The sequence below is a fragment of the Trichomycterus rosablanca genome, unplaced genomic scaffold, assembly GCF_030014385.1.
Source record: "Trichomycterus rosablanca isolate fTriRos1 unplaced genomic scaffold, fTriRos1.hap1 scaffold_145, whole genome shotgun sequence".
Lineage (NCBI taxonomy): Eukaryota > Metazoa > Chordata > Actinopteri > Siluriformes > Trichomycteridae > Trichomycterus > Trichomycterus rosablanca.
The window spans coordinates 65,425-137,513 of record NW_026946973.1 but is presented as its reverse complement, the minus strand read 5'-3'; the positions used below and the strand labels follow the sequence as shown (position 1 = coordinate 137,513).

The 72,089-nt window shown below is 38.1% G+C and overlaps 1 protein-coding gene, 1 long non-coding RNA gene and 5 other non-coding genes across 7 annotated transcripts; 2 read left to right on the top strand and 5 right to left on the bottom strand.

The window, feature by feature from the left end:
* The first annotated feature begins 12,565 nt into the window (after positions 1 to 12,565).
* Positions 12,566 to 12,637, top strand: trnat-cgu (transfer RNA threonine (anticodon CGU)). Its single transcript has one exon. It is a non-coding gene; the product is annotated as a tRNA-Thr (tRNA).
* A 2,794-nt stretch (positions 12,638 to 15,431) lies between these two features.
* LOC134305719 (U7 small nuclear RNA) lies at positions 15,432 to 15,490 on the bottom strand. The gene has a single exon (XR_010008755.1). It is a non-coding gene; the product is annotated as a U7 small nuclear RNA (small nuclear RNA).
* Positions 15,491 to 15,907: 417 nt separating this feature from the next.
* Positions 15,908 to 15,966, bottom strand: LOC134305718 (U7 small nuclear RNA). Its single transcript, XR_010008754.1, has one exon. It is a non-coding gene; the product is annotated as a U7 small nuclear RNA (small nuclear RNA).
* A 5,856-nt stretch (positions 15,967 to 21,822) lies between these two features.
* On the bottom strand, positions 21,823 to 22,282 carry LOC134305715 (uncharacterized). The gene is made up of 3 exons (XR_010008753.1): positions 22,256 to 22,282; positions 21,982 to 22,053; positions 21,823 to 21,881 (listed from the first exon to the last, which is right to left on the bottom strand). It is a non-coding gene; the product is annotated as an uncharacterized LOC134305715 (long non-coding RNA).
* A 14,208-nt stretch (positions 22,283 to 36,490) lies between these two features.
* trnan-guu (transfer RNA asparagine (anticodon GUU)) lies at positions 36,491 to 36,564 on the bottom strand. The gene has a single exon. It is a non-coding gene; the product is annotated as a tRNA-Asn (tRNA).
* Positions 36,565 to 37,053: 489 nt separating this feature from the next.
* On the top strand, positions 37,054 to 37,127 carry trnai-aau (transfer RNA isoleucine (anticodon AAU)). Its single transcript has one exon. It is a non-coding gene; the product is annotated as a tRNA-Ile (tRNA).
* A 32,724-nt stretch (positions 37,128 to 69,851) lies between these two features.
* Positions 69,852 to 71,165, bottom strand: LOC134305716 (E3 ubiquitin-protein ligase BRE1A-like). Its single transcript, XM_062990186.1, has 2 exons — positions 71,008 to 71,165; positions 69,852 to 70,566 (listed from the first exon to the last, which is right to left on the bottom strand). The coding sequence occupies exons 1-2, from the start codon at positions 71,062 to 71,064 to the stop codon at positions 70,243 to 70,245; spliced, it is 381 nt and encodes a 126-aa protein (XP_062846256.1). The 5' UTR covers positions 71,065 to 71,165; the 3' UTR covers positions 69,852 to 70,242.
* Positions 71,166 to 72,089: the final 924 nt, after the last annotated feature.

Here is a 72,089-nt window from a genome sequence, read left to right as displayed (position 1 = left end):
TGTCGCTTATCCATGTTGTGGAAACAAAAGCTTATAACCTGACTTTAAATTCATCCATTGGTTTTAGAAATGACTCATATGAAAGCTGAAACCCTCCCAAATGAGGTTTAATTTGTTTTTGAAGTCACAGACAAAATGCTCCTTGAAACAAACACTTGGCCGTTAAACACCCAATCACAAGTGTTTAACATCATTGAGCATGTTTGGGGTAGGATAAAAGAGGAAGCTTGGAAGACAAAACCAAAGAATCTTGATGAACTCTGGGAGGCATGTAAGACTGCATTCTTTGCTATTCCTGATGACTTCATCAATAAATTGTATGAATCATTGTCGAACCGCATGGATGCAGTCCTTAAAGCTCATGGAAGTCACACAAAATATTAAATATGGCTCTAATAGCACCACAACTTGAGTCATTTCTAAAACCAATGGATGAATTTAAAGTCAGGTTATAAGCTTTTGTTTCCACAACATGGATAAGCGACAGAACTTCTGTCAGGGACTGTATATATACTGTATATACAGTGCCTTGCAAAAGTATTCAGCCCCCTTGAACTTTTCAACCTTTTGCCACATTTCAGGCTTTAAACATAAAGATATTAAATTGTAATTTTTTGTGAAGAATCAACAACAAGTGGGACACAATCGTGAAGTGGAACGAAATTTATTGGATATTTTAAACTTTTTTTAGAAATAAAAAACTGAAAAGTGGGGCGTGCAATATTATTCAGCCCCCTTGCGTTAATACTTTGTAGCGCCACCTTTTGCTGCGATTACAGCTGCAAGTCGCTTGGGGTATGTCTCTATTAGTTTTGCACATCGAGATACTGAAATATTTGCCCATTCTTCCTTGCAAAACAGTTCGAGCTCAGTGAGGTTGGATGGAGAGCGTTTGTGAACAGCAGTTTTCAGCTCTTTCCACAGATTCTCGATGGGATTCAGGTCTGGACTTTGACTTGGCCATTTTAACACCTGGATAAGTTTATTTGTGAACCATTCCATTGTAGATTTTGCTTTATGTTTTGGATCATTGTCTTGTTGGAAGATAAATCACCGTCCCAGTCTCAGGTCTTTTGCAGACTGCAACAGGTTTTCTTCCAGAATGGTCCTGTATTTGGCTCCATCCATCTTCCCATCAATTTTAACCATCTTCCCTGTCCCTGCTGAAGAAAAGCAGGCCCAAACCATGATGCTGCCACCACCATGTTTGACAGTGGGGATGGTGTGTTCAGGGTGATGAGCTGTGTTGCTTTTATGCCAAACATAACGTTTTGCGTTGTGGCCAAAAAGTTCGATTTTGGTTTCATCTGACCAGAGCACCTTCTTCCACATGCTTGGTGTGTCTCCCAGGTGACTTTTTATAGATATCTTTGAGAAATGGCTTTCTTCTTGCCACTCTTCCATAAAGGCCAGATTTGTGCAGTGTACGACTGATTGTTGTCCTATGGACAGATTCTCCCACCTCAGCTGTAGATCTCTGCAGTTCATTCAGAGTGATCATGGGCCTCTTGGCTGCATCTCTGATCAGTCTTCTCCTTGTTTGAGCTGAAAGTTTAGAGGGACGGCCGGGTCTTGGTAGATTTGCAGTGGTCTGATACTCCCTTCATTTCAATATGATCGCTTGCACAGTGCTCCTTGAGATGTTTAAAGCTTGGGAAATCTTTTTGTATCCAAATTCGGCTTTAAACTTCTCCACAACAGTATCCCGGACCTGCCTGGTGTGTTCCTTGGTCTTCATGATGCTCTCTGCGCTTTAAACAGAACTCTGAGACTGTCACAGAGCAGGTGCATTTATACGGAGACTTGATTACACACAGGTGGATTCTATTTATCACCATCAGTCATTTAGGTCAACATTGGATCATTCAGAGATCCTCACTGAACTTCTGGAGTGAGTTTGCTGCACTGAAAGTAAAGGGGCTGAATAATATTGCACGCCCCACTTTTCAGGTTTTTATTTCTAAAAAAAGTTTAAAATATCCAATAAATTTCGTTCCACTTCACAATTGTGTCGCACTTGTTATTGATTCTTCACAAAAAATTACAATTTCATATCTTTATGTTTAAAGCCTGAAATGTGGCAAAAGGTTGAAAAGTTCAAGGGGGCTGAATACTTTTGCAAGGCACTGTATATATATATATATATATATATATACTGTATATATATACTGTATATTATTTCACAACTTTTTTTTGTAGGATCACAATCTCAATTTCATCATGATTCAATACTACTAAACAGTACAGTAGCCTTGGCCTATTAAAAAAAGTTGAAATACATTTTTTAACTCTTGTTATAATCTAAGTATTGGTATTAATATTTAACTGAACCCTGAATATTTCACTGACTGAAGACTGGTTAAGTTATAACACTAAATATTTTACCTGCTGTAATCTCTTAAAAGTGCAATGTGATTCAGAACCGAAACAAAGTCAATAATAACTGTCTTTAACAAAAACCAGCAGATTAAAAAAACATTTATTATTCACACTTCTTACAGCTGGTCTTGCTAACACTTACGTTAGCCTCTGCTGGCTGCAGTGTAGCGGACCTCCACAGCGTACTGTTTGGGATGTTGTCGCTTTAAATTGTTATGTTTTGTGTCAATATAGCGCTAGCTTTAACGCTGCTAAGCGGACTTGTTACATTACAGTGTGACACTGAGGAAAGACTCCACTTTGTTATTAGTCCACTCATTTAATCCATTTGTTCCTCCAAACACCCATCAGCCACCAGAACGTAACTTTTTAAGGCTTCTGATTGGCCAACATGCGGTTACAGTCAGTGCTGTAATCCCGCCTACAGATTTGCATACCGCTGACAGTGATTAACTGGCCGTATTCTCCGTTTTCGTGTAAACCCAGATCATTAAAAAAACTATTTTATGCACGGTGAATTAATATAAGCCACTTAACACTAATTCAATATATATTTAATTACAAAACAACCATAAATCAACCATAAACCATTGTGGATTTTATGTTGGTTTTAAGTTTGGAGTTGTGTTGAAACATAAGGTTCAATGTTGAATCAACCTAAAACCGATGTGCATAAATAAATCTGTTCTGACGTCGGAGATCAACGTTGATAAAAAAAAAAAAATTAACGTTAATTTAACGTTGTTTTGCTATCAGGGTAGCTACAGCAGTTTAGTTTGTCTTACAGCTAGTCATTATAAGGACGATATGATTCCTTAAAGAATTAATTATTCTATTAATATTAAAATTAATATAATTTTACAGTGAGGTTTCTCGTGTAACATAACTAGTTTATTTTAGAATTGTACCTATAAAGACACCATTACACTGTTTTAATCAAGCGCGGTGCTATCTAAATTTTTTATATCGACTACAAACCCTAGCTAAGTGTTACTCACCTAAACGAATAAAACAGCAATATCAAACAAGAAACCAAATATTAACAATATTAATCAATATTAATATATGTAAAATATTAAAGCACCTACCATTTTAAAACGTTGAGTGATGCTCTGAAGTTGATAAAACCATCCACAGATACTGTTGGCTCCCTCGGGGAAAAAATGGCTGAGTTTTTCTGGCACACTGCCTGGCAATTTCCCGCGCGATGACATTAGCCAATGAGCTTTCAAACAGTCACATGTTGTAAGATGAATTTTAAATGAACTCATTATTTATTGTTCATCAGGCTTATCATATTCATTTTCTGAACGAAATCCATATAAAGGTTCAAGAAACTCAAAATGTATTGTTGATTACACTTTTTAAAAGGCTTTTTGCTCAAATGACTTGATAAAAATAGTCTTTCTAACTTTTGTTAAGTTGGATTTTTTACAGTGTGTGTTGCCATGGCCTTGGGCTAAGGCGTCACTCTAGGAACCCAAAGCTCACGGCTCATTCCCAGAGTGTGTCTTATTTGTGCTTTGTTTTTAAAGTCACAGACAAAACGCTCTTTGAAACAAACACTTGGCCGATAAAGACCCAATCACAAGTGTTTTCTTTTGTAAACTTCACCTGGCTAAAAAGATCAACGGCTATAGGACAGCACAAGAGAACTTACCTAACACATCAAAGCTGTAATTCCACAGCAGCATCTTACTGCTACACAGGGATTGTAGCTTAGATTAAACCGTTCAAATATCCGAGTAGTTGTTCCAGACCCATACACAAATCAGTTTTAATCTTTACCTAACTAATTGGGCAAAAGGGCCAGGGGTTTGGTTATTTTTGGCCAGCCTTTCCATTTGCTTTATTGACACGGTGCAGCTTGTTAACTGAGTGTTTAATGTGTTTTGGAGCCAACTGCCTTGCAGAGCCAATTCTTAACAGCTACTGTTAGGATTTTTGGAACATAACATCATTATTAAACATCATTATTAAACATAATTTCAATATGGGAAGTTTTACGGCAATTTTACATCCAGGCCGCATGGCCTATTGTTCAAAATGGCGCCGTGACCCGGATCCCTCCCTGACTCCTACCGAGGGGGGAAGGCGGAGCCCTGGGCTTTTTAGCACATTTCATTGGCTCCAACAGCAGCGGCGGAGGAGGAGCCTAGACTAGTTTAAAAAGAAAGGCGCGTTGAGAAGCTGGCTCTCTTTCTTGGGTGGTTGTGTGTCTAGACTGCAGGAGAAAGGAGCGCCGATCGGCCTAGCTCTGGCATATATTCACAGATCATTTTTACACTTAATAAAGTGTTTTAAAGAGTACTTTCTGGACTTCCCGACTGCTTCTTCAGGGCCTCGTGAACTAAAAAGATTCATCCTAACAGATGGTAGCAGAGGATATGGTTCGTAGAAACCTGAAGTAGCAGCAAATTAATTCAGCTGACTCAGCTAAGGACCTGGAATTCTGAGGATATTTTGTACTCAGTACAAGGTGCGCGCCTACAAGGTAAACAGATGTTCTCTGTATATATTAGATGCATTTATTATTTTGCGTACTGAGTATGAAATTGAATCTCAGAATCCGTAAGTGTCTGATTAAATTACTAAAGTATCATTAGATAGTTTAAAACTGTGAATATATGCCGAAGCTAAAAATGTATGTTTCCTGATTGCTGAGTTTGAATCAGACCGAGCAAAATAAACGGTAAAGGGCTGTTCGGCAGGGCTCCACCCGGAACACCATTGGAGCGAAACGTGTCTGTCTGTTTCAAAAGCAGGGGCGCGTGATTCGAATGATCTAAGTTTTAACGAGTCTGGGACTGGGTTAATTCTATAGATCTAGTATAATTCGAGCGTTGTAAAACCTAGAATCTGGCTGCTCAAAGAGCGGGATTCTATGAATGAGCGAGCGTTGGAAATCTAATAACCTGGCTGTTCAAAGGACGGGGTTCTATGAAAAAGATTGTCCTAAAATTCGGACTTGTCTGTTATGGAAGCGGAGTTCGGTTAATTAGACTACTTTAAATTCTAAATTCGGTTCGAAAACAGTACATCAGGAGTTTTGTTTGTCAGTAAGTCTCTGTGTATGTTTGTCTGTGAAACCGTGTGAGTGTTTTGTGTTATTTTGACTCTGGATGCGCAACGTGGTTTCTTTTGTTTGTCGGCGCCATTTTTGTCTTGGGAATGCAGAGTGGTTTCCCGTCTATCCGCCATTTTGGTCTCGGGAATGGGCAGCGTGTTTCTGTCCGTCGGCCATTTTGGCTCTATGTGCGCAGCTTGCCGTATCTCTTGTCCATCGGCTATCTTTGTCTTTGTACGCCTGGATTGGGTAAGTGCTGCAGTTAATTTTATGATCAACTTTATTTTTATAATCTTAAGATAACTGTGAGTTAAGACAAGTATTTGTTATGGTACCTTATTAAGTGTGTTTTAATGTGGGTAGGGGAGTCGAGTCTTTTGTCTCGGTTCCTTTTGAAGAGCCGCGTATTTACATGGCGACTCCCGGAAGAGTCTATTCCTTTGTTTCGGTTAGAAGAGCCGGTTCATAGATTCGAATCATTTTGCGACACATCGCTAGTGGTTATACAGTTTGAAAAAGTTTTATGTCATTTGAAATGACGCATTACACATCCCTAACTGTTTTAATTGTTGCATCAACATGTTTCTTCTATTGCATTTGAGTTAAGGACAACGTTTCTTCTATTGCATTTGAATTAAAAACTACTGTTGAGGTTTGTATCCACTCCTGTTTGCATTACACAGAGGAGACCCCCTGCTGTTTACTCGGTGAGTACATTTTAAATGAGTTACTTTCTACTTTTTACTTGAGTAGATTTTCAGAGTAGTAACTTTACTCGTAATTAGGTGGAGATTCATTAAGGTAATAGTACTTTTGATCGAATACACTTTTTGGTACTCTTTCCACCTCTGATTAAGACATGTGTTGATATATTAGATTATATATTGTCAAAGCTTGTGTTTAATTGAGAATGATGTCGTGTTTTTTCTCTGTGTACAAATGCTGAATACAAGTAAAAAGTAAAAGCTAACATGTTACTGTTTCTAAAATATTGTGTAGTTGTAAAGAGTGAGATTTCATAGACTGTTGCAGGGTTCAGAAGTTTACAGGATACAAAGTCAACAAAGCCAAACTGCAGATATGCCGACCTGTCGTGACATTTCTAGGATGGAGGGTTTCCAGCAAAGGGTCAATACCTGACTGCTGACACCAGAGGTTGCATCCTGAATCACCCGAAGCCAACTACCGTGAGTCACCTTCTGTCTTTTCTTGGCTTGACAGGTTATTCCAGGAACTACATCCCTAATTACTCAGGCTTGGTTGCACCTTTGAGGGCTGAAATTACCAGGTTAGGTCAAAGAAACCTAACAACCTAAGTAGAGTTGGCCAAGCCCCTTGAGGCTGCTTTTATTGAATTAAAACAGCAACTGACCTTAGCCAGTGACCTACAACAACCGAAATACTCTGACCCTTTCTATTTGAATGTTTCTGAAAAGAATGGCATTATAAATGCAGTTCTTTTTCAGAAAAGGGGGGAGTGGAGAGCTGTACCCTTGTACCATAGCTCAAACAGCACATTTGGTCATGTCATCCTCTTATTGTCAATACAAGTCATGGTGTGACTGCATTTTTGATTTCCACAGCCTTTACCCTGTCAAGAGCGAGAAAAAACAGAATCAATAGTATTCTCACTCAACCTCATATCTCATACACTACAGGGAAGATGGTGAACATCAGGACTATATTACTCTATCTATTTTTTCTGGGCCTGATAGGAATCCTGAATTGGAAATGTTTGTGAAAGGATTTGCATCCAGAGATGCTGCAACAGACAGGAAACAAGTGGGCTTAGTTAAAATGTTAGCAAATGATACTTTGTGTCATTGTCCCTCCTATTCAATTTATTGGCTTAAACTGTTGAACTACATGCTCTAATAACAGCCCCTAGACTGGCTGAAAGCAAAACTGCTTACATGTTTATGATCTAAACTTTCACATATGGAATCGAACAATTGGTTGTATTTGGTAGGAGAGTGTCTTGTTTTGACTAATTTAAATTTGGAAATCGCCCACCATACCTTGTTGCACAACTTGTGGATGCAATTCTGCTGCCCAAACAGAGAGCCATTTTGTAAATTGTGCATGTTCTAAAGTTTTGTTCCAATTTTACAGGGCAATGCCAGAGGTGACACTGCCGACAAAGCTGTTACACACCTTCCACTGCTCACTAACGACATTATTTGTTTACAGGTCCAGCTAACACCAGACTTTGATTGAACTAACTTTAAAATTCTGTGCTTTCCAACAGAATAAACACATTTAGAAGGTTCTGATTGTGTGTCTCCTGATGTTCGGAGATGTCCAGTGGGCAAACCATGTCTTACTAAAAATACTATACCATACCAAATTGACCCATGAGTAGAACCATGTGTCAAACAGGGGGGAACTTCTTGCTGTGACAGTGTGCGACGATACTACCCACTGAGCCACCGTGTCGCCCAACTAATAAGGTTAAAAAACAAAAGGAATAGGAAAAATGCATTGAAAAAATCAAAGCTCGGGTCTCAGGAGATTAAATATAATTGCTTACACGGACTCCGGTAAGATTAAATTTAATTGGTAATATTTTTTGGAAATTGTTAATTGGCAATTGTTAATATTTGAGGCTTGTGTTGTATCCGATGAATCTTTTCTAGCTAATTGATCAGGTCAACTCACTCATTTTATATTATATAGTTTATTGAAGAAGTTAGATTGGTTCAATGTGGTGCAGTAAACCTTGTGGCAATACTATGCATGATCATAGATGAGTGCAGTTTAAAGATTGAGAGAACAGTGAAGAAAATAACTTGGTAGGTGAGAAGTATCGAATAGTCTAGTAGACAGTTAACTAAGTGGAACTATTTAAGTAGAGTTTAATGTGATTCAAGAAAGCCAAAGTGGATCAAAGTGCTGGTGATGATGAGCATGAGGGATTGGCTGACTAGGAGCAGGAGATGGTCATGTGAGAGTCTGTTGGATTGTGGGAAATGGAGTCTGTATTGTTAGAAGCAGGAGGTGTGTCAGTACCAGTGACCAAAAGTTGGGGTAAAAATCTGAATGAATAAATAATATAAGTCAGGGGTTTGTAGGACTGATGGAAGTTGATATAGCAGAGCTGTTGTTATTTTAAGTAGGGCAGAGTAAATAATAAATAGTGGATTGGTGATTTTGTATTGGGAAAAATGTGATTTAGAAAATTTGAAGGCTCTCTAGTATGCGGCGATGATGAAGTAGAATAAGTGTAGAAAATGTTAGATGTAATGTGTATGCACCTTCTGCTCTGATCAGTTTGAACAGTTTGAAGTGAAATTTTATATAGCAGGAAGGGTTAATGCAGTATGAGAGACAAATAGTGAAGTAATTGTTTGTTTCCAGGGGATCACTGTCGGTTGCCCTGAAGTATGTGTTTGTTTCCATAGGACCATTGTCGGTCGCTGTGAAGTGACTGTTTGTTTCCAGGGGATCACTGTCGGTTGCCCTGAAGTATATGTTTGTTTCCATAGGACCATTGTCGGTCGCTGTGAAGTGACTGTTTGTTTCCAGGGGATCACTGTCGATTGCCCTGAAGTATATGTTTGTTTCCATAGGGCCATTGTCGGTCGCTGTGAAGTAATTGTTTGTTTCCAGTAGACACTGTTGTTGTACTGAGGTTTACGTTCTTTTGTCTGAGCTGTGTTTGGACAACCGAGTGAGTTGTGCCAGTGAATGTTAAAAGAATACTCGTATTCTTCGACTAGGCAGGAATCTTCTGTTCTAGGGTGTGACTCGTTAAAACCTATCAGTTTGTCTTTTTCTTGATACGTGTTACAGATTTGGCTCGAAAGGTTGTTTAAAGCGGTCTAAAATGTCTAATTTAACACAGAGAATTGAAACAAGTAGTTGTTAAGCGACTGGTGGAAACCTCCTCTGTCAAAGAGAAGGCGAAAACAGGCGCAAAAGTTGAGGAACTGAGTTGGACAAAGGTTGGTCTCTATCCACTGGAAACTAAAGCCCCACCGGGTTCTGAACAACGTATTAAAAATTTTCTAAATGTATCTAAAATATAAAGTTGACAAATGTAAAAGGGAATTGGAAGGTGCCCCTGCAGTAAAGAAATTGAGCGTGGAAAAGCCCTTAGCGAAAGTCGTATGTGCAGCTGCAAAACCTAATTTGGCCACTCATCCAGTAATTTCAGGTAATTGGACATGCCTAATCTCATTGTTCAATGAGATTGCGCCAATAGGGTGTGAGAACTTATCCAGGTCCCACCCATTAACTCAGGAACCAACCCCAACCAACATCAAAGCCTATAAAGGCAATTACACCTGTTTCAGGAGCAATAAACCAGGACCGATAAACAGGGGACATTTTTCAAAAGGATGGTGTAGGGAAACCATTATCCTGGATAGTGATGGGAATTATACAGGCAGCCAGCTGAATGCACAAAAATTCAGTGGGGCGGATTTAATATGGTTGTGCGGAGATATGAGAATCCGGCGAAGGTTACATGGGAATTGGTCTGGGGAGTGTGCGTTGGTCTTTCTGATCATGCCTTTCAGAATTTACAAGCAGCACGGAGTGGAGGATGCCGGGGACGTCCTGACCAATCACCACAACCATCGAAGAGACACCCGAGAGGTCAAACCTGGCGGATCCTTCGACAAGACCGTGTGGATTGATGGTATAGGGGTCCCAAGGGGGGTCCCAGATGAATTTAAGGCTAGGAACCAGATTGCTGCAGGGTTTGAAAGTGCACTCTTTTGGTGGGTAACTATCAATAAGAATGTAGACTGGATAAACTATCTCTATCAGCAGAGATTTGTTAATTTCAGTGTTCAGGCCATTGAGGGACTGAGAGACCAGCTAGACCAGACTTCACTTATGACCTTACAGAATAGAATGGCATTAGACATGTTGTCAGCAGAGAAAGGTGGAGTTTGCCAGATTGTGGGGTCATCGTGTTGCACCTTCATCCCCAATAATACTGCACCCGATAGTAGTGTGACACGAGCTTTGGAAGGATTAAGGGCTTTGTCACGAGAATGGAAGGAAAATTCAGGGATAAACAATGAATGGGTTAAGTGGCTAGAAGGGATGTTTGGGCCATGGAAGGAAGTTATTGCGAGTTTGGTGATGTCAGTATGTGTAGGGTTGGTAATATTAGTGATATGTTGTTGTGGTGGTATCCCGTGCATCAGGGTATTAATAGAAAAATTTGTGATAGAAGTAGTGTGTAGAGGAAGCAGAGGGGGGCAGGATACACCAGTTATCCAGATGATGTTGGCTGATTTGTCTAGATATCATGTAGATGATGATGAGGAGGATACCCTTGAAGGTGGGCCGGAAGACCCACTTCGAGCGGCATAAGTGCTACTAACTCTGCTTAATTAAAGGTAAAACCGTCCAGAGAAAATGAGGAGAGAGGACCAGCACTACGGATCATACACCGAGAGGAAGGAAGGAGACTTGGAAGGACTGGCAGAGGTAGACTTCGTGGGAATTGGAAGACCCACTCCGAGAGACAGAAGTGACACCAACTGGACCTGCCTACAGGGAACAAACCACAGCAGAAAGCCCGACAAAACCGACCATGCGAAAGAAGAGTCCAGAGGAGCCACCGGAACAAGAAGAAGAGAAAGGATTTGGTTAGACTAGGAGGGAAAAACATAAACATATAGTTCGCAGACACGCAGATCGTCCTTGAAAACACTGGTTAAGTACAACACACATAGTTTAGCTACAAAACGCAAGGGGTTAGCTCAGGATTGTGTACGATGGATATATGTTTGGTACTCTGCTATTTTTAGAAAAGATATTCTCTGTGTTTCATCGTTTAAATGTTTGTGCCGCTGCGGAAACAGGTAAGACCGACAGGGTGGAATCCATGGGACAGTAGGAGCCATGCAGAGAAACAGGAGCTATGGGCCCCTTCTGAATATCTGCAGCTCCGTCCGGTGGAGGACAACCTGAACGGACTTCCTGTGGAAGCTACGCACCCATTGTTTTTATTTTTTTTCTTCTCTTTTTGATTTCCTATTTTTTAAATTACTTTATTTTGATTTCCTGTTTTTATTATTTGTTGTTTGTTTGTTTGTTTTAGGGTTAGGAGCTGTTGCGATAGGTACAGTTCCTTTAGTTTAACTGGTAGCCTTTTTATTTTTTAGATAACTTTTATTGTAAAAAATTCAGCCCAGTGGCCATGTAGTCAGAAGGGGTTAAATTGGGGGTTGCTGACGGCTATCCTATCTCCTGGAATCTAGAGACACCTAACCTATAGTTAAAAGTTGATGTGAAAGCATTAAGATGCTTTCAAGGGGGGTTTGTTAGGATTTTTGGAACATAACATCATTATTAAACATCATTATTAAACATAATTTCAATATGGGAAGTTTTACGGCAATTTTACATCCAGGCCGCATGGCCTATTGTTCAAAATGGCGCCGTGACCCGGATCCCTCCCTGACTCCTACCGAGGGGGGGAGGCGGAGCCCTGGGCTTTTTAGCACATTTCATTGGCTCCAACAGCAGCGGCGGAGGAGGAGCCTAGACTAGTTTAAAAAGAAAGGCGCGTTGAGAAGCTGGCTCTCTTTCTTGGGTGGTTGTGTGTCTAGACTGCAGGAGAAAGGAGCGCCGATCGGCCTAGCTCTGGCATATATTCACAGATCATTTTTACACTTAATAAAGTGTTTTAAAGAGTACTTTCTGGACTTCCCGACTGCTTCTTCAGGGCCTCGTGAACTAAAAAGATTCATCCTAACACTACCACAGATTACTCTGCAAGTGTGCCTTTAAATTTTCAATCCCCTGCCTGCTAGAAGCTAAAGATACCTGGTCATGGGTCTCTTTTTGTTTTTGCAAAGAGTCCTGTACCTGTTACATTAATGCCAGCTCCGGGGGATGTAGCTCAGTGGTAGAGTGCATGCTTTGCATGTATGAGGCCCCGGGTTCAATCTCTTGCATCTCCTGTAGCTTGTTGTTTCACTCTGCTAGAAAAAAGCTTGCAGAAAAAAGTGTGCTTCTAAAGGCTATGGCTTTAAGAACGGTCATGATCAAGCTGGCGTTCTGCTTGTTACTCTTGAACTTTAAGAATGTGCTCAGCTTCCAGTTGTTACTTTTGCACAAAAACGTTTTTTCAACTTTCTGCCAGCTACCTAGAGAGGCGCGATGGCCAAGTGGTAAGGCGTCGGTCTCGTAAACCGAAGATCACGGGTTCAATCCCCGTTCGTGCCTAACTAATTTCTTATTTTCCCTTGCAGGTCTTATTTATCACATTAATGCTGTGCTTCCACACCAGCATATTTCCTCTACATAGGGATGGCAGCTTAGAGGTACTGCATGTCGTGCCTGTATGAGCTCCAGAGTGTCACAATCCCTTGAAATATCCAGGTACTTAGTCAGACTCAATCACAAGCTTATTTTAAACTTCACCCAGCTGACTGAGCAAAGGTACAGGAGTTAGATGAATTTTGGATTGGACTTTCTATTGGCTTGCATGACATGATGGAGCTTGTTAACTGAGTGTTTAATGTCTTTTGGAGCCAACCGGTTCAGAGAGCCAGTTCTTAACCGCTACCACAGAAGACTATGCAAGTGTGCTGTTAAATCTGCAATCCCTCACTTGACAGAGGCTAGAGATTCCTGCTCCTGGTTTTGCTTCTCTTTTTGCAAAGACTCTCGTACCCGTTGAAGGTTTACAGTGGTGTATAGTAACGAAGTAATAATACTTCGTTACAGTACTTAAGTAGTTTTTTGGAGTATGTGTACTTCACTGGAGTATAAAAAAATTCGGCAACTTTCACTTTTACTCCACTACATTTCCTAAAGAAATTGGGTACTTTTACTCCGATACATTTGCTGTATGCGAATTCGTTACTCGTTACTACAGAATGAAACGACATTTTTTAGCTAAACAATGTGAGATGTGTGACAGACCGCAGCAGGTTTGGTGAATCTGCGCTTGTAAATTACATCAGCGGTTAAACACATTAATGCGCAGATGCAAACGTTTTGTAAAAGCGCATCGTTCACTCAAAGATACAGAATAATCGTCATTTCAGAATCTCCCCGTCTAACACACTGATGTAAGTTAGGAATGATTAACAAAGTAAAGCCACAGCACCATTGTTTTTATTATTATTATTATTAGCATTAACATTGTTCAGATATCTAGCTACCGATTACATTCGAACCACAAATAAAACGTTTCACTACATTAGTTTGTAATTAATTCAGTGCAGACATGATGTGTCCCATCATTTTTAAAAACTCATAAAAAATATTTCCTCAGATAACTTCTGTATTACACTAACAGAGGAAATATTCATGGTGCTGAGGAACATGCATGTCTTTAACACTAGCTTGACTGAAAATCTGAGATTCTGAGGACAAACCCCTCCTTCTACACAACCATTAGAGTGCTATCAGTCCTCTTTTGTCATGCAAATGCTAGCAGATAACACACTATTCAACCCACCCCCAACGTTTATCACAGCAAACCTGTGAGTTACCTTTTTTCCCACTGGAAATCGCGCTTAGACCCAGGTCTCCAAATATGGGCATAACGAGGACTACAGAATGACGCACGACTTCAGTGGTCTATTGATCTAAGAAAGCAATAAACTAAAAAAGCAAATAACTTATGAGTTTAATGCAAATAACTATTAAAGTATAAAATTTCCTGTCACACTTGTTAGAGATCTCAGACTAACTACAAAATTTCTTTATTAATTATATGAAATTGAGAAACCAAGGACACTAATTAGTGCATTTTTTCTAAGTAGAATTTTTCTCTGTTCTTGCTTGATACCAAATGTTAGCAGCTTAACAGTCACACACAGCACACACCCTATATTTCTGCACTCTATTGTCTCTAAAGTCCCAATATGTGCCCCTGCATCAATGGTAAACCAGACCAGTTGGCATTATCACCTTTTTGCACTCATGCATTTTATTCACAGATTTAAATATTACAAATCTTTAATGAGTTTAGTCCAAAAATTTATTTTTTTAACAATTAGGCCTGCTGCATATGTATTGCACAGAAGTGCCATACCTGTTTACACGTTTGTATGCCACCTAATATAAGCTCAAAACGGCTCTGATTTGCGAATACATCAGCATTACAAGACATCTGATATATCAGTCTGTTATCTGTTAGCAGGACATTACCAGCAGGAACTTCTACCTCTGTATGTTGTGAAATCAATTGCCGTATGTTGCATTCCAGTACCATGTATTAAACAGAAAAGCAATGCGCACATTGTTTGAGCCATAAAGGTGTGCATATAAATAAATATCTACGCTGCACATGATGTCCCTGGTATCCCCTTGGCCATATACAGTGGGGTCAAAAAGTATTTAGTCAGCCACTGATTGTGCAAGTTCTCCTACTTAGAAAGATGAGAGAGGTTTGTAATTTTCATCATAGGTACACTTCAACTATGAGAGACAAAATGAAAAAAAAAAAAAAAAGAAAATCACATTGTAGGAAATTTTAAAGAATTTATTTGTAAATTATGGTGGAAAATAAGTATTTGGTCACCCACAAACAAGCAAGATCTCTGGCTCTCACAGACCTGTAACTCAGGCCTGTCTGTAAAATTAGGGCAGAGGGGGATGATGTGTGTGAGGTGTTTGTGTGTAGACTGTGGCTGTGGGTCATTACCATGATAATGGGTACTAAGTGGCTCACAACAGGGGAGCGGGGGATCGAGAGGCTAGAGTCCCTTGCGCAAAAAAGCGTAACTATAGTCATTCTACGTTTACTTTAGTGTTAAGAGTAAGGAATAATACAATTTGGATTGTTTGTTGAAGGACTCTGTAATATTGTGCTGTACCATAAATACAATTGAAGATGTGTTGAACAAACTAGCTTCCTTATAAATGAAAACTTAAATGAAAGTTCCAGGCTATGGATTCTATTTACACCAGATTGAGCATATCCCTTATAAACATGATTCTTAGACCAAAGGTTTAAAAGCCCTTATGACAAAATTTTATTGAGTCTTTCTTTATACAGGTAATGGTGGGGTCCTAATAACTTTAGAACCCTTCTAGACAAATACTAAAAGAGACAAATTTCCTAGTTGTGTGGTAGAACTGTTAAAGTAGGGATTGTTCTGCAAGGTTTTCTCACAGATGGTGAACATGTGGAACAGCTGAATGAAGTTGTGGGTGTGGCTTATGCAAATTGTTTATTTGCTGAATAATTTGGACCATGAAGAAGCATTAGCCTTATTTACAGTCTCTTATTTGTTGAAGAAAGGTGCTGGATAACATAGGACACTATCAGATATTTCTTAAAAGTTTACTTTAGTGTTAAGAGAAAGGGTTAAATAAAATGTGGCTTGTTTGGCCAGATTATCTTGCTAAAGGACTCTTTAACCATTGGGCCAAACAATAGGATATATGGGTTTCTGGACAGTGAGAGTTTAAATAGTATGACTAAATATTAAAAAATCTTATTTAAAGAATGAATAGTCTTTCTTTATACAGGTAATGGTGGGGTCCTAATAACTTCAGGACCCTTCTAGACAAATACTAAAAGAGACAAATTTCCTACCTGTGTGATAGAACTGTTAAAGTAGGGATTGTTTTGCAAGGTTTTCTCACAGATGGTGAACATGTGGAAAAGCTGAATGAAGTTATGGGCGTGGTCTATGCAAATTGTTTTTTAATTGCTGAATAATTTGGAGGATAAAGAAGTATAAGCCTTATTTACAGTCTCTTGTTCGTTGAAGAAAGGTGCTGGATAATATAGGAAATTAACAGATATCTCTTAAACGTTTACTTTAGTGTTAAGAGTAAGGAATAATACAATTTGGATTGTTTGTTGAAGGACTCCGTAATATTGTGTTATACCACAAATACAATAGAAGATACATCACACAAACTAGTTTCCTTATACTTGAGTACCTGAAAAATGAAAACTTAAATAAAAGTTCAAGGCTATGGTTTCTATTTGCATCAGATTGAACATATCCCTTACAAACGTACCGGTAATTCTTAACTCTTTAATGCTCTCAACAAGAACTCAACTTTCAAAATTTTATGGATGATTTTTCAGCTGCTGCTTCAGGTTGACACATAATTTAGAAATGGTGTTTTCTTAAAGTAAGAATACCAATGTTTTTTACGTTTAACACACGCCAATCAGGGAGTAGATACAGCCAAAAAAAGATTATTTAAATACAGCTTATTTTACCCAGCTATTTACATTATACTAATGGTTGAACAGATCATTAAAGGGTTAAAAGTGCCACACGTTTAGTTAAACTTGCTTGAGTTTTGCTTTTAAATTAATTCTGCCAAAATTCAGTTGTTTTAGGTTATTGGGATATATACAGTATCTATAACTTGAATTTACTACCCAAATCAAAAAAAAAAATGGAACAGTATAGAAAATGCAAATAAAATAGATGCAGTGTTTTTTACACTTACATCGACTCTTATTCCATCTTTTATGAACCCAAAATATTTCATGTTTTGTCTGGTCAACTTCATTCTTAACATACACATACATGCATTTTAAGCTACAACACATTCTAAAAAAAGTTGGAACAGGGCAATTTAGTCCTCGTAATAAGGTTAAAAATAACTAAATAATGACGTGATTTCAAATAGGTGATGTGAACAGCTGATTATAATCATGAATTGGCACAGATCATGTTCAGATGGAAGGAAGAAAAAAGCTTGTTAAGGTGGTTTACAGGCTTAAAAGAACAATCTTATATTTTTCTAAATGACCGCTTCAGTTTATACTAACAGCATTTACTTTTACTTTTAATACTTAAGTACATTTAATATCAAATTACTTTTGATACTTAAGTACATTAAACACCAGATACTTTTAGACTTTTACTCAAGTAATATTTTAAAAGGTGACTTTTACTTCTATCAAAGTAAATTTCTGGTAAGATACTTGTACTTTTACTCAAGTATGGCCTTCAGGTACTTTATACACCACTGCACCTAACACACATAACACACACACACATTACCTACACTCTAAAAAGAAATGTGTTAAAAACGACACACACTGTGTGGAATTTCAACATGTGAAGAGTGTGCTCAGGGACGACACATACTGTGTTGATTTAAACACAGTAAATGTGTCATCCTGTTTTTGCACACCCACCGTGTTAGGATACTTAACACACACAATGTGTTGTTCTTACACAATGTGTGTTGATTATGTGTAATTAAGAAAATGGGTAAAATAAAGTGTACAATATTACAAATGTTTAAATACCATTCTTTTTTTGTGACAAGTGATAAATTAAAACAAATTACAAACAGTTTAACAGTAAAGGTACAAAATATATCTTTCTTGAACTTTTCTTTTCCATTCTTAAAGATGACTCGTAAAAGGTCTGTTTCTCTGTCCTAAAAGAAAGATAAAAAATATCATTACAAGGTACTACTGTGTTTCTCTCTCAGAGAGTCTTGTGTAATCACATTACAAAATATTAACTGAATTAGACATTTACAACATTAAATATTTGATTAGTCAACCAACCAAATGAGTAATCAGCTAACACAACTAATATTCCTCCAAATTTGTCATGTCTCTAATATTCACATAGGCTGTTTAACAACTATTAAACAAGTCACCTGCAAACTAGTTACAGCATACAAGCTCAAATGTTTCCTTTACCTTCTGGTAAATCAGATGATTTACTACCCTAGTAAATCAGATGATGTATTTTGGAAGAGTTGTGCTTTACCCTAAATATATCCACCACTACCAGCTTTAACGCTAATAACAATAAGCAATGTTCCTAACGATTCGACTTATAGAACCGATTCTTCCGAACTGATTCTGAACCTCCGAACCGACTGCATTAGATCCTCTTAAATCCTAATGAATCAATCGATTCAGTTTTTCGATTCGTTGAAACGGATGATTTAAAATAATTGATTCAGTAAAACGAACTGAGCTAAACTGAGCTAAAGAAAAATGTTAAAATGATTAAAATCCGCTTCTCATAATGAGATTTAACTGAAATAATGTTACTGAATCACTGTAACCACACAGTCCCAATAGTTCAGTTAAGTAAATTACCTTGAGAAAACTCAACACACAGAGGGTTGCTATGGTAACCTCATCCACAGTCATTCTGTGGTGGCGCCATTTTGACCAAACTAAAAGTCCAATTAACGGTTAGCCAGTTAGCTAACGATAAATAATACCAATAAAAAGAACGACTAGTCATGTTTAACAGAACATTTATTACTGAATAGGAACAGAAAAGCAAACTTAGGTTTATATTAATGTAATTCAGTGCCTCCTTTTTTACCTAACTAAGTCAATTGTGAGTCTATTGTAAGTTAAAACAGGTCACAGGGTTAAAACCTACTTTTTATAGCTTGGCTTGACATAAAACACACAACAAAACACTGATAAACATGAACTAAATAAACATCAATAAAACATACTGCTCCTGCTCCTTTCCTTGCATGGTCCAAAAAGAGGAAATCAACCATGAAACACAGATATACATGATAGGAGAAATGTGATTAACGCATATTTTTTATTTATTAATTTATTTTTAATCTTCCATGTGAAATAATCTATGTTTCTAGTCAGAAATAAAAAATTTTATCCAACAAATGTAAGTAAAATTGAAAAAATATATATTTTTACGCAATGTATTTTCTCACAGTTCTGTGTAGACTAACTATTGGAGTTACTTTACACGCGTCTGTGTAAGAAGTGGCCAGAAATGACACAAAACATGTTACAGACCACAGGACACAGTAGTTGTGTAGAAAAAATGACACATTACTTTTTAGAGTGTAGCTTCCGAGAACAGGTGTTCTCAGGGTGGTGTGGCCGTAAACGAGAGACGCTGTAAACAAGCTGCTTCTTATAGAGGACCGTCGTTCAGGCTTTCTAAATAAATAAATAATTAAAAGCTTAAAACTGTTTAGGTTAGGTTGTCAAATTTCAGGCATATGTAAACAAAAATCTCAAGTGGGCGACTAAAGAAATGTATTTATTTATAAATAGTGTTTATGGTTTTACGCTTTATGTTTAACTGATAAACTATCTGATGAAGTAAAAGCTCTGAACCTTTTCTGTATTTTGGCTCCGCTGTTCTTCATGTTTCATGTTTACAGTTTCTTCATTTTACACTAATTAATAAACTTGTGTTTTTACTTTCCCGGTTGTTTCTGAGGTATTTGTGTGATTGGCTGATAGTCCTGCACTGAGGATACTGTGGGTCACTGTCAGTGTTGCCAACTCCTCAGTAAGGAAAGTAGCTATTGGCTGTCCTAAAAAAGTCGTTAGAAGTCGCTAAATGACGCCATCGCCTAATTTGCATAGGGGTTAGCACATGTGGAAAGGTCTATATATTATTGTAAACTGTAGGTAGCACATCTCAATAGATCCATTGATCTGTATCTCAGCCATATAGTAAAAATGTAGTATGTTTACATGTATCTCAGGCATGTAGTAAATAATATTCTAACCCTCTATGAGGAATATCTTCTAAGGTTTTACCTCCGTGATTTATCATACCCTTTTGGATAAAATCCCAGTGAGAAAACTATAGATCACACAGATCTTATCTATAGCTACAAAAACATGGAATAAGGAACAAATCATTAGAACTGAACTGACAAGGGAAAAGCAACAACATTGTTTGACGTACACAAACAGCTAAGTACAAGATAACGTAATAAATGCTCAACATATTCACTCAGTAATGAACTTTATTAGACACGACCTTGCAGCTGAACTGCTAAGAAAGCACAAAACTGAAAAATAACCGAATACATTTTGTGTTGTCGTAATGTTAAGGTCGCAGATTGTTATTTAAAAATGATTGGCTTTCCTAGATGTATCACTGAACGCATGTATAAACATGGTTAAATAAAACATTAACACATAGCATTAGATAAACAACTGTTATTCAACTGTATGCAATCATGTATAATTTGAGCACCTTGTATAGATCTGAAATAGAATACAAAATAAGTCACATGATAACGGCATTACATACACTTAAACTTTACACTTTTAAAGGAATTAAAACTAAAACCACACATTACTAACCGCTAGCAGAAATAAATTAGGCAAAGGTAGCACAGAATTATAGGCGTTCCACTCAACGAGTCAAAAGCGGATGTGCGCATGCTCGGTAGGACAAATCGATGGTATTGGGTAAAATAAGTCAACAGAACAACGGCAGCACCTGCTGCTCGGTGAGGACAGTAACTGCAGAACGATATGTGCTCTCACGTCCGAGTCTCCAAAAGTCTCCAATAACACCAGAAAAAGTCACGAGGGTCTGAAAACTCGCTAAATATATATAAGTTGGCAACACTGAGTATTACACTGTTTATTAGCCTGACTTAAACGTTAGCGAGTCATGTGACCCATGTGTACCGTCCAATGAAACAGCTGTGTGTGAGTCTCTGTGGCGTAATCGGTTAGCACGTTCGGCTGTTAACCGAAAGGTTGGTGGTTCGAGCCCACCCAGGGACGAGTGTCTTTTATTGCCCAACCTGCCTGTTGATCAAACGGATGTGAGACACAACAACAATGTGTAGCTCCACAGAATAGTGGAAATAAGTAACTGAAAAACATCCAGTAAACAACAGTCCTACAAGCACAAATATCCACCTGATAAGTCATCAGAGACCGGCTGTCCAAAGTGGAAGAACGTTCTTTTGGTTTCCGTAGATGTTAAATGAAGATACTCGCCCAACGACCCTGAGATTAAGAGTCTCATGCTCTACTGACTGAGCTAGCCGGGCTTAAGCAGCTTGTCAGAACAGCTCATCAGTCAGACCATCAGAGTGATGTAGGTTTAATTCACTAACATCACGACCAGGGGGGTATTCCAGAAAGCGAATTTAACAAACATCAAACTTAAACCTGAACTCTGACCCAGCCATATCCGGCATGCCGGAACTTTTCGTGTCGGCCCACATCCGGCAGCCGGATCTGGCCTGGTGTCAAAATGAATGACGGATAGATTGTGGCTCGTATACGGCTGCCCGGATCCCAGCCATGACTGCCAGCAATATGCCAGCACTTAACCATCTGCTAGCCAGAACAGCCATTATTGCAGTTCTGGCCTACTGGAGATTTTTAAAAGGCTTTCCCCCACCATATTTAACCTTTAATGGTTACTGGGACTACTACAACAGTTCTTGCTTCTTATTGCTATGAAAAATAAAAATAAATAAATAAATAAATAAATAAATTTATATATATATATATATATATATATATATATATATATATTTATTTATTTATATATATATATATATATATATACTTTATTATAATTATAAGTAATACTAATAATAGAGTACAATTAAAACAGTAACAGAAAAAAACAAATGTACACCAAAACACATTTTTCAATATTTTATTTCAAGTATTTTTATTTATTATAAAATGTTTTGTCCTGCCATAATTGACTGCTGATCTCCTGCCTCCTGACACTGGTCTGTAATTCTAGAATGAAAACAAAAATGATTTTTCATAGATCAATGTGGATCTTATTCAAATTTCCAGTTCCATTTAATGATGGTAACTGTAGTTTAAATATGTTTACCTGGTTAAAATGGTTTATTGATTCACTCAGGCAGCAGGAGTGGCATCATGAAAAGCAGTTTCCAGAACAGTGCTAGAGCAGAAGAAACAGTGCCTTTAGTAGGCTGAAAAACATAAGCACAAACTTTGAAATATGTGCTGTAGACATGATAATGTACTTTTTGATTATAATATTTTACAGTTATGTACAGTGCTTGCATACAGTATCCCTAATCCATCCTGAAAATGTCTTTCAAACTGTATGTTGATAAAAGCAGCTTTTGTGATTATCTTACCAAGATCAGTGTAGCACAAATTACAGAAGGTGGCTGAGTGAGCTGGACTCGGGGTGCGCAAAAAGTCACTGCAGAAATATAAACACTACATTAGTTCAATCATTCAATCAAGGAAATGTATAAAGACCTTTAAATATGTGCTTTAGGCATGATAATGTGCTTTGTCTTTGTAAACATGTTTCCTGGGTTATTTATGCCAGCCAATGACTAAAAGTTTTTATAATATTGTCAACTGCCAGGAAGAGGGAACTAATGTAACCAACCTTTTATATACATCACACCCCTTACTCAAAAACAATGGACCACCAGCTCCATACAGCTGTAGGTATAGGTAACTAATGTAATCGTTTTAAAATATTATGTGTGTAATATAACTTGGCTATATTGTTAGATGGTTTATATCGTATTTATAATATCAGTGTAAGTTTCCTTTAGGTGTATGTTTTAAATTATTTTTGATAGTCTTTGCTGCCATATTTATGTATAGCTGGCTAGATAGTTAGTTTACCGTACCTGCCAAGCTAGCATTTTTGGCTAACGTTAAAACATAGCTATAATATATTATTAATTATCAAAAATACAAAAGTATTTGATTCTATATATTGTGCTGTTACTACAGTATATCAGTATTTTTAATATAATGTTTTAGTAAGTTTTAGTCCTAAAGAGCAGCTGTTAACGTTACCTTTAAATTCTCAATAAATAAGTGTAAAAAATAACGGATTTCTTATTTAAACTGAACTAAATGGTCGAGGCTCCACGCGCATGCGTTCAGGGAACCTTTCGTATTGAAGTAGTGAACTGATTCTATCTGACACCACCATGTATTAACATTAAGGTAATAGTTAAAAATCTCTTGTCAGTTATCATTCAGATGTGGGGTGCCGCAGGTCCGCCGAGTCTCAGTCAGCCGACAGTGGGGATGTGCAGCCGTAATCGGGCCAGATGTGGGGTGCCGAGCCGACAGACAGCCAACACTGCCGAACCGGAGCCGGAATCGGCCCAGATCTATCGTGCTAGCTAGGAAGTGAGCGTTCTCTAACTAGCAGGTCCTATTGACCTGGGCTTCAAATGTTGTGAGATCTTTTTAATGCCCCTCTCATTCAAGTCAGAAACATGCCATTATTTCAATTAGCCAAACTTAATGACCCTTCTGTAAATGGTTTAATGTGCACACTGATGCTACTGGCTTGTTTTTCTTTTCTACAATGTAAGTTCATACCTTCAGGTTCATGTTATTTGAGATCTCTCCATAGATTTCTTCCTCATATGCAGATGATGTATCTGGAAGTTTTATATGAAATATTTTATTCAGAAACCTCATTTAATATTAGTTCATATGTGATACTCATTTCTAGTTGAATTAGTAGGGGTTAGTGAGTTGTAGTGAGCATTCCATAGAGAGGCCCGTATAGGTATGTCCCCACATATGGAACACATCATTGGGAGGCCTTTCTGACTTCAATGTATGTGAACTATAAGGTTCTCCTGGTGCAGTTGGAAGTTGGGAGCCAGTGTTCCTATGGACAAAGGGCCTGGCTATCTCTCTTAGTGCCTGGTGAGAAATGTGATCTACATTTACATTTACATTTTCAGCATTTAGCAGACGCTCTTATCCAGAGCGACTTACAGAAGTGCTTCTATAGTGAACATTTCATTTCTCAAGTTTAGGAAAACAACAGTCAAAGAACACAAATCTGCTAAAACCTGTTAGAACCAAAGTGCTTTTTTTTTTTTTTTTTTTTTTTTTTTTGGAAATGAATAAGAATGGAACAAAATGTTAGTAAATAAGTACAAGTCAGCCTAAGTGTTTAGTAAAAAGGTGGGTTTTTAATCGTTTTTTAAAGACAGCAAGAGACTCAGATGTTCGGACAGACAGAGGAAGTTCATTCCACCACTTCGGCGCTAGAACAGAGAACAGCCTTGATGCTTGTCTTCCTTTAGTCCTGGATGGGGGCTCAAGTTGAGCGAGACTAGAGGCTCGGAGGTTGCGTGGTACAGAGCGGGGTTTGATTAGGCCACAAAGGTAGCTTGGGGCTGGTCCATTTTTGGCTTTGTAGGCGAGCGTCAGTGTTTTAAACTGAATGCGTGCAGCTACAGGAAGCCAGTGAAGAGAACGTAGCAGTGGGGTGATGTGGCAGTGTTTAGGTTGGTTAAAAACCACACGTGCAGCTGCATTTTGAATGAGCTGTAAGGGTTTAATCGTGGACATGGGAGCTCCAGCCAGAAGGGAGTTGCAGTAGTCCAACCGTGAGATTACAAGTGATTGCACCAGAATCTGGGTAGCTTCCCTAGAGAGAAAGGGACGAATCTTCCTGATGTTGTACAGGAGGAACCGGCATGATCTTGTCATGTTGGCTATATGAGGAGAGAATGTCAGCTGGTTATCAAGGACAACACCAAGACTTCTTACCTTATCAGATGGTCTGATCTGGGAGTCATCCAGAGAAATTACTAGGTCCTGGGTTGGAGACTGATCTCCAGGAATGAGCAACATCTCTGTCTTGCTGGGATTAAGTTTCAGATGATGAGCTGACATCCATTGTGAGATATCTTGCAGACATGCTGAGATGCGAGCTGAGACTTGCGCGTCAGGAGGAAATGACAGAATGAGCTGAGTGTCATCTGCATAGGAGTGGTAGGAGAAGCCATGGGAGGCTATGACCTTGCCCAGAGAGCGGGTGTAGATAGAGAAAAGAAGTGGGCCAAGTACAGAGCCCTGAGGAACGCCGGTTGAGAGAGTGCATGGAGGAGATATGGATCCCCTCCATGACACTTGGTAGGAGCGCCCTTCCAGGTAGGAGGCCATCCATTGCCATGCTGAACCTGTTACTCCAAGGTTGGAGAGAGTGGACAAGAGAATGCTGTGATTCACTGTGTCAAAGGCTGCAGAGAGGTCAAGAAGAATAAGGACAGATGACAGTTTGGCTGCTTTGGCTGCATGAAGCTTCTCAGTAACCGCTACAAGAGCGGTTTCCGTAGAATGCGCTGCCTTGAAGCCAGACTGGTACGGATCGTGGAGGTCATTCTGAGTGAGAAAGGCAGATAGTTGGTTATAGACAGCACGTTCAAGAATTTTGGATAGAAAAGAGAGGAGTGAGACAGGTCTGTAGTTGTTGATGTCTGTAGTGTCTAGTGTAGGTTTCTTAAGAAGGGGGATGACCTGAGCCTTCTTAAATGCAGTAGGGACAACACCTGATGTCAGGGAGTTGTTGATGATGGGTGTGATGAAGGGGATTAGGTCCTGTGAGATGTCTTTGAGGATGGTGGATGGTATAGGGTCAAGTGCACATGTAGTGGGATTGCTGGATGAGAGGAGCTGTGTAACCTCATCCATGGTGAGTGGGGTGAAGCTGGTGAGTGTGTTGGTGGGTTGAGGGTCAGTTGAAAGTGGGTCAGTCGGAGAGAAGGATTGATTGATTTTGTCGATCTTGTCCTGAAAGAATGTTGAAAAGTCAGTAGCAGTGAGAGAGGCAGAAGGGGGAGGAGGAGGAGGGTTTAAAAGAGAGGAAAAGATAGCATGAAGCTTACGTGGGTCAGCAGCAGATTGTTCAAGCTTGGCTTTGTAAAAAGATGTTTTTGCAGCAGTCACGTCAGATGAGAACCTGGACAGCAGATCGTGGTAGGAGTGGAGATCACCACTGAGCTTAGATTTCCTCCACTTTCTCTCAGCTGCCCTTAATTCTCTTCTGTTGCTGCGCAGTGCATCTGAAAGCCAAGGAGCAGGGTGAGAAGGTTTTCCTCGTTTGAGGGTAGGAGGACAGAGCTGATCGAGGGATGTTGAAAGAGAAGAGAGTAGAGTATTAGTTGCGGAGTTGAGTGGAAGGGTAGCAAGCATGTCAGGGTTAGGTAGTGAAGTTAGGATGTTTAAGAGATTAGCAGGGAGGAAGATAAAGAGTGAAGATTGGGGCGTGTTGTAAGGGTGAAAGTGTGGTTGGAGGTAGGAAGAGTTGGGAGGCAGAGAGAGAAGGACACAAAGTGATGGTCAGAGAGGTGGAGTGGGGTGACAGTGAGGTCCAGAACAGAAGCTGGACGGCTGAAGACCAGGTCCAGAAGATTGCCTCCTTTGTGTGTCGGAGGGCTGTGGTTAAAGAGGAGGTCGAAAGATGAAAGAAGAGGAAGAAGACAGGAGGACTGAAGTGTAGGGAGATTAAAGTCACCAAGAAGAGTTAGAGGAGTTCCATCTGAAGGGAAGAAACTCAGAAGAACATCCAGCTCTTCTATGAAGTCTCCCAGTGTGCCAGGTGGTCTGTAAATGACAATGATATGAAGAGTAATCGGAAAAGTAACAGTAATAGCATGAAATTCAAAACAGTTGGGGGTAGATGAGGTTGCTGTTCCTATAATGTGCCCTCTGATGTCTGCAGGGTCTGTGAGATATAAGCACAGGAATAATTGAGTAGCACATGCTGAGAAAAAGTTTGATAGATTAAACAGTTTCAGAGACTGATAGTACTTACCCAAGTTAGTTTAGATCTATTTAAACCAGATGTGTTGTATGTAAATCGCTGGGGTATTTAAACCTGGGGCTGGCGTAAAAGAAGGGAGAGAAGAAATCGGCTGTCTTCCTCCGAGCAAAATCGCGAATGCTCGTTTGTCACTGCCTTGATATTGTTCTGAAATAAAATCTTTGGGTAAATTAGTCAGTGGCAAGCGGAGTGGTCATTTCTTCATTAACACGTCATCACTACAAGACAATTCACAGAAAGACACAGTTCAGTTTGAGAAGCGCACAGCCCAGCTAGCATGATAGATCTGGGCCGATTCCGGCTCCGGTTTGGCAGTGTCGGCTGTCTGTCGGATCGGCAGTCCGCATCTGGCCCGAATATGGCTGCATGTCGCCACTGTTGGCTGACTGAGACTCGGCGGAATTGCGGCACCCCGCATCTGCCCCGAATATGGCTGCATGTTGGCTGACTGAGACTCAAAGCAACTTTTTTAATCCAATATAATAGTTGTATATGTATGTGTAAAATTATTTTACAGTCGCTTGATAAGCTTGTTTGACTTGAACCAGATGTACGTACGCTAAGCCATGATAACTGTTTATAACAATGATAACTGTTTATAACAATGATAACTGTTTATAACAATGATAACTGACAAGTGATTTTTAACTATTACCTTAATGTTAATACATGGTGGTGTCAGATAGAATCAGTTCACTACTTCAATACGAAAGGTTCCCTGAACGCATGCGCTAGGGGGCTCGCGCATTTAGTTCAGTTTAAATAAGAAACTTATACTTATTCACTGAGGATTTCAAGGTAACGTTAACTGCTGCTCTTTAGGACTAAAACCTTACTAAAACATTATATTAAAAATACTGATATACTGTAGTAACAGAACAATATATATAATCAAATTATTTCGTATTTTTTATTAATACATTTAGTATAGCTATGTTTTAACGTTTTAACGCCAAAAATGCTAGCTTGGCAGGTACGGTAAACTATAACTATCTAGCCAGCTATACATAAATATGGCAGCAAAGACTATCAAAAATAATTTAAAACATACATCTAAAGGAAACTTACACTGATATTATGAATACGATATAAACCATCTAACAATATAGCCAAGTTATATTACACACATAATATTTTAAAATGATTACATTAGTTACCTATACCTACAGCTGTATGGAGCTGGTGGTCCATCTTTTTTGAGTAAGGGGTTTGATGTATATAAAAGGTTGGTTACATTAGTTCTTCCTGGCAGTTGACAATATTATAAAAACTTTTAGTCATTGGCTGGCATAAATAACCCAGGAAACATGTTTACAGCGACAAAACACATTATCATGCCTAAAGCACATATTTAAAGGTCTTTATACATTTCCTTGATTGAATGATTGAACTAATGAAGTGTTTATATTTCTGCAGTGACTTTTTGTGCACCCCTGAGTCCAGCTCATTCAGCCACCTTGTGTTATTTGGCCTACACTGATCTTGGTAAGATATTTACAAAAGCTGCTTTTATCAACATACAGTTTGAAATACATTTTCAGGATTGATTAGGGATAATGTATGCAAGCACTGTACATAACACTGTAAAATATTATAATCAAAAAGCACATTATCATGTCTAAGGCTACTTAGCATGTCTACAGTTACTTTTTTTCTTATTCAACATTTCTTTTCCATCATTAAGTGGAACTGGAAATTTGAATAAGATCCATAAATAAACTATATAATAATATAAATATATATAATAAAATATTGAAAAATGTGTTTTGGTGTACATTTGTTTTTTTTGTTAATGTTTTAATTGTACTCTATTATAATTATTACTTATAATTATAATAAAGTATATATATATATATATATATATATATATATATATATATTATTTTTTTTATTTTATTATTTTTTTTTTTTACAGAGTATTTTCACAGCTACAAGAAGCAAGAACAGTTGTAGTAGTCCCAGTGACCATTAAAGGAAAGCCTTTTAAAAATCTACTGCAGGCCTTATCTGGGCCTTATCTTGGCCCGATAATGGCTGTTCTGGCTAGCAGGTGGTTAAGTGCTGGCATATTGCTGGCAGTCATGGCTGGGATCCGGGCAGCCGTATACGAGCCACAATCTATCCGTCATTCATTTTGACACCGGGCCAGATCCGGCTGCCGGATGTGGGCAGACACAAAAAGTTCCGGCATGCCGGATATTTATATCCTACGTTTTTTGCTAGCTGGGTACCCACCCAGTTCTTTACATCTATCTCCTATTGTCACTCCAGCTCAAGCCTACATACAAATACATTGTGAGTTTAGTCCCATTTAACAACTGTGGACACATTTGCTGACATCGGATTCAAAACCAAACTCTCATCACACAGAGGACTCGGATGGAATTTACAGTTTAACAAATACATTTATTCATCAATAAAGAAACACTTGTCTCCTGAGCCCTCAACTGGTCTTGGTCAATTGGTCACCTCCATGATAAGAAAACACCTGAACTACCACAATAGTATTTATTTATTTTTAAATGTAATTTTAAAACATGTCTGTTCAGTCTGTATTAGGATTTAGATGAACTGGGTTTTATGCACTAGAAGATGGTGGGATAATTAAACATAAATATGAGTATTTCTTTTAACAAAGGAGTTTAGCTACCACTAATTTGGTCTATAGATAAACACAAAGAACAAAGACTCATGATGATAGAACAATGCAACACTGTTCAGTCCACAGCCCTCCATTCACACCTTCTCATGTACATTCTGGTTGAGGACGGTTCATTATTTGCTAAGTGGAAATCATCTAAAGACTAGAATTTTGGAGTGTAGACCTAGAAGTGTTAAAGTAAGAGGCTATTCATTCATGAAAACTTAGCAAACACCATAAAGACCAGGGTAAAATTCTTCCACTTGAGAGTAAAAGTTGTTCTGTGTTTATTAAAGTAGATTAAACTTGAATAATGAACAAAAACAGATTCAGATCTGAGGTTGGTACATTACACCACATAACTTTTAATGAGTAATGATTATATTCACACCATGATGTACAGTACATTCAATAATTGAAGTAGAACAGTTCTAGAAAAAGAAAACCATACAGCTTTACCTCCTGTGTGAATGTGCTGGTGTTGTTAGAGAGAATAATGCACAAAAATACTTTCCACACTTTTAACAGTGATGTTACTTTCCTATGTGAGTTTGTTGATGTCGTTTAAGATTACTTTTATTAGCAAAAGACTTTTTACACTCTGAGCAGTGATACGGTTTCTCTCCTGTGTGAATACGCTGGTGTTTTTGAAGGGTACCATGTTCAGCAAAACTGTTTCCACACTCTGAGCAGTGATAGGGTTTCTCTCCTGTGTGAATACGCTGGTGTACTTTAAGGGCACTACTTTGAGTAAAACTCTTTCCACACTCAGTGCAGTTATACGGTTTCTCTCCTGTGTGAATACGCTGGTGTTTTAGAAGGGTACTAAGTTCAGCAAAACTGTTTCCACACTCTGAGCAGTGATACGGTTTCTCTCCTGTGTGAACACGCTGGTGATTTTGAAGGTGACCCTGTTGAGTAAAACTTTTTCCACACACTGAGCAGTGATATGGCTTCTCTTCTGTGTGAATGCGCTGGTGTTTTTGAAGCGTATTCTGATAAGAGAAACTGCTTCCACACTCTAAGCAGTGATATGGCTTTTCTTCTGTGTGAATGCGCTGGTGTTGTTTGAGATTACCCTGCGTAGTAAAACTCATCCCACACTCTGAGCAGTGATATGGCTTCTCTCCTGTGTGAATGCGCTGGTGTTGTTTGAGATTACCCTGCGTAGTAAAACTCATCCCACACTCTGAGCAGTGATATGGCTTCTCTCCTGTGTGAATACGCTGGTGTTGTTGGAGATGACTCTGCTTAATAAAATTCTTCCCACACTCTGAACAGTGATATGGCTTCTCTCCTGTGTGAATGCGCTGGTGTTGTTTGAGATTACCCTGCATAGTAAAACTCTTTTCACACTCTGAGCAGTGATATGGCTTCTCTCCTGTGTGAATACGCTGGTGTTGTTGGAGATGACTCTGCTTAATAAAATTCTTCCCACACTCTGAACAGTGATATGGCTTCTCTCCTGTGTGAATGCGCTGGTGTTGTTGGAGATTACTCTGTGTAGTAAAATTCTTCCCACACTCTGAGCAGTGATGAAAGTTCTTCATGTTTGTGCTTTGATAAGACTGTCGAAACTGTTTCCTTGGAAAGCAGCAGAAACAAAGAAACAAGTCAATTAATTAGAATTACTTTTACTACATTAATACCACAATAATATTAAACTCGTCACCTAGTAATAAAAACATTAAATTCACTTCACGTCTAAGTGAGAATCTGAATTCAAAGAACATCAGGATAAAATACTTATAAATACTGCAGATATTAATAATTAAATAACTATAAATAACTTGATATAAATAAAGATATAAGAGATCTTTCTCAACATCAGTCCTGCACCAAGCAAATCTAATCCAGTTCATGACAGGACTAATAATTAGCTCACAAGTGTAAATCTTTGGTGTGCTGGGAGTAAAAAAGGCTTCATAAATCACCACAATTATGAGCATAAAGCTATTTTAAACAGTCTGAATATATTAACCTGATAATATTAAATAACATAATAAAATAAAAAGAACAACAAATGCAACATAAATGTAAAAGAAACAAACAAGAAAACGCTTTACCTTCCTGTTAGAATCCTGGCAGCCACTTTAACAAAGCTGGTGTCTCCAGCAGGTCGTTTCTAATGAAGAACGTGCAGAAGATCCTTCTTACCAAGTGACTCAGCTACAAGTCTAGAGTTTAGTCCTTAAATAGAGCTGAGGACAAAGACCCAAGACCAGTTCAAAACTCTGCATTGGTCAATCATCAGCCAACCATTCACACCTTCTTGTGTGAAGTACTAGCTCATTATCTATGGAACGTGTGCAAATGAACTAGACGAAGCCACAAAGCATGATGGGTGAAGTCAAACTACACCTATTTATCTCAGCAGAGAAGTTATTTACATTTAATCCTCAACACAAACAAGGAATTGAAAGGCTATTCTGTAAAGTGAAATGACATGAACTTCGATAAAGCTTTTATGATAAGAATCTAAGTCATGTAAAATGCTGTATGTATATTTGTGTGAATTAGTTTCTACTGTATATGAGGAACAATAAGAAAACTAGAAGAGGAAACACCCACCTATAGATTTATCTGTAGATTTATTATGATTTTACTTTAATTTAAAGTCATCTAAAACATAATTTAAGCTCATTTCCATTTTATTTTAGATTGTTATTAAATAAAATAATCTTGATTACATGAATTGTTATTGTTATTAAAATGAATTATCTTGTTTCCACAGAACAATTCCACTTTATAATGATAGTACATCACCTGTAGTTTACACTCAGTTAATATCAAGACATTCTGATGTATCATTTCTAAATAAATTCTAGAAATGTAAGTGTACCAAAAAATAGGGTTTAGATGTGCATACACCAGGGTGCAGATAGCATCTGCCTAATTTAAAATAGTTCTTCATGTAACCTGAAATTATATTCATATATCATTAGTTAATAATGAAGATTAGAAAGGAGAAGAAAACAGGAGAGGAGAAAAACAGAAAAGAGTAGAAATGAAATTCAGAGCTTTTAGTATTTAAAGTGTTACTAATAAATGTTCTTTTATGAGATCTAAAACGATTATAAAATGACTAATAAAACTATATTATTAATATTAATAAAAGATTCACTAGTAGTACACTAATCATTCATTTGCCATTTCACCAATATCTGTGACACCCTGGATTCTGGGCTAGTTTCAGCTTCAGGGTTGATTTTAGATCAGACATTAGGCTGGATAATTTTGCTGAACCTGGCAACTCTCACGGTTTTCCTGCCAAATTGGGCTTGTTTAAAAATTCAGTCATGGTTGAAAATTGGGCTACTTTCAAAATGTGTCACGGCTGTTTAAAAGCTTTCATTACAAACCGTACAAAATGTTTTTAATGAGGATTTGCGCTCACATACCTATGAACAAGGTCTGCTAGTTTTAGCATGTGAACAAAGTCACACACAAATATACATACAGCATTTTACATGACTTAGATTCTTATCATAAAAGCTTTATCTAAGTTCATGTCATTTCACTTTACAGAATAGCCTTTCAATTCTTTGTTTGTGTTTAGGATTAAATGTAAATAACTTCTCTGCTGAGATAAATAGGTGTAGTTTGACTTCACCCATCATGCTTTGTGGCTCCATCTAGTTCATTTGCACACGTTCCATAGATAATGAGCTAGTACTTCACACAAGAAGGTGTGAATGGTTGGCTGATGATTGACCAATGCAGAGTTTTTAACTGGTCTTGGGTCTTTGTCCTCAGCTCTATTTTAGGACTAAACTCTAGACTTGTAGCTGAGTCACTTGGTAAGAAGGATCTTCTGCACGTTCTTCATCAGAAACGACCTGCTGGAGACACCAGCTTTGTTAAAGTGGCTGCCAGGATTCTAACAGGAAGGTAAAGGGTTTTCTTGTTTGTTTTTTTACATTTATGTTGCATTTGTTGTTCTTTTTATTTTATTATGTTATTTAATATTATTAGGTTTATATATTCAGACTGTTTAAAATAGCTTTATGCTCATAATTGTGGTGTTTTATGAAGCCTTTTTTACTCCCAGCACACCAAAGATTTACACTTGTGAGCTAATTATTAGTCCTGTCATGAACTGGATTAGATTTGCTTGGTGCAGGACTGATGTTGAGAAAGTCAGATCTCTTATATTTTTATTTATATCAAGTTATTTATAGTTATTTAATTATTAATCTCTGCAGTATTTATAAGTATTTTATCCTGATGTTCTTTAAATTCAGATTCTCACTTAGACGTGAAGTGAATTTAATGTTTTTATTACTAGGTGATGAGTTTAATATTATTGTGGTATTAATGTAGTAAAAGTAATTCTAATTAATTGACTTGTTTCTTCGTTTCTGTTGCTTTCCAAGGAAACAGTTGCTACAGTCTTATCAAAGCATAAACATGAAAAACTTTCATCACTGCTCAGAGTGTGGGAAGAGTTTTACTACGCAGAGTAATCTCAAACAACACCAGCACATTCATACAGGAGAGAAGCCATATCACTGCTCAGTGTGGGAAGAGTTTTATTAAGCAGAGTAATCTCCAACAACACCAGCACATTTACACAGGAGAGAAACCGTACCACTGCTCAGAGTGTGGGAAGAGTTTTACTCAAAGTAGTGACCTTAAGGTACACCAGCGTGTTCACACTGGAGAAAAGCCGTATCACCGCTCAGAGTGTGGAAAGAGTTTTGCTCAACAGAGTAACCTCCAAACCCACCAGCGTATTCACACAGGAGAGACACCGTATCACTGCTTAGAGTGTGGAAAGTGTTTTGCTGAACATAGTACCCTTCAAAAACACCAGCGTATTCACACAGGAGAGAAACCGTATTACTGCTCAGGGTGTGGAAAGATTTTTGCTCATGAAAATAATCTCAAATGGCATCAGCGTATTCACATAGAGAAACCACATCACTGTTAAGAGTGTGGGAAGTATTTTACAGAGGTGGAAAGTAACGAATTACATTTACTCGTGTTACTGTAATTGAGTAGTTTTTTGTGTACTTGTAGATTTTACAGCCTGTAATTTTACTTTTACTTAAGTATGTTTTGTATTAAGAGTTTTAATTCGCTACATTTTAAATAACATCCGTTACTAAGTAAAAAAAAAAAACACACACCTAAAAAAAAAAAATCGCGTCTGGGAAACTGCTGCAGAGAATTTTGAGATGGGGAGTCGGATCTTTTACTCGGTTCATTTTCAAGAGCCGTATATATAATGACTCCCAGCAGTGCAAATTGGTTCCTTCATTTCAGTTTAAAGGGCCGTTCAATAGAATCGAATCATTCTACGACACATCACTAGTGGTTATACAGTTTAAAATGTTTTATGGAACTAAAATGACACATTACACACCCCTAAATGTTTTAAATGTTGTATCAACATGTTTCTTCTATTATATTTGAATTAAAAACAACTATTGTGAGATTTATATCCACTTGTTATGTTTGCATTACACAGAAGAGACACGCCCTCCTGTTTAAAAATAACGAAGTAACGTTTACTCTGAGTACATTTTAAATGAGTTACTTTTTACTTGAGTAGATTTTTAGGCTGGTAACTTTACCCGTAAAAATTCATTTAAGTAATCGTATATGGAGCTAATTTAGTGCCAAAACTTCGCAAACAATATGATTTGTAATCAAACAAAACACAATGTACAAATAAAAAACACTATTTGTAAACAAACACAACATGATGTATAAATAAAAAACACGACTCTAACACACACAGTGTGATTTACAAATACAAAACGCCACTGTTGCAAATGCATATGTGACTTTCAAATAAATGCACAGCTGTTTTCTAATACACTGCATTTCACAAACAAATAGAACACATTTTACAAATACAAACGCTGTTCCGCTAATGCCGTTTGTGAATCACGTGACTTTTGGCACTGTTCTGGCGCCTTGTGTCATACCCCTTTTCCACCAACGCGGCACGGACCCCGTTCCGGTTCCTGAACTTGACTTTGAACCGATTCCGTGTTTTTCCACCAAAAAAAAGAGGTTCCAGACAGTGAACTAGCGGGCCAATCTGGCAATCTGGCAGAATACTTGGTTTTTTAGCCTGAACCGTGACGTCCGTCTGAGGGCGTGTCATGTTATACAGCATAGCGCGTTAGCAACAATGGCGTCCGCTGGAGTCTCGTATGGAGCTGCATTTTTATCTTTTAAACTTTACCTGATCACATTTTGAGCCAGTTTGCCGCTTATATTTTCAAAGCGCATTTAAAAAGATGAACTGTGTGATATGACGTGATAAAAGTGACCCGGACAGAATGAAAAACGCTTAATGTAAAAAATAAAGCGTGAAGCTTTTTCAACTCCCCGAGCTGCATAAACACCACACATGTAAATCCAGCTAAACACAGATACATGTGGTATTTTAGAGTAGATTTGATGTTTATTTCAAACAGATGGATGTTCATGTGGTGTAACTTTAGTGTTTAGCGTTGAGCTAATCGGCTATTTGAGCCGAGAGTCGCGGTGAAACCGAAGCGCAAAACGCTTCTCACGTTAACGAACTAAAAAAACAACAACTGAGACAAACACATCGCGTCTTCTTATCACCGATTGTTAGATCAATGCTTTTTACATAAAAACGAACATCGGTAACAACAGCACAAATGCTCGCACATAATCTACACACTCCGCCATGATATTACTACTCTTAACTTTCGTTCAGTAACGCCCACCGATGATGACGCTGCTTGGTTTTCAAGAACTGGTGGGAACGTGCGTCGGTTCTCTACAGAACACCAAGGTTCAGAGAAACCTGAACAGAACCAGCCTGCACACCAGAGGGGCTCCACGTCAAAACGTCAAGTTTTCACTCATTAAATCATGTATTTTGTGAACTTTGTGGAATAAATGTAGGATTTATACTTGTAGATTCTGGGTTTTAGGGAGTTCAGCTACTGTTAATATTTTTCCCCAATTGAACTAAACCTGAACTGATGTTTAATTGTTCATTAAGACTTCACTAGGAGTTATTACCATCAAGCAAATGTAAAGCATATTTCTATATGAAGAGAATCTGTTTCCAGATAATATACACTGAGGTTTAATTGTTTGATCATCAGGCATGGCTGTGCAATAAAAGGCTCTCGTCCCTGGGTGGGCTCGAACCACCAACCTTTCGGTTAACAGCCGAACGCACTAACCGATTGTGCCACAGAGACACGCGCAGAGCCAACAGCACAGCTGTTTCATTGGACGGTACACACAAAAAATCTAATCTCTCTCTATACAGGCTCACTGTGGAGGCAAATTGGTGGTTAAGTGGGCTGGTCTAAACTGCTGTAGGCTAAATGAGCAGAGATAAACTGATGAAGGCTGAATGAATGTACCACAATACAGTATAGTTTAGATAGTTCACACATATAAGAACCTACAAAACCTCTTAGATGTGTATTAAGAAAGTCTGAACATAAGAAATGACTAGACAGTGATGTCTGAAGTAGGACTGAGATCTCAGATCATTAAATAACATGAAACTGCTGCATTTCTGGTGCAATAACAACCAAATTCAGTTTAGGAGCCGCTCATTTCTGCAGATCTTCACTGAAAGTGTGCAGAATCTCTAATGGTTTTTGTGCTGCCATGCAGCTGGTTGAATGGGGGTTAGTGTAGAATTATGTACAAAGATTTAAAGAGAGAATATATGAACTGGCCGGTTAGCTCAGTTGGTTAGAGTGTGGTGCTAATAACGCCAAGGTCGCGGGTTCGATCCCCGTACTGGCCACACCCACTTTAATTATCTGTTCTGCTCAACAACAGTAAAGCTCTCCATCGTTTCTGTGTGGCAGCTCCATAACTGAAGGGCTGTCAGTGTAGAATCGGGTATGTGGGTATATGCCCTACCCTTGGAAGTCGGCTGGTTAGCGCAGTTGGTTAGAGCGTGGTGTAAATAACGCCAAGGTCGTGGGTTCGATCCCTGTATGGGCCACACCCCCTCTTGGACTTAAACTAACAAACAAGTGATCCTTCTCTAACTAGCAGGTCCTATTGACCTGGGCTTCAAATGTTGTCATTCTGGTAGGACAATAAAAGTGATATACTACTTTTTATTCAATGTATTTAACTACATAGTGTTGTGCAACATTCCATGTGTACTTAATACTTTTGTATTTTAATACTTGCAAATTTAAATACTTGCATACTTTAATACTTGCTTACTATAATACTTTGCATTAATATATATTGAGCTGCTGTAATAAATTATCTATCTATAGATTTATTTAATTTTATCTGTAATGCTAGTGAGGGGCCAAACTATCTTTAGGAAGGTAAATATATCTAGCTTTGGGGTTGTTGAGGCTAAATATTCATGATTGTTGTAATGTTGCTACACAGTCACATTAGAAATCCCTTTTAAAACTAATGTTTGATATTGCAGGGTCTGATGAAGACACAAAAAATCTTATCCGGTGGAGAGTGGCCAACCAGGCCCTCTTCACTGGAAAACAGAATGCAGCGGTTCGAGGGTTTGAGTAAGTAACTGTTTGTTTGACGTAACAAAATTTGTGTTACATCTTATGCATAATATTAATTACAAAGGGTGGTATAAAGACAAGTTTTAGTATTCAAGTTTTGCAAACTTTTTCAAAGCATTAAAAACTTTTAATGACTAAACTTTTTTTGAAGTAGTGTATGCTATATACATTAATAACTGTTATGTGCATTATATTGTAGAGTCTTTGTGTTGGAGAACCAAATGCAGGGGAAGGTGACTCCCACTTATGTGAAGAAGAAGTGGGAGAACCTCAAACAAAAATACAAAGTAAGCTTCGTTTGTTGGTAAGATCTTCAGTAAAAATATCAGAAAATATTTGTAATACAAGTTAAGGTCCTTGTACTGTGCTTATGAATCTTGTAGGAACTTAAGTGTCCACCTACTGGGGTAAGTACAGAGGGTGGTGAAGCAACAGCAGCATCCTGGAAATGGTATGCGGATATGGATGAGGCAATAGGTGGGAGCAGAGCCGTAGATAGAGAGAGTTGCGACACTCCTTGATCTCGCCGCTACGCGGTCACGTGGTTCATGTAACCCTCCAATAGTTCCAAACAAACCCGGCGCTGTCATGTTCTCATATGGGACAGGCAGCAGTAAATGAAATATTAAACGCTAAATAATACACATTTGTACAATTTATGGGTATTTTCAACTGCGTTTACATTTACTGCATCTGCTTTAATGTCAATTTGGTATATGAAGTGGAAGATTGATGTTTATAATGACTTGTTAATAGGTCGTTCTTGTGAACACACAGTACATTATATTAGCATACATTACATAATGCGATATCATTAAGTAGTAGAGACAATATACAGAGATAAAAGTTTTTTTTTTTACATAAACTAATCTCCCTTCACTTTCCTGAGGATTCATAATAATAATCATTTTGGCTAAACACTCATGTCACTCAGTCATGTGCTGGATTCATAAGGTTTACCTGCACTGAATGAACAGATTGATAAACACACCACCGTACCTTTAAGGTACAGGAAATAGCATTAATTCATCTCTTATTTCATGAGTGATTAATAATTGATTCCTACATGTAATACATTAATGAATTCATTATGAATATACACTAGTTCATTTTGTCTAATGTAAGTGGTGGACAAGGTACACAAACCATGTAGGTGAGTTAAAGTACAGATATCCAAGGTCACATATTACTCCAGTAAAAGTAGTAGTAAAAGTAAAAATACTCTTTACCTCCACTAAAGTACTAAACTAAATTTACCTTCAAATGTACTTAAGTATGAAAGTAAAAGTATAATGATTTATTGTGGTTCTAATGTTTTATGATCATTTCTGTAACAAGACTCTTGATTAATCAACTCATTTTAGGTGAAAAGACTCGTGTGTCATTAATTAAGCTTAACTGACTAAGCTAAATTCAGTTATACCTATTAATTAAGATAAACATGTAACATTTAGTGCTGAGCAAATGCTAAACAATAACAATATTAAGTATATTAATGACATTAAATTCATAATTTTTTTAAAACAAAGCAACAAACAGCTAAAAATGCTTGATAAGTAGTGGAAATGAATGGGGCTCTATGGGTTGTTTGGAACTATACAGAGCTCCACAACCCGGAAGCTGCGCAGAAAAAATGTCCCGCCCCCTTTCCAACGGTTCCCTATGGGAATGTCGCCACTCTGTTCTCTCTACCACTCTGGGTGGGAGATAATCAATTAGCCCAGCGACCCTTATTTCCTCATCTGGCCAGGATGCTGCTGAAGCTTCACCATCCTCGAGAAGCATGGAAACCCCAGCCAAAAAGAGACGAGTGGAGAAAGATGTAGTTGAGTATCTGAGGGAGATGGAAGAAAGGGAAAATAAGAGGGAGATAGAAGCAGCAGAGAACGAGGAGAGAAGATGGAGAGAGGATGAGGAGAGGGAGGAAAGAAGAGAAAGGAAAAGAATAGAATGAGAGGAAAAGAGAGAGCAAGAGACGCGAGAGAGAGAGAGAGAGAGAGAGAGAGAGAGAGAGAGAGAGAGAGAGAGAGAGAGAGGTTTACACAACTTTATTTAAACATTCAGGACATCATATCCATAATAATTTTACATTACCTAAGCAAAGTAGAAGAAAATAAATAAATAAATAAAAATAAAACAAATAGATAGATAAATAAATAAACATTAGTACTTAAAAATTTTGCTTATGGTTCAAAATCTTAATATTAATTGTCCTTCATCATCAACATCACATAAAATCTTTCCTATACACCACATCGTACGGAATTCTGCAAGATTGTTAACCAGTTTAAAATATGTATATAGCCGGGTGGCTAACATTCCTCTTAAAATCCCCTCAGCACTAACAGCTCCAGCTCCCCTTATTCTGTTTTACGGCTTTTCCACACCGCTAACTTAGCGAGGCCTAAGACACAGTTAAGGAGACAGATTTTCTTTCGGTATTTGAAACTGTATTTGACACTACTAATAAATGCTTGATGTGAGAAGCGCTCATCAAATTCTCCAAACCACCTGGATAGTATTTGAAACAGACGACTTAGTCTGGGACAGAGAATAAAAAGATGTTCAACTGTTTCAACAGCTCCACAAAAGGGACAGTTTGACCTCACCTCTGAATTGAAATGGGCTACATGTTTGTTAGTGGCTATGGCCTTGTGGATCAGTCTCCACTGGAGATCTCCAACCCGCTTCTCAATAGGGGGCTTATAAAGAGAATGCCAGTGTCTCTTCATCAAAAGGCCATGCCCAAACACTCCTGACCACTTCCATGCCTGCACCTGTTGTAGGACACTCTGATGGTGCACTTTCACACATGTGATATACATTGCTTTTTTCCTCAAGTCCTTCAGATCTCCTAACAGGGGTGTATCAAAGGACAAGATACTGTTCACATCTTCATTCTCTCCCACTCTCAGTGCTGAAACACTGATATGAGGAAAGCACATGTTCCTTGTATGGATCTGCAGGTGCTGTTGTTCTATCACCTCTCTGCAGATTCCTGGGACTATCGCTATCACTTCATCCAGTATCTGTTTTAACAGACGCATGGAACGTATCCCTGTTGCGATTTGAAGCGATTCTGGCGATTTCCAACCATCCTGTTCCCTAAGATGCCCCAATAATGTGCATCCTGCCCTCACAAAAGCCTCTTTCAAACACCTTGAAGCCAGCAGTCTAAGAGGGAGAAATGGGTTATGAAACAATGGTTCTGTCATAATCCATTCTCCTGGTTCTATTGTTTTTCTATTGATTGAGAGGGTTGTTCGCCAGACTTTCAGCACAGACTGATAAAACGGTGACAAGTTTGTAATTTCTAAGTCTGTCAAATTTAAAAGGAATAACTGGTGATCATAGTTCATGTTTGTTGCTTTTCTGAGTAGAGCGCGAGCAATTCCTGCCCATCCTAAATGTTCTGTGAATAGCAACTTCTGAATGGTCTGTAAACGAAAGGAATCAACACGACTTCTCAGATCGATCAGCCCCTGTCCTCCTTCCTGTTTAGGAAGGTATAATACTGGGGCACGCACCCAGTGTTGCCCAAACCAAAAGAAATCTACCAGTTTGCCCTGGATTCTGTGTATTAACTGCTCTGGAGGTTCTAAAACAATAAACTTGTGCCACAGCATGGAGGCAGCCAGATTGTTTGTAACTAAAACTCTCCCTCTATAGGAAAGTTCTGGCATTAACCATTTCCAGCCAGCCAGCTTTGTTGAAACCTTATCCATCACACGCCTTCCCAGTTTTTCAATTGATAATCAGTGGTTCCAAGAAACACCCCCAATACTTTTAGACCATCCCTCGCCCACTGTATATTCCCAGGGAGTTGTAAATGCTCTATTTGATCCCATTGTCCTAAAAGAAGTCCTTCACTTTTACTCCAGTTAACCCTTGCTGATGAAGCCTTTTCAAAAATAGATAGACATTTACATAGATCTAAAATATCTTCTTTTTCTCTAAAAAACACACTGACATCATCCGCATATGCTGATACTGAAAGGTTTACAGAGTGCTCAGCGAAAGAAAAACCTCTGATGTTTTTCCTTATTCTGTTCAGGAGTGGCTCAATAACAAGGGTGTAAAGCTGTCCTGATAGCGGACAGCCTTGTCTTATTCCTCTCCTGACTGGCAAAGGGTAGCTGAGCCCACTCCCCACCTTCAGCATTACAGCAGCATTATTATAAAGGAGTTTGATCATGGATATAAAATTATTACCAAACCTAAAAGCTTTTAAAACGTTAAAAAGGTACCAACTCTATCAAATGCTTTTTCTTGGTCGATAGATAAAATCCCAACATTTAGATTGTCTCTTATTGATATGTCAATGATATCACGAATTAAAAAAAGATTATCAAAAATAGTTCGACTTGGCACACAATAAGTCTGTTCTATACCAATTAGCTTACATAAAACGTTCTTTAGTCTATTTGCCAAACATTTTGAAAAAATTTTGTAGTCCACACACGAGTGAAACCGGCCTCCAGTTTTTCAGTAACCCCAAGTCTCCTTTCTTTGGTAAAAGTGAAAGCACAGCCCTCTGACTGCTGGACGGTAGCAAACCAGTTTTAATGCATTCTAAAAGTACTTCATGCAAGTCTGTCCCAAGTTCCTTCCAAAAATGTTTATAGAACTCCGCTGGCAGTCCATCCACGCCAGGCGACTTGCCCGTTGACAGTTGCTGGACTGCTTCAGTAAGCTCCTCAAATACCAGGTCCATATCCAGTTCACTGCTGTCCTCTAGCCGCAATGCAGGGAGCTCCTGGAACAGCATCTGCATACAGCCATGATCGCAGCTGTCAGTCCCATAGAGTTCTGTGTAGAACGCTGTAGCCATCCGTCTCATCTCCACTGGGTCGGAGATGATGGAGCCATCTTCTCGCCGAAGATATATCATCTGCTTTTGTTTTACAGCTTTTCGTTCAAGATTAAAAAAATAGGAAGTGGGGGCATCTACATCTTTAATTGATGCTATTCTTGTTCTTATCAATGCCCCCTTAGCTCTTTCATTTAAAAGACTACTTATTCTAGTTTCTTTTCTTTTAAAATGTTGATAGTATTCAGGGGGTTTAAGGTGTTATCTTATAAGGGTGTTATACCCCAATTTGTGTTTTCCCAACCTCCCACCATTGTGCTAAACTTTCAAAGTCCCTCTTCTTGACCCTCCATGTGTCCCAGAAACTACAGAAAGAAACACAGAATAATTTGTCCTGAAGTAATTTCATATTAAAATGCCAATAATAGTTAAAACGTTGCAGTTTTTTAAGACATAAATCAACAGAAATCATGTGATGATCAGAAAGGCCATTTGGACCAATAAAAACATTGAATACTCTATTATTAAGAAGTTTGCTAATATAAAATCGATCTAATCTAGCACCAATTATCTGTGAGTTTAAGAACTTCACCCATGTGTACTGCTGGACTGATTCATTCCTCACTCTCCATATATCAATTAACTTAGAATCTTTTGTGATGTTTAACAGTTCTAAGCTAGACTGTATATGGGGTTCTTCTCCATTTCTGTCCAGTGTGAAGTCTACAGTACAGTTCCAATCTCCTCCTATTATTACAGATCATCTTCTGTTGAGTGGGCTATATATTCTGCAATGTCAGAAGTTATTGACATTGTGTCATCATCCTTACCAGTTTCCAGACTTTCATCGTTTATCTCGGGTTCTGAAATTTCAACGTCTTCACTTATAGAACCTTTTTCTGTACAATCTATATTTAGGGTTTGTGACTTGTTAACAGTAGCTTTCACACTGCTTTCAATTACGACCCTTTCCTCACTGATCTCTTCCACCTTTCCCTCATCAACTTGCACAACACTTCTTTCTTTAACTTTTACCTCACTGCTGTCTTTCTCAACTGGCCTCTTCTTAGCCACCTGTACGCCAGCCTCAGCATCCTTAATTTTATCATTTGCTGTTTCAATTGTGTTTATTACACTTCCAGTATTAATCGTTACATCACCAGACTCTGCTTGCTGCACTATTGAGTGCACCTGACTCTTCTCACCAGCATCACTACTGTGAGCAGCAGGTTCAGCTTCGGTCTCGGTCTGCTTCTCAGACCTTACCGGACAAACCTCCTTAATGTGCCCCACTTAGCCACACTCAAAACAACGCATATCCCCGGTGTTAGCATACAACATGTAGGATTTACCGTCATGTGTGCACCGAAAAGAGACGTTCAGCGTCGGCTCATTTAAAAGCATGTAAACTTGTTGGCGAAATGAGAGTACATGTTTTAACGCCTGGTTCTTACAGCCAAGAGGAATCATTTTAATCGGACCCGCAAACTTACCGAACCGAGAGAGTTCACGCTGTATATCCGCATTTGGGATGAAGGGTGGACAGTTTGCTATGGTTACCCGTGTAGCTATTGAAAATAGTGGGGAAACAGAAACAAACATTTCGCCTTTCTTTAAATCGGATTCCACCAGTTTGTTTCTGCAGAAACACGACCACGGCTTTGTTCATTCGGGAGGCCGAGACTATGTGCTCGTATCCAACCCGCTCACCTACATCTTCCAACACCTGCTCCACCGATACTCCCACCTCTGGTACACACCGAATCCCATGCCGGAGCGATATGCCGGGCAGCCGTCATCGCGCTACCCGAATGGGTTGTTTCACAAAACCACTCGGTGTGTGTACAGAATTATTAACTAAATGTTTAATATGTTTGTGAAACTTGAAACACCCGTGTAAAGTATTTGAAAAATAAAAAAATTGAAAAACGCTCCACAACTTCTCCACTGTGACCCTACACTCACCCAACTCCCAGCATACACCACGAGAGAGAGAGAGAGAGAGAGAGAGAGAGAGAGGAGAGTCCAGGAAGCAAGCATGAGGGAGGAAAGGAGAGATAGGAAGGCAAGAGAGAGAGAGGAAAGGTTTATTAAAATCCTATAGATTCTAATGAAAAAATAAATAGTTGAAAATCAAAGTGCCTCCGAGCGCTTCCCACTTAAAGCGGCCACTTCCCGGCCATGTTAAATAAAATCCTTTTTCGTTAAATCCTCTGCATCCTTGGGTCCTTCGTCCCCACCTCATAACATAATCATGCTCATAAAGAGCTGGTATGCTGTGCTGTGGTGCTGAGACAGCTGCAGCCAGATGCTTTCTTGCATCTTCACCTAAGGTAATGTTATTAATTACAGACTCTGGTTGGTCAACATGTACCTCTGTTAATTCTGGCTCAATGATGTCTCCATGAGTGATACAGAGCTTGTGGAGCACCGCACAGCATGCAACAACCTCCGGGGCGAAGACAGGGCTCACCTCAAGGGCTTTAAAGAAAATGGAACGCCATTTTGTCTTCATCATTCCAAAAGCTCTTTGGTCAGTTTGCTGTTAAAACGAGCCTGTACAGGGTTCTGCACAGGCTCTCGATAAGGGGTCAGGAGCCGGATGGGTGTATTAATGCAGGGATAACCCCCATCCCCAAGAATGTATCGTCCTGCAGGTGGGTATAAGCCCTCTTTATACACAGGGCTGTTCTTTAGTACCCTTGCATCATGAACCGACCCAGGGTAACCAACAAAAATATCTCACAGTACAAAAAGTAGCACTGTGCGTTGGCAGATGGGGGTTTTATTTGAATGTGGCACCCATCAGTAGCACCAACTGCCACTCTAAAACATTCGGATCCGGCCAAGTGGGCAAACCCAGCTCCTACACATTCTAGTTCATCACCAGTTGGTAGGGTGATGATCCTCCTGACGAGCCCTCTGACAGCCCTACTCATTTTGTGCACAATGTCGTGCACAGACGATTTTTAAAAAATGATTCTACTGTAATTATTAATATGTGTCAGATCTATCATTTTGTCATTTATTTTCATTGTATTAATTAATCATGGTAATGTACAGTAGTATACTGTTGCTAAAGAGGTTAGCAGTACTTACATTATTTCTGAGGTAAAAAATCAATAACTTTCTTAGTTCTCTTCTGTGATTTACAATGCTCTGCCGTCTCAGTGTGGAGTCGGGATACATGACTATAGATTAATCAGTAAGTGGTGCAAATAAAGACGATAAATACCCAAAATTTTGGCGAGTGGAGCTTGAAATGAGCATGCGGTCTGTAACTATGGTCACTTGAAGTTGGTAAGATGGCGGACGTAGTAGGTACGGGTGTTGTGTGCATACTGCACACTTCTGTACTGAAAGTCTATCTAGTACGTACTCAGTGAGTGTGTGATTTCGGACGCAGCCTAACTCTGTGTCTGCTGCTTATTCTGAATTGTGTTTGTTTGTAAACTATGAATTAGTTCTTAATCTGGTCTGATGTTAGTGAATTAAACCTACATCTCTCTGATGGTCTGATCCAAGCCTGGAGTGGCCAACTGGGAGATTCGGGAGGATTCCCGATGGGCCGGCTCATGTCAATCTCGAGTTTGGGCCGGTTGGGAAAAATAATTTTGACATTTATCTGTCACTTATCTAATCTTCTTCTTGCATTCATTCTCCATTCATCTGACAGTGCAGCCCCTACATCACAGTAGATTAGATGGGTTCTACCATCTGAGGGAATCCCCCCCTCCCAAATGTTTAAGTTGTTTTGGCCCATGAGGCGTCTTTTCTGGAGCGCCGGTAAAAGTAAATATTTAGCAATAGCAACAGAATAGCGCAAACCATCAGTCGGTGGTGGGCAGGAAGAGGCCAAGTGGAGCCAAAAAGACCAGGTTAAAAAAAAGAAAAGCAATGGAAGAAGATGCTGCGAAATGTGCCAAATTAACAGACATGTTTTCCAGAGGACAGACCCCATGCAGCCGGTATTGCGCAACATAGCCAAGTCAACTTAGCGCAGTTTATTTTGTAGAACCCAGTACACACCATTAATCACAAATATCCAGTTTCAAGCTGAAAATAATAAACATAATTTGATGTGTAATATATTAAACAGCCTAACTCATTATTGGAATGTTTTTGTTCCGACGCTACTGTACTGCTGATCCAGAGGAGGCCATGACTACTGAAGGGACAGGTAGAGGACAGTCTAACAGATTTATTTAAACTAAGATAGTTATTTGTAATGTAAAATATAACGTAGAGAATATACATGATATATGTTAAATTGTTCAGACATTCAGAAAGATGTCAGCACGATAGCCTAATTTATTTTAACAAATGAAGACAAATAGCCTAAATCACTATCAATTTTACACCATCATAATATAGGCTAAAGTGTTAAAAAAAAAAAAAAAGAAAGAAAAAAAAACATTCAAGCATGTTATGTTTTTCAGCAAAACAGGCTAACCCTTAATGAAATGTTTTTTTAGCCTCAGAGCAGCAGATAAGCCATGTCTCATGTCTATAGACAATGACACCGTTATTAATAAAGTGCACTGCTTAGGAGGCTTTTGATGCTGTAGGTAGCCACTAAATAGTGAAGCTACTTAAGAGTTTAGTGTAAACCTAACAATAGAGCACCTCTCTGTTGAAAAGACAAATGCAATTTTAATTTTTATTTCAACTTATTGCTCCTGTACAAATGTAAATACATCTTTATCACATTTTTACCTTTTAAATCTTTATCTGATTTAAATTTGAATTAAACTTGTTTATGTGAAGTGTTTTCTGTTAACTTACCAACATACACCTGAACTTATACCAAATAAAAAGTCATTGTAAGAGCTAGCTGCTGTTTTATTTATTCAAATTTGTCCTCCGTGGAAAAAGTGGGTCGGGTTTGGTCATGAAACTCCCGGGCTAAAAAAGGGGCCCAACTCCGGCCCTGGTTAAAACTTGACGTTTGGAGCCCTTCTGGTGTGCAGGCTGGTACTGTGTATCAGCACTACTTACTGTGTGCAGGACCTGAGTCGTATCTGCTCCAGTCACTGGTTGGTGGCATTAAGCTCAGTCAAGAACTTTAAGAAATATATAGTTTAGATAGTTCACACATATAAGAACCCACAAAACCTCTTAGATGTGTGTTATTAAAGTCTGTTTCAGCTGCTTGAATGGGTTTAGTGTAGAATAATGTACAAAGATCTAAAGAAAGTACAGATGAACTGGCCGGTTAGCTCAGTTGGTTAGCGTGTGGTGCTAATAATGCCAAGGTCGTGGGTTCGATCCCTGTATGGGCCACACCTGCTTTTGGACATAATCTAACAAACAAGTGATCCTTCTCTAACTAGCAGGTCCTATTAACCTGGGCTTCAAACATTGTCTCTGACAAGTGTGAGATCTTTTTACTGCCCCTCTCATTCAAATCATAAACATGCCATTATTTCAATTAGCCAAACTTAATGACCCTTCTGTAAATGGTTTAATGTGCTCACTGCTGCTACTGGCTTGTTTTTCTTTTCTACAATGTAAGTTCATACCTTCAGGTTCATGTTATTTGAGATCTCTACATAGATTTCTTCCTCATGTACAGAAAGACGCAGTTTAGTTTGAGATAGAGGTGGGCGGATCGATCCAAATATCGATAATATCGATTCCAACGCTGGTATTGATATTGAGCAATACTTGTGTAAAAAGATCGATACTCAAGCTGACTGCTGCGCTCGCGGATTCATCAAAGTCTACTCTCTGTCTGTAAGAGTAGCGCTGCGCTGTGTCGTCTTTTGTTGTTGCACCGTCACGTGGCTCAGCGGCGCCAGTCAAACAGACATGCAGGTAGGCTCAGCCTGGCCCGTCCACTCAGCGCTCTCCTCGAGTCCACACGTCACAGTACGGAGAGAGACATGATACTGTTCTTAAATAAAAATCTCTAATCCTTTGTTCTCAACTGGGGGGGGGGGGAGGGCCCACAGTGTAGCTGTATTCTTTCTTTATTTATACTTTCTTTATTTAATTTTCACTTATTGTTTTTATTTTGTTTAAAGCCAGAAGTGCACTGAAGGAAAGAAATTCCTTATTCTTTGTATTATTTTCTTGTATTGTTCGACTTGAAAAGAACAAGTTTGAAACTGTTTACAATATTTGTTGTGGTGTGTTAATTTTTCTGTATTGTGGTTTGTCAGCTCTCTAACCTCAGAAGATTGTTTTAATTAGCTTTAAGTTATATTTTTTTACATTCTTTATTTAAGAAAAAACGTAGAGAAGTGCACTGAAGGGAAGAAATTCCTTATTCTTTGTATTATTTTATTGTATTGTTCGACTTGAAAAACAGAATAAGTTTGAAACTGTTTACAGTATTTGTTGTGGTGTGTTAATTTTGTTGTATTGTGGTTTGTCAGCCCTCTACCTCAGGAGATTTTGTTTTAAGTTGTGTTGAGTGATATTTTTTTACACTCTGTTTATTTAAGAAAAAACAGAATTGCACTGAAAGGAAGAAAATTCCTTCTTTTTTATTGTTTTTCCTAAGAACAATTCAATTTGAAAAAATAAACAAAGAAAGAAAGAACTAGAAAAGATGTCTAGTGAGGGGAGAATTTTTATTTCATTTTTGTATTGTGGTTTCTCCTTTTCTACCTCAAAAAAGATTTATTGTCCTAATGTTAAGGCAAACCTTGTTTTGTTACTGTTCCATTGTTTCTAAACAAAAATGTTGATTGTAATAATAAAGTATTTTGTTGTCACGTACAATGTTTAGCGAAATTCTATCCTAGGTCTTTTGGATCCTTTGGATCTATGAAGCTTAAATATTAAAAAGTATCGGTATCGGTATCGGCGATACTGGCCCTGCATTTACTTGGTATCGGATCGATACCAAAATTCCCGGTATCACCCACCTCTAGTTTGAGAAGCTCACAGCGGGAGAGCGAGTGAGTCTGCGCGTTCAAATGAATCAAATGATACTTTGAGTCGATTCTTTAATCCGGTTCTTTAAGTCGAAGGACAGGAATAGACTCGAAAGAGTCGATTCACTAAGTTGATAGTACTCAGCAATCCAAGAAGTTGGAAGCTGAAGGAGTCGCTTTCCTACATAGTGCACTACGTAGATAGTATTTTAGATATGAATTTATGTTCCCTACATAGTGCACTAAATTGTATATCAGATAACGGATTTATGTTCCTTACATAGTGCACTACGTAGTGCACTAGATAGCGAATTAGACAATTGGTTTATTTTCCCTACACAGTTCACTAGATACTGTATTACATAATTAATTATGTTCCCTACAGAGTGCACTAGATTGTATTTTTGATCATAGATTTATGTTCCCTTCTTATTGCACTAGACAGGATATTAGACAATTGATTTATGTTCCCTACACAGTGCGCTAGATTGTATATCAGATAACAGATTTAATACGCAGTCGTAGTAAAAAAGTCTGTGTCTCCTTCATGTGTGTGTGTGCGTGTGTGTCGTTCTTGGCCGCTCGTTGTAGATTCCGGGAGATTTTATCTGACTTGTGGAAATCAGGGAGCCGCTATGTATATGCTGGAGACTCCCGGAACTTTTTCTGTACTTTATTTTACAAAAAGCCAGAGTGTACAATGAGAGGGGGAATTATGTTTCTTATTATATAATTGTTTCTCAACAAAAACCACAGACTTCATTAAAGTTTATTACATTAATAAAATTACTTTTTATTCACCTATAAACTGTAGTGGGTTTTCACTGCACATGATGAACTAATTAACACAAAATCATTTATTAGTCAAAGCAAATTGATGATACATTCACCTCATAAATCATGATACACTGCTCTTCCCTACATGAAAGTAAGTACAAAGTATCAGTATCGGATCGATATCGGCGATACTGACCCTGTATTTACTTGGTATCGGATCGATATCAAATTTTGCAGTATCGCACACCACTAATACAGATGTGCTAATGAAGATGTTTTACTGCTAAGCTGCTGTTCAACTCCAGTCCAGTTGGTGACGCTGGTGCGTCTTAAGTTGTTCTGCCAACCGCCATTAAACATCATAAGAAGAACAAGAAGCTGCTGTGTTTGTACTGTAGAGCCTCATCTGTAAGTAAAATATGTATTTAATTATAACCCTTATATTTAATTATAACCACATTCTAATTAATAATAAAACTAGAGTTCATAATAAAACATCACTGTGAGGATTTGAGGAGCTTTAATTCCAGTTTTATTTAAACAAACAAACTATTAGCTGCTCCGCTAACTGTTAGCACCACACATGATTCAGTACTGATGAACCGATTCATTTGAACCGATCCACCAAAATGAATCAATTGAGCGGAACTGATTGAGTTTCTTCATGATTAAATCTCACAGTTTTATATAAACACGTGATATTTTTAAACTTTGTTTACAGTTGAACTTTGTTAATAGTCTATCTGTCTGTCTATTAGATGTTTAATAATGCAGTCAGCAGAAGAGGGAGACGTCACCCCTGTGGATCTACAACATGAAGAATTCCAGAAGACAATAATACAGGAGGAGGATGATGATGATGATGATTTCTTCTGTAAGTGAATATGGAGCATAATAACACTTTTCCACCAGACAGTGTAGTACAGTACAGTATGGTTAGTATTGGAGAAAGTGGATAGTGGGATTAGAACCTGTACTGTACCGTACTGTCCTGTGCTGCTACACTCCAGTCTGTATTTAAGTTTTAATCTAACTAGGATTTATTTATGATTAGAAAATCAAACCCACAACCTTCAGTTTCCTCCAGTTGTTGAGATTCTTCTTCTCATATTGATGAATTTCAGGTGAAGTCACTTTAATCCCTCCAGAACTTGTCGCTTCTGTGGAACTGCTCTTCTCAGAGGACCAACAGTGTGGAGGTTTCCAGATGAAGCCTGTGAAGAAAGAAGAACCTGAAGATAAAGATGAACTCAGTAAGACTTGAGCAAAATCATTTCTCCTAATTTGGTCGTGTCTGAATTTCTTGTAATATTTTAGTATATTTAGTGCAGAAGTGAGCAGGTGAGTGAAATGAGGAGACAGAAGATAAAGAAGATTAAACAGATCATGCTGACTGTACCGTGTTTACACTAGTACATAATTACAGAGTAATGCCAGGTGAATACAAGTGGCTGAATGATTGGGTAATGAATGAGAAGAAATAAAGTCGAGTATATAAGCTGATATATATATATATATATTCAATATATACATGATTGTTTGTGCTGATGGTCCTGGAGAGATGAGTCTGCACCTTCCATCCAGATCTTAACTCTCCTCCTTTTTTTAGAAAATGTTGCAGGCCTGAAATGCAGGAATGGATGTTTATTAATAAATGAAATGAAGTTGAGCAGATAAAAGATAAAACATCTCAGCTCCATCCTGTCTGACATCAAATAAAAGTCAAAGTCTGTGTTTATATTAGTATTCGCTTTTTCTATACTGTCCCAACTTTTTCTGATTTAGGGTTGTATTATTATTATTATTAAATCTGCTGAAACCCTGTTTGAACAAAGGTTTATAGGTCGTGTTTTTGACAGATAGTATAGAAGTACGTGTCTGTTAGTTCTAACTTAAGTGCTTAATAAAGAAGTTGGTCGTTACTACCAACAATAACAAACTTATTTTTCTTCTTTCACAAAACAAAGAAATTTCAGGTGAAGGAACCTCGATCCCTGTGGAACACGTCACCTCTGAGGAACACCTCACCCCAGAGGACCAACAGTGTGGAGGTTTCCAGATGAAGCCTGTGAAGAAGGAAGAACCTGAAGATAAAGATGAACTCAGTAAGATATTTTTTATCTTGAGTAAAATAAGATTTGGATTGAATAGAATCAGAGGAACCTGGGATGAAGCATCATACAGTGAAAGCTTGTATTGTGCTCATGCAGATCAGTGTGAGCAGGAAATGATGAATGCAGGATGAATCACGTTACAGGACTTTAGCATCAGATCTCAGTTTAACAATTACTAACAGTATTTATTATTTATAATCAGGGGTGCACATAACATTTTTGGCCTGGTTCTCAAAGGAGCACCTGAGGTTGTTGCTTGGTGCTCACCTTGTACAATGCACGGCTCCCTGAGATATATATATATATATATATATATATATATATATATATACAGTGCCTTGCAAAAGTATTCAGCCCCCTTGAACTTTTCAACCTTTTGCCACATTTCAGGCTTTAAACATAACGATATGAAATTGTAATTTTTTGTGAAGAATCAATAACAAGTGCGACACAATTGTGAAGTGGAACGAAATTTATTGGATATTTTAAACTTTTTTTAGAAATAAAAACCTGAAAAGTGGGGCGTGCAATATTATTCAGCCCCTTTACTTTCAGTGCAGCAAACTCACTCCAGAAGTTCAGTGAGGATCTCTGAATGATCCAATGTTGACCTAAATGACTGATGGTGATAAATAGAATCCACCTGTGTGTAATCAAGTCTCCGTATAAATGCACCTGCTCTGTGATAGTCTCAGAGTTCTGTTTAAAGTGCAGAGAGCATCATGAAGACCAAGAAACACACCAGGCAGGTCCGAGATACTGTTGTGGAGAAGTTTAAAGCCGAATTTGGATACAAAAAGATTTCCCAAGCTTTAAACATCTCAAGGAGCACTGTGCAAGCGATCATATTGAAATGGAAGGAGTATCAGACCACTGCAAATCTACCAAGACCCGGCCGTCCCTCTAAACTTTCAGCTCAAACAAGGAGAAGACTGATCAGAGATGCAGCCAAGAGGCCCATGATCACTCTGAATGAACTGCAGAGATCTACAGCTGAGGTGGGAGAATCTGTCCATAGGACAACAATCAGTCGTACACTGCACAAATCTGGCCTTTATGGAAGAGTGGCAAGAAGAAAGCCATTTCTCAAAGATATCTATAAAAAGTCACCTGGGAGACACACCAAGCATGTGGAAGAAGGTGCTCTGGTCAGATGAAACCAAAATCGAACTTTTTGGCCACAACGCAAAACGTTATGTTTGGCATAAAAGCAACACAGCTCATCACCCTGAACACACCATCCCCACTGTCAAACATGGTGGTGGCAGCATCATGGTTTGGGCCTGCTTTTCTTCAGCAGGGACAGGGAAGATGGTTAAAATTGATGGGAAGATGGATGGAGCCAAATACAGGACCATTCTGGAAGAAAACCTGTTGCAGTCTGCAAAAGACCTGAGACTGGGACGGTGATTTACCTTCCAACAAGACAATGATCCAAAACATAAAGCAAAATCTACAATGGAATGGTTCACAAATAAACTTTTCCAGGTGTTAAAATGGCCAAGTCAAAGTCCAGACCTGAATCCCATCGAGAATCTGTGGAAAGAGCTGAAAACTGCTGTTCACAAACGCTCTCCATCCAACCTCACTGAGCTCGAGCTGTTTTGCAAGGAAGAATGGGCAAAAATTTCTGTCTCTCGATGTGCAAAACTGATAGAGACATACCCCAAGCGACTTGCAGCTGTAATCGCAGCAAAAGGTGGCGCTACAAAGTATTAACGCAAGGGGGCTGAATAATATTGCACGCCCCACTTTTCAGTTTTTTATTTCTAAAAAAAGTTTAAAATATCCAATAAATTTCGTTCCACTTCACGATTGTGTCCCGCTTGTTGTTGATTCTTCACAAAAAATTACAATTTCATATCTTTATGTTTAAAGCCTGAAATGTGGCAAAAGGTTGAAAAGTTCAAGGGGGCTGAATACTTTTGCAAGGCACTGTATATATATATATATATGCCCGCAAGTACCGGAATCTAGAACGAGCGGCCAAGCGCGACACAAACACACGCAAGCGACACAGACTTTATTCCCAATCGTGTATTAAATCTTTTACCCAATATACAATGTAGTGCACTGTGTAGGGAACATAAATCAATTGTCTAATTTACACTGTTTAATGCACTAAGTAGGGATCATATTTAAAATACTATCTAGTGCACTACATGAGGAACATCAATTATTTTCTAATATACAATCTAGTGCACTATGTAGGGAATATAAATTTATTATCTTTCACATTATCTAATGCACTATGTAGTACACATTATTGTGTTTGTGACGCGAACAGTTAGCTAAGTAGCTCAGTTAGCAGCTCCTAAAAGTTCTGTTATCACCCATATCCTTTGGTGTGTGTGAGAGGTTTTTTTATTTTTTTTTATTTTTTTTTAAGCTTTTTTTGGAGGTCGGGGGTTTGCAACTTGTGATGTCTGATCTAATCTTGTGAAATGTTTTTGCACCCCCTTTCTGTAAAAAGAAGCTTGGTCATTTACAATGGAGCAAGTAAATGTCTATGGAACCATGTGATCAGCTGACTGATCAGCTGGCACAGTTTTCCAAGGTGTGTGCGGTATACAAAATATGCAAAAGGGAATCCCCGATCACAACCTTCTGACGCAATTTGGTAACAGCCAGACCGTTGACTGCAGCTCCGTCTGTGCAAACTGAAAACAACTTTGTATTTTGGTACGCAAACGCGGTTCTCGCTGTAATGCATGGTGCGCATCATTAATTTTGAGCACGCATGCGCACCACTTATGTGCATCCCTGGTTATAATGTTATAAATGTATGTGATTATTTATAATGTTATAAATGTATTTATTATTTATAATGTTATAAATGTATTTTATTATTTATAATGTTATAAATGTATTTATTATTTATAATGTTATAAATGTATTTTATTATTTATAATGTTATAAATGTATTTATTATTTATAATGTTATGAATGTATTTTATTATTTATAATGTTATAAATGTATTTATTATTTATAATGTTATAAATGTATTTGATTATTTATAATGTTATAAATGTATTTATTATTTATAATGTTATAAATGTATTTGATTATTTATAATGTTATAAATGTATTTGATTATTTATAATGTTATAAATGTATTTGATTATTTATAATGTTATAAATGTATTTGATTATTTATAATGTTATAAATGTATTAGATTATTTATAATGTTATAAATGCATTTGATTATTTATAATGTTATAAATGTATTTGATTATTTATAATGTTATAAATGTATTAGATTATTTATAATGTTATAAATGTATTTATTATTTATAATGTTATAAATGTATTTGATTATTTATAATGTTATAAATGTATTTGATTATTTATAATGTTATAAATGTATTTATTATTTATAATGTTATAAATGCATTTGATTATTTATAATGTTATAAATGTATTTGATTATTTATAATGTTATAAATGTATTTATTATTTATAATGTTATAAATGTATTAGGTTATTTATAATATTATAAATGTATTAGGTTATTTATAATGTTATAAATGTATTTATTATTTATAATGTTATAAATGTATTTGATTATTTATAATGTTATAAATGTATTTATTATTTATAATGTTATAAATGTATTTGATTATTTATAATGTTATAAATGTATTTGATTATTTATAATGTTATAAATGTATTTGATTATTTATAATGTTATAAATGTATTTGATTATTTATAATGTTATAAATGTATTTGATTATTTATAATGTTATGAATGTATTTGATTATTTATAATGTTATAAATGTATTTATTATTTATAATGTTATAAATGTATTTGATTATTCATAATGTTATAAATATATTTGATTATTTATAATGTTATAAATGTATTGGATTATTTATAATGTTATAAATGTATTTGATTATTCATAATGTTATAAATATATTTGATTATTTATAATGTTATAAATGTATTGGATTATTTATAATGTTATAAATGTATTTATTATTTATAATGTTATAAATGTATTTGATTATTTATAATGTTATAAATGTATTTATTATTTATAATGTTATAAATGCATTTGATTATTTATAATGTTATAAATGTATTTGATTATTTATAATGTTATAAATGTATTTATTATTTATAATGTTATAAATGTATTAGGTTATTTATAATATTATAAATGTATTAGGTTATTTATAATGTTATAAATGTATTTATTATTTATAATGTTATAAATGTATTTGATTATTTATAATGTTATAAATGTATTTATTATTTATAATGTTATAAATGTATTTGATTATTTATAATGTTATAAATGTATTTGATTATTTATAATGTTATAAATGTATTTGATTATTTATAATGTTATAAATGTATTTGATTATTTATAATGTTATAAATGTATTTGATTATTTATAATGTTATGAATGTATTTGATTATTTATAATGTTATAAATGTATTTATTATTTATAATGTTATAAATGTATTTGATTATTCATAATGTTATAAATATATTTGATTATTTATAATGTTATAAATGTATTGGATTATTTATAATGTTATAAATGTATTTGATTATTCATAATGTTATAAATATATTTGATTATTTATAATGTTATAAATGTATTTGATTATTTATAATGTTATAAATGTATTTGATTATTTATAATGTTATAAATGTATTTGATTATTTATAATGTTATAAATGTATTTGATTATTTATAATGTTATAAATGTATTGGATTATTTATAATGTTATAAATGTATTGGATTATTTATAATGTTATAAATGTATTGGATTATTTATAATGTTATAAATGTATTTGATTATTTATAATGTTATAAATGTATTGGATTATTTATAATGTTATAAATGTATTGGATTATTTATAATGTTATAAATGTATTTGATTATTTTCTGCTTCAGAACTGAACAAGGATTTCTGCTGCTCCTCGTGTCCACGTTCCTCTACAACCCAAAATCAGCTCCACAATCACATCAAGAGCTGCAACCATGATAAATATGAGACTCTGGTGAAGATTAAGACTGAACATGAGGATCTGACGCCCACCAGAAGCTCCAGTAATCAGCAAACGTCCTCTGGTACTGTCAGCATTAACACCTCTCTCAGTCCCACACAGGAAGAAGGAAACGTCTGCTCACAGTGTGGGAAGAGCTTCAGTACACAGAGTGCTCTCAAAAAACACCAGCGCATTCACACTGGAGAGAAACTGTATCAGTGCTCACAGTGTGGAAAGAGTTTTAATCAACAGGGTAATCTCAAAATACACCAGCGCATTCACACTGGAAAGAAACCGTATCAGTGCTCACAGTGTGAAAAGAGTTTTAATACAAAGAGTGAGCTTAAAATACACCAGCGCATTCACACTGGAGAGAAACCGTATCAGTGCTCACAGTGTGGAAAGAGTTTTAATCAACAGGGTAATCTCAAAATACACCAGCGCATTCACACTGGAGAGAAACCATATCAGTGCTCACAGTGTGGGAATAGTTTTATTACACAGGGTAATCTCAAAATACACCAGCGCATTCACACTGGAGAGAAACCGTGTCAGTACTCACAGTGTGGAAAGAGTTTTAATACAAAGAGTGAGCTTAAAATACACCAGCGCATTCACACTAGAGAAAAACCGTATCAGTGCTCACAGTGTGGAAAGAATTTTAATCAACAGGGTAATCTCAAAATACACCAGCGCATTCACACTGGAGAGAAACCATATCAGTGCTCACAGTGTGGGAAGAGTTTTATTACACATGGTAATCTCAAAATACACCAGCGCATTCACACTGGAGAGAAACCATATCAGTGCTCACTGTGTGGGAAGAGTTTTATTACAAAGAGTGAGCTTAAAATACACCAGCGCGTTCACACTGGAGAGAAACCGTATCAGTGTTCACAGTGTGGGAAGAGTTTTAATGAACAGCGTATTCTGAAAAGACACCAGCGCATTCACACTGGAGAGAAACTGTATCAGTGCTCACAGTGTGGAAAGAGTTTTATTACAAAGAGTGAGCTTAAAGTACACCAGCGCGTTCACACTGGAGAGAAACCGTATCAGTGCTCACAGTGTGGAAAGAGTTTTGTTACACAGAGTAATCTCAAAACACACCAGCGCATTCACACTGGAGAGAAACCGAATCAGTGCTCACAGTGTGGAAAGAGTTTTAATGGACATAATCATCTGAAAAGACACCAGCGCGTTCACACTGGAGAGAAACCGTATCAGTGCTCACAGTGTGGAAAGAGTTTTATTACACAGAGTAATCTCAAAACACACCAGCGCATTCACACTGGAGAGAAACCGAATCAGTGCTCACAGTGTGGAAAGAGTTTTAATGGACAGAATCATCTGAAAAGACACCAGCGCATTCACACTGGAGAGAAACTGTATCAGTGCTCACAGTGTGGAAAGAGTTTTATTACAAAGAGTGAGCTTAAAGTACACCAGCGCGTTCACACTGGAGAGAAACCGTATCAGTGCTCACAGTGTGGAAAGAGTTTTATTACACAGAGTAATCTCAAAACACACCAGCGCATTCACACTGGAGAGAAACCGAATCAGTGCTCACAGTGTGGAAAGAGTTTTAATGGACAGAATCATCTGAAAAGACACCAGCGCGTTCACACTGGAGAGAAACCGTATCAGTGCTCACAGTGTGGAAAGAGTTTTAATGAACAGAGTAAACTCAAAAGACACCAGCGCGTTCACACTAGAGAGAAACCGTATTAGTGCTCACAGTGTGAGAAGTGTTTTAACATACAGGAATCTCTTAAAAACCACCAGCGCATTCACACTGGAGAAAAACCATATCAGTGCTTACAGTGTGAGAAGAGTTTTAATCAACTGGGTAATCTCAAAAAAACACCAGCGCATTCACATTTTACAGAAATGATGCTCACAATGTTGGAGCTGCTTTGCTCATTTATCAGCACTTAGACACAAGTGTGACTCATCAGATTGTACCAAACAAGCTAAAATATAAAAATATAAAATATAGTGAGTGAGTGTTGGGGAGAAATGGTTAGCAATGAATGAATTATACTGTGTAATATATGTATATCTTTAAGTTAAACTATTACCTGGAAATAATGTGATTATGTATAGTGGAGTGAATGGTGGGTAGAACCAGGAGGTTTAGAGCCTGATGTAAGTGAATGCTATCAGTTAATAGTGGAAGTGAATTGAAAAAAAGGTATTGAATCAGCTAGCATATATTGGTCTTAGTGATACTGTGCTTGTTTGGTTTTCTTCATACATTTCTAGACGTGTACTAGTGGTATCCCTCAGGGCTCTGTCTTGGGGCCTCTACTTTTTATAATTTACCTGCTTCCCATTGGACGTATCTTTAGGAAATACAACATTCAATTTTATTGTTATGCAGACGACACCGAGCTATACCTGTCCACTGTGCTCACGGCTACTCTTCCTCCTCCATCTCTCTCTGATTGTCTAATAGAATTAAGAACATGGTTCTCTTACAATTTTCTCACATTAAATGCTGATAAAACTGAAATGCTTCTTATAGGTAGAAAATCTCCTCTCTCTAAATCTAACAAATTCTCAGTGATGATGAAGAACTCGGTCGTCTCTCCTTCCACTCACAATCTTTCATTTCATGCACATATTAACAATATCACACAATCCGCTTATTTCCATTTACGTAACATTAATCGTCTACGTCCATTCCTTTCTCCTAGAAGTGCTGATGTTCTTGTTCATGCCCTGGTCACATCTTGAATTGATTATTGTATCTCTCTCTTTTTTGATCTACCTCATATGGGAGCTAGAGCTTTTAGCTACTCTGCCCCACATCTCTTGAACTCTCTCCCTCCTGACATTCGCACCATTAATTCAATCCCTAGTTTCAAAACATATTAAAATGTATTTCGCATTAAACTCGCCTACCCTTAATCTGTGTAATTAATTATGTACTGATGTTTTGTATTGTAAGATGTCCTTGAGTGTTTTGAAAGGAGCCCATGAATAAAATGTATTATTATTATTATTATTATTATTATATGTTGGCACAGATGTTACTTCTACTTGTTTTTCACACATTTTCATAGTTTGGCTTATACAGAGGTGGAAAGTAACGAATTACATTTGGTTGTGTTACTGTAATTGAGTAGTTTTTTGTGTACTTGTGCTTTTTAAAGTAGATTTTACAACCTGTAATTTTACTTTTACTTAAATATGTTTTGTATTAAGATTTGTAATTTGTTACATTTTAAATAACTTTTGTTACTGAGTAAAAAAACAATAAAAAAAAAGTCGACATCAAACCTACTTGTACTTGTACCGTTGCAGTCGTAGTCGCAATTTAACTGTTACGGGACGTGTTTTGTTCCGTGTTTTTTATCAGTGGGAGAGAAATGCTGCAGATTAGACTGAGACAGGGTGATGTGTATGAAACAGAAGGAAACTGCTGCTACCGTGGGAATTAGAAAATGTTTAGTTATTATTTTTAAGTGTTTACTTTTAATCTTGGTAACAACATGTGTGTGTGCAGGTTTATCAGCATAAAAACCTGTTTATTACTCCTCTGTTTGAGTAGCGCAGTGGGCAGAGCTTGTATTTTTCTGCCCAAGATTCGAGTTCAGCTTAGGGCAAAACTACAGTGGTGTGAAAAAGTGTTTGCCCCCTTCCTGATTTTCTGTTTTTTTGCTTGTTTGTCACACTTAAGTGTTTCGGAACATCAAACCAATTTAAATAGTAGGCAAAGACAACACAAGTAAACACAAAATGCAATTTGTAAATGAAGGTGTTTATTATTAAGGGAGAAAAAAATCCAAACCTACATGGCCCTGTGTGAAAAAGTGATTGCCCCCTAAACCTAATAACTGGTTGGGCCACCCTTAGCAGCAACAACTGCAACCAAGCGTTTGCGATAACTTGCAATGAGTCTTTTACAGCGTTCTGGAGGAATTTTGGCCCACTCATCTTTGCAGAATTGTTGTAATCCAGTTACATTAGAGGGTTTTCGAGCATGAACGGCCTTTTTAAGGTCATACCACAGCATCTCAATAGGATTCAGGTCAGGACTTTGACTAGGCCACTCCAAAGTCTTCATTTTGTTTTTCTTCAGCCATTCAGAGGTGGACTTGCTGGTGTGTTATGGATCATTGTCCTGCTGCAGAACCCAAGTTCGTTTCAGCTTGAGGTCACGAACAGATGGTCGGACATTCTCCTTTAGGATCTTTTGGTAGACAGCAGAATTCATAGTTCCATTTATGACAGCAAGTCTTCCAGGTCCTGACGCAGCAAAACAGCCCCAGACCATCACACTACCGCCACCATATTTTACTGTTGGTATAATGTTATTTTTCTGAAATGCAGTGTTACTTTTACGCCAGATGTAATGGGACACACACCTTCCAAAGAGTTCAACTTTTGTCTCATCGGTCCACAGAATGTTTTCCCAAAAGTCTTGGGGATCATCAAGATGTGTTTTGGAAAAATTTAGACGAGCTTTAATGTTCTTTTTGCTCAGCAGTGGTTTTCTTCTTGGAACTCTGCCATTTTTGCACAGTCTCTTTCTGATGGTGGAGGCATGAACTCTGACCTTAACTAAGGCAAGTGAGGCCCGCAGTTCTTTGGACGTTGTTGTGGGATCCTTTGTGACCTCTTGGATGAGTCGTCGCTGCACTCTTGCGGTAATTTTGGGTGGCCGGCCACTCCTGGGAAGGTTCACCACTGTTCCATGTCTTCGCCATTTGTGGATAATGGCTCTCACTGTGGTTCGCTGGATTCCCAAAGCTTTAGAAATGGCTTTATAACCCTTTCCAGACTGATAGATCTCAATTACTTTCTTTCTCAATTGTTCCTGAATTTCTTTGGATCTCGGCATGATGTGTAGCTTTTAAGGATCTTTCGGTGGACTTCACTTTGTCAGGCAGGTCCTATTTAAGTGATGTCTTGATTGAGAACAGGTGTGGCAATAATCAGGCCTGGGTGTGGCTAGAGACAATGTACTCAACAAGGGGGGCAATCACTTTTTCACACAGGGCCATGAAGGTTTGGATTTTTTTTCTCCCTTAATAATAAACACCTTCATTTAAAAATTGCATTTTGTGTTTACTTGTGTTGTCTTTGACTACTATTTAAATTGGTTTGATGTTCCGAAACACTTAAGTGTGACAAACATGCAAAAAAAACAGGAAATGAGGAAGGGGGCAAACACTTTTTCACACCACTGTAAAGCAACTGGGGTGAGCATTGCTCCCCGTGGATTTTTCTCACTGCCCGCCTAAGCAACACCGTCTGAACCGGGGCTGCATATCAGTGTGTCAGTGTCACTGGATCATTAAGCTCCACTTGGCTACAACTATTAAGGTTCTGGAGTGTATATGTGGGAATTTGTGCACGTCCAGGTGTGACAAAAATGCCCAGGTTTTTATCCCAAGGCTTTGTGACTGGAGTTTCTTTCCATCAACTTTTCTTCATGTAAAATAGGAAAGAACCTTCCCCAAACTGTTGTGCTTTGTTTAAATAGTTGATTTACTACACCTAGGAGAGTCCTGACACTTACAGTCACCTGGGAGAGTCCTGACACTTACAGTACAGGTATGTACAGTACAGCCAGTGATAGCTCAGTGGTGAAGGTACTGGACTAGTAAGCAGAAGGTTGCCGGTTCAAGCCCCGCCACCACCAAGTTGCCATTGTTGGGTCCCTGAGCAAGGCCCTTAACCCTCAATTGCTCATCGTGTTCCACTCATTGTGTATGTCGCTTTGGATAAAAGCATCTGCTAAATGCTGTAAATGTATGTTCGTGTGGTGTATTTTAGAAAGTGGTGCAACAGCGACATCTAGAGTTTACAAGCGGTACCGCGCAGAAATATAAAGAACACTCGCTCTGTTAATAACAGTGCTGCTGGGTCCTAGTGCCCTATAGTTCACCTTAAAATAAATGCTAATCACAACCACCGATAAAATAAAAACATTAGTTTTAGCATTACGTGCAAAATAAAGAAAGCTTTAAAAAACACAAATGAGGGGATAAAAACGCATGTGAGAAATACATGAGAGAAACATCATGTCCAAAATATAAAAAAGGTTTGTTCAGAGCATTTCTTTCTTTAGCTAACTTTGGCAGTTCGTTCAGTCTGTCGTTTTGAGTAGAGACTGTCAGCCTCGTTTCAAATGATGCCCCCTCCATACTTAGGGCACTACTTGTAAAACATTGTAAAAACACTCACCTTAAATACAGATTTATTGTTGGATAAATACTTTGTTGAGGTGACTATCTTACTGGCGCAGACTTAACCTACGTGGCGAATAATAAGCGGAGCGGAGTTTTTCTGTCATTTTTCTTTATTATAAACACAGAACTGAACTTGGGCATGACCGCTCTCTTGTGTATGCTTCACTCAACTAACAGGATGCGTCATTACATCACACACTATATCACATCAGTGTGATTGCTTGGCTGCTGAACCATATACACATAACATTCCATATCAAAATAAGAGCGTTATATCATATTTAACACCCCCACTCGCTCTTATTCCATTGCATCACATAGAAAACAAAACAACAATTCATTAAACCAGAAAATATAACTCATTACATTCAATTACCAAACATGTGTCTTGTAAAGCTTCTCAATTTCAGCTTAGTAGCTGGCTTGGTCAAAACATCAGCAATCATTTGCTCAGTAGGACAATACTCCAAAATAAACCTTCCATTATTTAAATTTTCCCTTATGAAGTGGTACTTAATGTCAATATGTTTACACCTCTGTCTGTTTACAGGGTTTTTGGCCAATGCTATAGCACCTTGGTTGTCTTCGTACACCTTTGTTTGTGCATACTGATAATTGTCAATACCACTAAGCAATTGCTCTAGGTAAATGCCTTCCTGTATGGCTGATGCTAAGGCCATATATTCTGCCTCACATGTTGATAAAGCTACTGTTGGTTGTTTTCTTGTTTTCCAGGATATCAAAGAGCTACCCTCACTTAAACTGGCACAATACCCTGACGTACTTCGTCTGTCGGTCGAATCTGATGCCCAATCAGCATCACTGTGGACTCTTAGGCCTAGTTTTTCAGTGTCATTTCTCCTGAAGTACAATCCCTTTTCCATTGTACCTTTGAGGTATCTGAACACGTGTTTAACAGTGTTCCAGTGCTCAACAGTTGGTTCAGCAAAGTGCTGGGAGAGTTTACTGACCACAAAACTAATGTCTGGCCTCGTGCATGTGGACAAGTAAATTAAGCTTCCTACAGCCTCCCTGTATTTTCTTGGTTCTTGCATTTCCTTTGCATTTTCTGTGTATTCTAGTTTAGGTTCACATGGTGTTTCTCTAGGCTTGTAGTTCTGCATGCCAAATCTGTCTAAAACCTTGTTCACAAATCTCTCCTGTGACATTATTACTACACCATCTGTTTGTTCAAAATCGATCCCTAGGAAATGTTTAAGTTTTCCCATGTCTTTCATTTTGAACCTCTCAGTGAGCATCCGCTTCACCTTTTTCATCACATTCTCATTGTTGGCAGCAATGATGAGATCATCAACCCAAATTATTAGGATTACTTTCTCATTGTTTCTTTCCCGTGTGTAAACACATGTATCAGCAAAAATTTGAACGAAATCATTCTCAACCAAGCATGTGTGCAGCATCGCATTCCAATTCCTCCCCGATTGTTTTAATCCGTAAATGGATTTTCGAAGCTTGCACACTAGCTTCTCACCCTTGTCTGATTTTTCTTCAAAACCCTCAGGTTGCTCCATATAAATTTCACAATCAATTGGAGCGTGCAAATAAGCTGTCTTAACATCCATCTGGTGTGAGACTAAGTTATCCTGGACTGCTTTTTGCATCACAACCCTCACACGTCATGTCGGCTGTGGGTGAGAATGTTTCGTCGTAATCTATACCTGGTTTCTGACTGTAGCCTTTTGCTACGTACCTTGCCTTGTATTTGTCAGACCTATCAATTTCTGTTTTCAGCGCATAAACCCATCTACCCCCCACTGTCTGTTTGCCCGGTGGCAACTGGGTCAGGGTGAAGACTTCGTTCTCCTCGAGAGATTGCATCTCCTCTCTCATGGCAGCTTTCCACTGCCTTGCTTTGATTGACGCAATGGCATTCTGGTAAGTATGAGGCACATCGCACACTGCCCTGTAACAAAAGTCCATGCAAGTGTTTAGATTGTCCCCTGTTTCACCTGTGTCATAGTCCTGCAGGTGAGCTGGTCTCCTTTTGGCTCTTGGTGGGTTCTTTCTGTAAACAGTCTCTGTGACTTCACCTGGCTGGGTACGTTCAGTCTTTTCAGGTGAAGCACCAACACTACCATTTTGAACACTCTGACCTTGTGCATTTTCAGGTTTCTCATCAACCCTCTCATCAGTGTTGTCAACCATGGTATGTATGTTCCCATAACCTGTTTGTGACTGAACTGTTTGTGTACCTTTCTCGTTTGTCGTCTTTGTTGTGAATTTTATCAATCTATGCTTTTGGACCTTCTCTGTGTCTGGGTAGTATACTAAGTACGCCGGGCTGTTTTTGTCGTAGCCTATGAAAACCCCTTGATCACATCGCGATTCCATTTTGCCTTTCTCTTGCTTGTAAGCAAAACACGCGGAGCCGAATTTCTGCAATCTGGACAGATTGGGTACATTTCTTGTGAACAGCTCGTATGCTGTTTTCTTTGTGCGCCTATTGTAGCACCTATTCCTCACATATGCTGAGGTCTGAACAGCGTAGTTCCACATGTTATCAGGTAACCCGCTTTCAATCAGTAGGCATCTGCTCATTTCATAGAGTGTTCTCCAACCTCTTTCTGCAGTACCGTTTTGGTGGGGTGAGTAAGGCGCAGACGTCTCGTGTCTAATCCTGTTTCTGGTTAACAGTGTCCGGAAGTCGTGACCTGTAAATTCAGTGCCGTTATCTGAACGGATACACTTGACTTGCCCGTAGGGGATTACGTCTGCCAAGAATTTCTCTGTGGCCTTGACTGTGTCACTTTTGGATCTGAGAAAGTACACAAACATAGTGCCTGAATAATCATCTGTAAAAGACTGCACATATCGGTGCCCTTCCATGCTCGGAGTACGCATGGGGCCTGCTAAATCAGTGTGTACTAGCTCTAGGGGCCTTTTTGCTTTCCTATCTGGTTCCCTATTTCGTGTCTGTGTGAATTTCCCTTGTGTGCACACCTCACATGACATATTCAAGCCAGATGAACCTCCCTTAATCTCCATGCCCTTCACCACACCTTGTAAATTTTTCACATCCTCAAAATTACAATGACCTAATATCTGATGCCAGGTCTGGACATCATGACACACTTTCAATTGGTCAACATCATTCTTAACAGTAGGTAAATAATACAAGTTACCACTCTCATGTATGTCAAACCTGCGACCGTCATTGGTGAGTATGCGATTGTCCCCTTTCTCGAAGATCACCGTCGCACCTCCGTTGGTTGCTCTCGACACCGAAAAGATGTCGTGTGGGTATGTAGGCATGTAGAGCGCATATGGGCCATTCCACCGAATGGGTGCCATTTGCTTGTTGTAACTGTTCCAAATTAAACTTAATTATGTATCTTTTTTCAACTCTGAATATAATAACACATATATTGAACTATTCAAAACATGTATTGGTCAATCTTAGGCAGCTTTATTTAATTTTTTACAAGGTTTCTAAGTCGAAGATGGTTAAATTTTTTTCAGTCCTGTTACCAAAACTCATGTGAAATTTAAAAAAGCATGTTTAAAAGCATGTCAACTAATTCCTTTGATTTTCCCTCAAGAAAGTGTTTATTTTAAAGAAATAGTTGAATACATGTTCAAATAATTGATACTTTTAACTAAAAAATCACTACATATGCATGCACGTTGTACTTTTCTAAAAGATGCAAAGCCATTTTTATCTTTTCAAGAAGACCCTAACCTGAAATTGATCAAATTTTTTATCATGTAATTTATTAAACAAATGGATAAATGATGGACCAAACATAGTTGAAAAAAAAGTGGTTTATCTTTTTTTTGTTTTTAGAAAAAATAATCAAGTAACAGGAATGAACACTGGGTAACAGGAATGAACACTGGGTAACAGGAATGAACACTCGGTAACAGAGCCATGTGCTTGTGTGTGTGTGTGCGCGCGTGTGTGTGTAAAAACAAACTTGTCTGGCCTTTTCTAAGAGATCTTCTCTAGTGTGGCCCAGAGCTCTTTTTTCATTTCCATATAGCGACCTGTGACTGGCCTCAGAGGTGGGATAATACACAAAACATCCTCAAAAAGGTACCAAAGCATGTCTTCACATGCTGGCCAGAAATGCCCCCATTTTGTGCATGCAACAGACCTCAACATGTGTTGCACTTGTATCTATGATGATGCCAGGGTATAGGTCACCCTCGTACTTCACCACACACCATTTGCCAACAACTTCAGGACTTTGCCACTGAACTTCCATGGCTATGGGAGCCGTCTGTTGATGACTGAACGTGAAATGCTTTGCATTAAAGCAGTCACAGGTCAGGTTTTGTTTTGTTGTACACAAGCAGCTGACATCCCTGTGTGTCAGTTCTCCTTGGGCTAGGGTCACTGCCTGATGCATCCTCAAGGTGGATGGAATTGGTGGCACATCATTGGGCATCTCCAAAACTGCCTTCTCAACTGCTTCCTCGTTGACAAAAAACAACTTGATTGTTGTTTCTGCCTTTTGCAACACAGCATACAGCTCTGCAGCATTAGGAATGTCTGTCCCTTTGCTGACCAGACTGTCAGCCCTCCTCTTCAGGGCTCCTCCCACACCATCTGGGGCACCCTTCCCATGGCTCGCCTCAAAGAAGTTCCACGTCCCAGCAGTGAATCCTTGTCTGAACAGCTCAGTACAAAACAGGAAAAAATTCCCTCGCTGTCTATACTGAGTGCATGGGCCATCACTGTAAAAATGGATTGTGGAGACCTCTGGATGTGCACTCTGCACGTAATTAAGCACTGGTGACAAGTGCTGCCAAATTGCTGGTGGGCCCTTTTGCCTTGAGGGGGACACTGTGCAGAAGGACATTGGGCGGGGTGATGAATGCACATAAAGCACACCCGTGTGCAGTGTTGCCTGTTGGTGTGATGCTCCAAAGTGGACTCCCTGTATTTCTGTGCTGTACTTGCAGAGGTAATTTTTCGGAAAAGTCAACATGAATTAGACATTCATGTGCTTTCAAGCCATGTCTCAGTGCTCTGTAGTGTCTAAACTGATTATTGATGTTGTAAGTGTGTCTCTTAAACCTATGCAGTTGCAGGTTCAGCAGTTCTAGCAGTTCTGCTTGTGTGGTCTGGAACTCTTTTTTTATTGTGATTTTAGATGTTTTGCCATTGGGGTCATTCTTGTGTTCCTTATCCACTATTGCCCACTGGAGATAAGTCACTTGACTCTCTGCATTGTACTGGCTAGAGACTGGGCAAGAGAGGTCCTTGCATTCAGAACATTCTCCATACATGCATTTAATGTTTTCTGTGTCGCATGTGATGGCTTTCACAAGGTCATGCAGATTGACGGTGCTGATCACTTTCAAGTGGTGGAGCTTCTGCACAATAAAACCCAGATTCTCATGCACCTTGCACATGCATGTGTCCCGGTCACTCAGAGTTGGATGAACAACCCAAAAAGGTCGAAGCAAACAGAAGAGTGAGTAAGAGATGGAGCTTTCTTCTTCAGCCAAAAATTTAATGTGCAAATTTTTCATGGTATCCAAAAGGAAACGTTTTTGCTTTTTGTTTTTTTTCCAAGTGATGGTCTGCCTCTTCCCAGTTGTGATGCGACTCACATCATCCCTTGAGTAGAAAGCTCTCACTCTGCTTAACAAACTATCTCCAACCCTGTTGTTCCGCTTCCGCTGGTAGGTGTAGTTAACCTTTCCATTTTTCTCATTCTTCCATCTTTTCTTTGAAAAGCCCAATGAATTTTGAGCCAAGCGCTGCAGCCTGTACTTTTTCAGAACTTTTCCTGTTGTTATTTTTGAAATTATTTGCCTTTCCCTCTCCCCCTGTGCTGCTTTGTATTTGTTTCGGATGTCCTCTACCAGAGCCTCATGAAACAAAAGAGTCTTCTGAATAGCTGCACATGGAAGCTGTCTCATCTGCCTTTTTACTTTTGTGCGCGGAGAAGCATTATTCTTTTTCATGCGCTGGACTTGTTTCTTGTACTTTTCTATTTTTTGGGTTTGTTTCTTCAACATAACCTGTAATTCTTGAATTTTCTTCTGAAGATTCTTTTGTTTTTTTCGTCTACTTTTCTGCCCTTGATTGTGTTGCCTAAAACACACATTGATTGATTGATTGATTGATTGAGTACTTTATTAATCCCCGAAGGGAAATTATGGAATGCATCACATTAAATAACACATTGCAGTTGGTTAAATGTACTGTTACATTATCTCTGTGACTCAATAAGCAGAATTTAATACTATAATGCAATAATGTCTATTTCCATCAGCTACTTCTAAATAAATTCTAACATTTGGTTGTTGCACAACTAAGGTTGCAAAATTCAAAGTTGGAAACTTTCCATAGGAATTAACTGGAATAAACTAGAAATTTGCGAAGTTGCAAGTTAGCCTTTAACAGGAAACTTATATGTCGTTTAATTTCTCTCCTGCACTGGTCATTCTTCTATCACATGCACAGATCATTTCTACAGTATAATCCTGCTCACTACAGCCACAATACTGCATCTGAGCCCACACACTACATCCAGTCAAGTTTGAATCAGAATACTCCGTTGCACATTTTCTTTGACACTTGACCCATTTCATAAACTACACCTGGAAGTGCTTGGTTGTGGATCTACAGCTTGTGCTGGTGATAACTGGGGACTGTGTGAAGGGGTGATGAGGTGTTGTAGAGCTTCTTTCCTGTCCTTGATTCTATGGTATGTTTCCCTCCATTTTTTGCGTTGTCTGCGCTTTTCTCTCTCACTTAGGTTATTGATCCTTTTCTTCCTGCCTGATTTTAGATCCTCCCTGTATTTTTCTCGTTCCTTCTCTAAATATTTTTCTCTCCTCTCTGGGTCAGCATCACGTCGAGCACGATAGCGTCGTTGCTTTTCTGCAGCACTTCGTGGTAGATTGGTACCCTGTAAGTATGGTATTCACATTGTGAAACTGATATTAAATCTCAACAACTTCAGTCATTTCAACTGTAAACCTTAAAAAAGGTGAATAGTATTACATTGACTAATATTCACACTAATAAATCAATAAACCAGAGGACTCTACTCACTCCTGTTACTGGCACTCAGTCATGTTACTCTTTATATGAGTAACAGGACTGAAAGTAACAGGACTGAGTTTTTAGCATAGAATTAGCAAAAACATAAAATATAGCTACATGGCGGCTATGCTAATAGCACGAGGACACTAAGCACATTTTAGTGATTTTCCTAAAATTGTATTCTAAAAATAAACAAATAACATCTAGGAATTAATTAAGGTAACAGGAGAGATCGTTGAGATTTACCTCCTCAGTCATACTTACAAAATGATCAAATATACAGAAAAAAAAGGAGGGAACTTACTTTTGGTCTTCCCATGGCCTTCAGAAGATCCAACTGATGCAACTTCCTGTTGAACATGTGACTTGTGGAATGTTCCAAATTTTTCAGATGGGGTAATGTGTTATGGTAACAGGACTGAGTGAAAACCTAGGGACACAAATAAAATGTTTATTTGAACTTAAATATTATGGATTTTTTATGAAAAAAATATTTTTAACGCATATATGGGATTTGGAGTCACACAACAATGCAAAAAAAACTACATCTCCGAAGGATTTTAATAATTATATTTTATGGTAAAGTGTATAGTTAGAGAGCCGGAACAGGTAACAAATGCTATTTTTTCAGTGTTATAGGTAGTTTTTATTAATGTTTTTAATTGTATATCTTAAAATTGCAATTAGGTCAATGTATAAGACACTATGCTTAATAATAAAATGTATTTTACAGTTATTTTTTGTGCACATTTATACATGTAATGTCCTGGGGACGGAAATGGCACCGATTCGGCGGAATATATGGCATCCCGGAGCTGCGCTCTGCGTTGCTGTCCCCTGCTGTCCAGCAGGTGGATCACCGCGGTTCCTCTCTGTTGCGCCATCCCGCTGCACTTGCTTCCATCCGCTAACTCCACTAAGTGGGTGCTTGGCTGGAACGAGTGGTCGAAGCTCTCGAACTTGCTGATGTCGTTGACGATGTGAGAAGTCGCTCCCGCGTCCACCATGATCCCCTTCTTCTTCATGTGGCCCGGTGGTCTCTCTCTCTGGACGTAGTTGGCCATGAAGATGGAATCGTTGGCTCCGTCTTGCTCCTCCGCAAATTTCCTGGCGTCATCTTGCCCATGCTTCTTCTTGCAGAGGGACTCTGCATGCGTGGCGTTCTTGCAATGGCTGCACCAGACTCGTCTGTAGCATTTTCGCGCTCTGTGTCCCTTTGTTCCACACTTATAGCACGTAATGTCTGCATCGTCGTCTTTTCTTCTATTTTCTGGTTTGCTTTGCCCTTTGCCCTGTCTTGCATACGTTTTCATCACATTGTCTGTACTTTGTTCTGTCATTTTCATTTTCTCCGATTCTTCATAAACTCGCAGCCTTCTCTTGAAG

Coding starts and splice junctions, on each gene's coding strand:
- LOC134305716 (XM_062990186.1), bottom strand. CDS start 71,064: ATGTTCAACAGGAAGTTGCATCAGTTGGATCTTCTGAAGGCCATGGGA. Junction 70,567..71,007: donor AGGCCATGGGAAGACCAAAA/GTAAGTTCCCTC, acceptor CCATACTTACAG/GGTACCAATCTACCACGAAG.